Source organism: Pseudopipra pipra, chromosome 2, assembly GCF_036250125.1.
Source record: "Pseudopipra pipra isolate bDixPip1 chromosome 2, bDixPip1.hap1, whole genome shotgun sequence".
In the NCBI taxonomy this organism is placed as follows: Eukaryota; Metazoa; Chordata; class Aves; order Passeriformes; family Pipridae; genus Pseudopipra; species Pseudopipra pipra.
Window position 1 is genome coordinate 116105613 of NC_087550.1, and position 70160 is coordinate 116175772.

At 42.2% G+C, this 70160-nt stretch overlaps 3 protein-coding genes across 3 annotated transcripts in view; all 3 read left to right on the forward strand.

The window, feature by feature from the left end:
• The window catches only part of HMGN1 (high mobility group nucleosome binding domain 1), a 4991-nt gene extending 4663 nt beyond the window's left edge, over positions 1–328 (forward strand). Inside the window, exon 6 of the mRNA XM_064647074.1 lies at positions 1–328. This exon is cut by the window's left edge and continues 572 nt beyond it. The gene's annotated coding sequence lies outside the window, so the exon portion shown is untranslated.
• A 3173-nt stretch (positions 329–3501) lies between these two features.
• On the forward strand, positions 3502–50146 carry BRWD1 (bromodomain and WD repeat domain containing 1). Its single transcript, XM_064647057.1, has 41 exons — positions 3502–3618; positions 3758–3816; positions 3975–4004; positions 4183–4242; positions 7304–7454; positions 8674–8772; positions 8981–9141; positions 9314–9535; positions 10889–10989; positions 11885–11955; positions 12855–12955; positions 13577–13617; positions 14271–14369; positions 15714–15864; positions 16316–16450; positions 17353–17481; positions 18650–18875; positions 19025–19210; positions 20173–20356; positions 21257–21347; positions 22651–22791; positions 24424–24509; positions 25370–25565; positions 26554–26670; positions 26772–26879; positions 27196–27320; positions 27429–27511; positions 27830–27941; positions 31226–31287; positions 33040–33195; positions 34276–34396; positions 35668–35793; positions 36307–36382; positions 36847–36891; positions 37465–37611; positions 38414–38566; positions 38746–38915; positions 40334–40569; positions 42028–42213; positions 42668–43648; positions 46318–50146. Exons 1-41 carry the CDS (start codon positions 3561–3563, stop codon positions 47418–47420), a joined length of 6885 nt encoding a protein of 2294 aa, XP_064503127.1. The 5' UTR covers positions 3502–3560; the 3' UTR covers positions 47421–50146.
• Positions 50147–50867: 721 nt separating this feature from the next.
• On the forward strand, positions 50868–59136 carry PSMG1 (proteasome assembly chaperone 1). The gene is made up of 7 exons (XM_064647044.1): positions 50868–51029; positions 51286–51371; positions 53021–53172; positions 53494–53556; positions 55530–55728; positions 56656–56792; positions 57783–59136. The coding sequence occupies exons 1-7, from the start codon at positions 50908–50910 to the stop codon at positions 57855–57857; spliced, it is 834 nt and encodes a 277-aa protein (XP_064503114.1). The 5' UTR covers positions 50868–50907; the 3' UTR covers positions 57858–59136.
• The last annotated feature ends 11024 nt before the right edge of the window (positions 59137–70160 follow it).

Genomic DNA, 70160 nt, shown 5'->3' on the forward strand with positions numbered 1-70160 from the left:
ATTTTTTTTTCCAACAACTTTGTAGCTGTGATGAGAAAGATGGGAAACTTTTTATTTTATATCTTTAAATACTGGCTGAGGAAAAGTTTCTGCTTGGCAGATGGAACTCGTTATGTCAATATTTGAGATACTGGAACTTCACCTCTAGTTTTAAAGGACAGCTTGTCTACAAAGCTCAAGTGAAAAAAATATTTGAAATAGTCCTAGGAAAAAAAAGAAAACAATTAGTTTTTAGACTTAAAAAAACTATGTGAATAAAAACAATTGTAAAATTGTTGATAGTGTTTGTGATCTTCAAACAAAAGCCAAATAAATCTTGATTATGAAAGTTTCTGTAGCTCCTGCATTGACTGGGACAACTCACAATATAAGTGGTGTGGTTTGGATTTTTAACTGTGTTTTAATAGTGTTAAAAATGTAATTTTTAAGAGCTGGGAGTGGAAAAATGCAGTGTTAATCTGAATTTGAAAGCTGAGAGCCTTGTGCTGCTGCTGTTACCTTAAAAAAAAAAAAAGTCAATAATTAGTAGGCATCAGGTGCCAGTCAGACAACTGTCACCTTGTCCTGGGAGGAGCCAAGATCAAACAGGAACGTTTCTTCTTTGTTTCTTTTTTTCCCCCTTGCCCCAGAATTTGTGCTCTTAAGTAACACCTGCAAGCACAGCAGCTGCTTCCTGTACGTTTTCGGTGCCTTTGTCAGATCCTCATACAGTTATTTAAAAAAAAAAAACACTTGAGTTTCACTTCTAACTCATTTTCTTAATCAAGGCTTTCCTTTCAAAAAGAATTTTACCAGTTTTACCTCTTCAATATTTAGGCAATGTTTAACTTACCTATAGCTTTTATATATATATATATAAAATACTGGGCCACAACATGCTCCTGCTCCAGTTCCACCACAAGTTTCCTGCACAGAGCACAGCTGGCTTTGGCTTCAAGTTCTTGGATATTTCAAAACTGTAAATCTATGCCACTTTTCTTTTCCAACATCCCCTTCCAGTGGCCTTATTTTTGGTTTAATTCAGTAGTAACATGACATAGCTCCATGACATTATTTACTCTCTGGATTAGACAAGTCAAACCCACCAGTAAAGTGAGGAATAAACTTGCAGGTAAATACCCCAAAATAACCTCTCTCAGCTGCTTTTACAAAGCACCAAATTTTCACGTGTTTTGGGTCTCTGATGTTGTGATCCTGTGGATCTCTCTAACATCAATTACCCAATGCTTAATTAATTGTAACTGACTCTGTCTTGTGTGACATCAAATATATTTGCTCTCCAACTCAAGGACTGGAGTGAGAGCTGATGCAGATGTGCATCCAGCACTATGGAATACATCCATGATGGAGCACCATCCCATTCAAAATACAACAGGAAGAGAACAAAATATGTTTCTTGAAAGTTACTCCCTTGTATTTGTGTGCTGCTACTGGTTGGTTGGGTTAAGAGAATGATATGTAAAAATATTTTACTTCAAAGGTTCTAAAAATGCATTTCAAGGGACCACAGGTGGGGAATGGAATAAGGAAAGAACAGGTTGGATTTAAAATATAACACAAGTACAGCCATTGCTGTTCACATCAGAATTCATGCTGGGCAGGGGCGAGAAACAACTGTGAGAAGGAAAAAAGATAAATCAGAGAATGGTTTGGGTTGGAAGGAACCTTAAAGATCATCCAGCTTCTCCCCCCTCCACGGGCAGGGACACCTTCCACTAGCTCAGGTTGCTCCAAGCCCCCTCCAACCTGGCCTTGGACACTTGCAGGGATTCAGGGGCAGCCACAGCTTCTCTGGGCAACCTGGGCCAGGGCCTCCCCACCCTCACAGCCAAGAATTTCTTCTCAATATCCCATCTAACCCTACTCTCTGTCAGCTCGAAGGCTGTTCCCCTTTTCCTGTCACTCCAGGCCCTTGGAAATAGTCTCTTTCCATCTTTTTTGTCGGCTCCCTTCAGGTCCTGGAAGGCCACAATCAGGTCACCCCAAAGCTTCTCTTCTCCAGGCTGAACAATCCCAGCTCTCCCAGCCTTTCCTCCCAGCAGAGCTGCTCCTTCCCTCGGATCCTCTTGGTGCCTCCTCTGGACTCGCTCCAACAGCTCCATGTCCTGGCTGCCAGATGCCAAAATCCTGGCTCCCAAAGTGAGGGAGGTGGCACTTGGGCAAACCTGCTGGTTCTGGACGGGTGATGTCAGTGCAGCTCTGCTGCCTCGAGTGGGGTGGGAAATGCTCCTCCCCAAGAAGGTGTTCGGGGCAGCCGTGGTGCCCCCAGGCATCACCCACGGAGCTCCGCTGGCACTGGAGGAGACAAGGGTGTTCCCAATCTCCTCCAGTGTGGGCACAGCACCGACGCTTCCAGCTTTCTGCCAGCGTGAGGCACACTGAGCACGGTGCAGGGCAGTGCACTTTGAATCACAGAATCAATTCGTTTGAAGGAGACCTCTGAGATCATCAAGTCCAATCTGTGACTAATCCCTACCCTGTAAACTAAACCCTGGCACTGATTGCCACATCCAGTCGTTTCTTGAACAGCTCCAAGGATGGGGACTCCACCACCTCCTTGGGCAGCCCTTTTCAATGTCTGACCACCCCTTCAGTGAAAAAATTCTTCCTCATGTCCAACCTGAGCCTCCCCTGGCACAGCTGGAGGCCGTTCCCTGTCCTCCTGTCCCTTGTTCCCTGGCAGCAGAGCCTGACACTCTCCCGGCTCCCCCCTCCTGTCAGGGGGTTGCAGAGCCAGAAGGTCCCCCCTGAGCCTCCTTTTCTCCAGGCTGAGCCCCCCCCCAGCTCCCTCAGCCCCTCCTGCTGCTCCAGCCCCTTCCCCAGCTCCGTTCCGTTCTCTGGACACGCTCCAGCCCCTCAATGCCCTTCCCGCACTGAGGAGCCCAGAACTGGACACAGCACCGGAGGCGAAGGCCTTGGCCCCGCGGCACACGGTGCCCGCTCCGTCACCGCATCACGGCGGGCCATCGAATCTCGGCGCCTCGCCGCGGGTCCCCGGGAAGGGCCGTTCCGGGCCGCGAGGGCCGAGGCGGCAGCAGCAGCCCCAGCGTTCCCGGGGGCGATTTAGCGGCATCCCCGCGGCCGCCGCCGCTCCCCCGCCATGCCCTGAGCGCCGGCGCCTCACGGCGCGCTCGCCCCGCCCACCCAGCCGCCTCACCCGCCGCCTTCCCCGCGCGACCCTTCCGCGCCCGGTCCCCCCTTCCCCTCCTCGCTCTCTTTCCCCGCCACCCCCTCCCCGCCGCCCTCCCCGCCGCCTTCCCCTCACCCTCCCCCGCCGCCACACACGCGCTCCGCTGTTTCCCCGCCGCTGCTGGAGCGCGTCCGAGCGCGGGGACTATTTTCCCCCCGCCCCCCCGCGGGCGCGCCCGGCGGAGGTGTCGGCGGCGGCGCCGTGGCGGGTGGTGCGGCGGCGATGGCGGCGGCGCCGAGGCTGCGCTGAGGGGGGAGAGGGAGGGAGTGCTGAGGGGAGCGGGGGGGCGGCCGTGAGGGGAGGGAGGGAGGGAGGGAGGGGAGGCGCTGACAGCGCCGTGCCGAGCCGGGCCCGCCGCCCTCAGCCCGCCATGGCCGAGCCCGCGGCCTCTTCCAGCGCTGGCGCGCCGCTGCCGCTCATTGAATCAGGTAACAGCGCGGGCCGGGGCGAGGAGGTGCCGCCGGTGCCGCCATCTTCCTGCCCCCCCCTCCACCCTCCCCTCAGGATGGGGCACGGCCGCCCCCCGGCTCAGTCCATCCCACGGGTCTCTCTCTGTGTTTCTCGTAGAGCTTTACTTCCTCATCGCCCGGTTCCTGAGCACCGGGCCCTGCCGGAGAGCGCTGAAGGTGAGTGAGTGCGGCGCTCACCGGGGCGCGGGGATCCCGCGCTGCCCGCCCGGGGTCGGGGGGAGGTGGGAGCAGCCGCGCCCCCCCCCCAGCTCTGGAGAAGCCAAATCGTGGCTCGTCCCTCACTCTGTGTTTTTTTTCCCCCTTTTCCTCTGCAGGTGCTGGTGCAGGAGCTGGAGCAGCACCAGGTCTGTGTGGGCTCTGATGAAATCCCGCTGTAGTTAAAAGTTTCCCTTGCAAGTCATTCAAGTTTCTGCCGCTGTCTCAACTTTTCCCCCGCCTTCAACACACACATTGTTTTGGATGTGATCTGTAATCCCTCCTTCCCCTTCAACCGCTCACGGTTTTTGTTTTTCCTTTATTTAGTTGCTTCCTAAAAGGTTGGATTGGCAAGGAAATGAGCATTATAGAAGTTACGAAGAATTGGTGAGACTTTTACCTTTCAAAAAAACCCTTCTGATTATCGTGTTAACACTGATGTTAGACCCCCCTACCTTTAAAACTAGGCCCAAACCTTCACCTTCCAGTATCGCTCTGGCTCTGGACAGTGGAGTTATTTTAGAAAAGGGCCTTTAATTTCTTTACATCAGACTAACAAAAACACAAGCGGTGGTTTAAATTGAGGATATTGTTTACATAGCAGAGGTGGAGCTTGGCGTTGTGCAGTGGTAGATGCCGCTGCCTACACGCAGGCAGGAGCCAATGTGCACCGAGGTTTCATTTCGGAGTTTCAGGGGCAAGGTTGTGAGGCACGTTTTGATTTGTCGGTATTTATTTTGCTGGTTGGCTTCTTTCAGCCCCCTCCAACAGATTAGGAAATGAAATCGCTGCTCAGAAAGCCGAGGGTTGGCAGTTCTGGTGCCTGTGAATGTGCTCGTTATCTCTGGCTCCTCGCTGGTCACTGCTTTGTTTCCACATGCCGGAAGGATGGGGATGATCTCTCTCAAAAAAAAATGTACTTTCTGCCCTCCAGGGCTGATGTTGCTTGCTCTAAATGTTTTCACAGAAGGGAGAGCTGTGTTTTGGTGCTTAATTTTGCTGCTTTTTAAGTGGCAAAGTGTATTTGGCAGTTGAATCTCGTGAAGTGATGGTCTGGGGGTGCCTGCCCAGGGTGGTTTTTATCCTGCCTTATTCTAGTTGGTTTTGTTTTCTTTAAAGAGGTGTTTATTCTTGCTTTTTTCCCTCCTAAGATTCAGACATTCCAGGTTAATTGATTATTGTAGTTAAATCCCTGTTGTGGAGCACTTAAAGATCTCAGGATCCTATTTGAGAAGGAATGAAATCTTATTTAAAACATTTTCCTAATTATTTAAATGTTGCTCAGAACAATAAATTTGATTCCATTTCCTCTTCTTGTCAGTGTGGTCAGTCGAGCAAATGAGCTTTTAGATGAGTTTTTTAAGTCACTAAGAAGCCTAGTCTTGCTAAACAGGAATATCTTCAAGCTCTGACTTGAATTTAGCAAAGATGAAAGCAGGATTAAGTTTAAAAGGGGTTGTTGAGAGTTATTTTGTTGGTTCATTGTTGGTTTTTTACCCCATTTCTTCTGACAAAAAGTGAGGTGTTGGGAGATGAATTGTGTGGATTCTTCTGACTTCAGGAGTGGTTTTTAGCTGAGATTATTGTGCATATACAGTTGTCAGATTAATTCTTTAACGTGTGCTGCTTCTGCCTCTTTTTCCTGCACATTTTAAAAGAAATGTCTACACAGGGCAGTAGTATTTCAGAATATCTAAATTAATCTCCTAAACTTTAATTTCTGCTTTTTGAGGGGTTTTGGGAACCTCTTGTCCCACTGTTCTCACTCTGAACTTGCAGAGACCACGGACAGATGCAGTCATGGGCTGTAATTACTTCTTATCCTCTGTGTTCCTCATGGCATTTTAAAGCTTTAAAATAACTGTTCCTTCCAAAATTTGAGCGAAGCTACTTTAAAAAGGAGAAGGGTTGCAAGGTTTTGCATGCAGGGATTGCATTTGGAATATACACTTCCTGCTGATGGCATGCAAACAAAAAGGGTTTTAATGCTTGGCAGAAAGTGTGCTGAGCTTTCTGTCCTGAGTGCTGTGGCTGGTACTGCTCTGTACCAGTTCAAGAGGCAAAACTGGTGAAGAAACGATGAAAAAGTGCATTTTGTAATCTTTGGACTACCAAAGGTATTTCTTATAATTGATCTTAGGCATCCCATGAGCTGATTTTCTTGGATGTATTTGCTCGTGGGATAATGCAAACTATTTTACTGGTGTTCCCACCTCAGGAATATAACCTGTGCCCCCACAAGCTTCAAGCCTGGGTTTTTATTACTAAAACAAGTGCAAAGCTGTGGCTTTAACTGTGCATTCCCAACGCTCAGTGTGCACTTGGGCAGCTTTTTGTTGCACAGGTCTTGCCTGATGCATTTTCATTCCCACTGCTCTGAGGAGGGAGATCAGCCTTGGCAGGACTTGGCTCATCCAGGCTCAGTCGTTCAGCCGAGGGAGCAGCAGCAGCAGCACGAGCTAGTTCTGCCTGTGTTCTCAGCTGCCTGGGCAGGAGGCCACATACCTGTGTTGGTGTGGCCCTGTGCCTCTCCTGGCTGGATGGGCTGGGAATTGTGTGGCTGCTGGAGCAGCAGAGTGGCTGCTGGCTCTGACTGGTTTCTCCGTGGCCGGATCAGAGTGGAGGCAGCACGGGACTGATTCACACCTCCCCAACAGCTTCAGTTCATGATCCTGATGCTTTGGTTTACCTGAGGCTGTTCAAACCCTCCTTTGCATCTTTACCTTCTGCATTGTTGTGATTGACTTTAAAAGAATTAGGGGGTTTTTTTTCATAGAACACTCAGAAAGAAGAGGGTGAAAAAAGTAAACCCCACACACATCTGTTCTTGACTGAGCCATCTGAGTGTGTGTGGGGTGTGTGGTTTTTTTAGGTTGTTTAATGCAGATAGTGTGGGATCATTCCTGAATGTAGGGATGACTGTTGTGATCCTTTTGGTTTAAGGAAGTAGGGCAGACTTGTGTAGTACTGGTTTTTCAAGGAAGCTATTTCCAGGGAGATTGTACTCAAACCTACTAGTTTGCAGTTCACTGAGCAAGTGCTGTGTGGCTGAAGGAGTAGCTGCACAAATTCTTGTGCTTGATTGCAACCAAATTCTCCATGATCTTGAGTTATGAGGGTTTGAATTTTAATTCTCATTTTTAATGCAAATAATTGGGTGAAATGGGCAAAGACACTCACTTGTAGGGTGCCACAGAGGTGGTTATTTGAAGCTTCCAGTAGTAAAATACTGATGTGCAGCGAGTTACTGTTTTGCTGCAGTTATTTTTACTACAGCTCTCCCTTGCTTGTAGAGTCCTCACTGAATTTACTAGATCAGAGCTTAACAGGATTGATTTTGGTTTGTAAGTTGAACTTAAAGTTTTAATTTATTTGATATACCTGTGAATGTTGATGCTTTTAGATTCATCCGTTCTACAGATTTTTTTAAAACTTAAATTCCTGTCAGGTGCTGTCCAACAAGCATGTGGCTCCAGATCATTTATTACAAATTTGCAAGAGGATTGGCCCTATCCTGGATAAGGAGATCCCACCCAGCATTTCCAGAGTCAATTCCTTGCTTGGTGCAGGGAGACAGTCATTGCTACGGACAGCAAAAGGTAAGGTTTGGGGTTTTTTGGGATGGGGATGATCCCATGTTAGATGTGCATAGTTAAGAGTTTGGGAATGCACTGAAGAAAATCATCTGTAATTTAGGGAGTGGTTGGCAATACATGACCTTGTACTTTGATACAGAGTAGATTTTAGTGTTGATTTACCTCTTTGGGTGTGCCCCAGGCAGGGGTGTTGATGTGTCTGTGTGAGTTCTGTTGGGTAGCTGGATTCTGGGATGTGGGACTGGTTTATGGGGTTTACTGGTGTGTTTTCAGTTACCTGCCCTGCCTGCTTTAAAGATTGCACAGGGATTGATGGGGACTGTTCTGTCCTGGAAATTGGGATTGCAGTTATGTCAGCAGGAGTGTCAAAATAACTGTCAGTTTGAGATTTTTTTTTTTTTTTTTTTAAGAAGGGAGATCTTGGAATTATTGGATGGTTTGGGTTGGAAGAGACCACAAAGCTCATCTCATTCCAACTCCTCTGCCATGGGCAGGGATACTTTCCACTATCCCACATTGCTCCAAGCCCTCTCCAGCCTGGCCTTGGACACTTCCAGGAATCCAGGGGCAGCCACAGCTTCTCTGGGCAACCTGTGCCAGGGCCTCCCCACCCTCAGTGGGAAGAATTCCTGATATCCCATCTAACCCTGCCCTCCTTCAGCTTGAGGCAATTCCCCCTTGTCCTCTCACTCCAGGCCCTTGTGAAAAGCCCCTCTCCAGCTTTCTTGCAAGCCCCTTTTAGGTACTTAAAGACTCTTGAGATCATCTTGTTAAGTAATTTCATCCTAATAAATATTAAATAAATCTTAATTAAATTTCTGAATTAATATTGATGAGAATGTGAAAAATCTTCACAGCTTGGTACTGAGGACAAGTAGCAAAAATTCAGTTGAAAAGTTAGTTTTGCATTGGTACCATCCTTTGGGAGTAATTTCAAAGTTTCGTGGTTGGTTATGTCAGTGTTCCCTCCTTCTATTGTTAAATGGATGTTCATTAAATGGATTATTATTAAATGGATTATTATTAAAGGGATTATTATTAAATGGATTTTTTTCTCTCCTCTGATGCTGCTCTGTTTGTGAAAAGTTTGGGGGCATTCCTGGTTTTTTAGCGGGTTCAACCCTGTGTTTGAGGCCACCTTTAGATGGGCTCTTTGGAATTGCATCTCTTTTGGCATTTTTGACATGTGTCTATGATGAACTTCAGCCAAGTGGTTTTGCAGATTGCAGGAACACTGTTTGGAAGGGCTCTGCATTTGCTGCTCTCCATCGAGGAAGACCCCCTGAAATGCCTGTGAACTATGGCACCCCCCCAAACCTCGGTAAGCTCTGCTCAGCTCTCACCACTGCTGCTGGAGCACACTTAAAATACTGACTTTTACACCAAAAAAATGCAAATACAAAGAAACCTGACTGGATGAAATCTGAAAATCGCTTCCAGTTAAGTCTTTAAGTAACATATTAATGGAAGTTGAATAAAACTGTGGTTTAGAATAAACCTATTTTAACCATGATTTCTTTGTGTTCCAGTGGAAGTGCATCGAGCAAAGCAATTAACTGGCTATGCCAAGTTCAGCACCTCATTCCCAGGAAGTATGTACCAGCATGTCAAGATGCACAGAAGGATCCTTGGCCATCTTTCCTCTGTGTATTGTGTTGCATTTGACAGGACTGGACACAGAATATTTACTGTAAGTTGATGAAACACATCCCAGTGGGAAGGGTTTGAGGTGGATGCTTGGAGCTGGATGTCAGTGGGGCTGAAATGCAGCTGATCAGCTCCCTCTCAGTGGAACAATCCACTGGAATTAAAGGCCAGCAACGTGCAAGATGTTGTTGTCTTTACTAAATATTTCTTTCCAGGGTTCAGATGACTGCCTGGTGAAGATTTGGTCGACTCACAATGGCAGGTTGTTTGCCACATTAAGAGGCCACTCAGCAGAGATCTCTGACATGGCAGTGAACTATGAGAACACCATGATTGCAGCCGGGAGCTGTGACAAAATGATCCGGGTGTGGTGCCTGAGAACCTGTGCTCCAGTGGCTGTCCTGCACGGGCACACAGGGTCCATTACCTCCTTACAGGTAGGGGCTTTTAAGTGTTCTTCTGAAATTATTTCAGTGGGAATATTGAAATCTGGACATTTAAAATAATTGTGTCAAAAAACCGAGTAAAATAAAACCCCAGGATAAACTGCTTAAAAAGCAGCAAATTCCTTGCCTCTCTGGGATTCCTGAGTATTTAACTGAAGATACAAACTTCTTCACTTAGGGATCCCTACTTATAATATTTGGGCTGTTGGAATCCAAGGGAATTCCTGGGAAATACCATGTCCTCCTCTTTGTTACTGGAGACACAGCAGGCTGGTTTATGTGGATGAGAGTCCTGATCCAGCATGTGATTCCTACAACTGCTGTCATACAGCTTTTTGTCTTAATCTCAAAAATATGAGTTACTTGAGAAGCACAGAGATGTTCACTGGGGCGTGTTGTGTGTTTAAATTTGAAGGCCTTGTGCTCCATGATGTGCTCTTGGTGGTCTTTTGGATTCAGTCTCATTTTGACCTTTATAATCCCTTATTTAACACACAGACTGGTGGCTCAGTATCCAGCTTTGCTGTGTTTTCCAGTGGGACCAACAGCTCATGTTGAGAGGTGAAGAGCTGCTTGTGAAGCTCAGTACAAACAAATAATTTTGCATTTTTCTCTGCCTCTGAGAGTAGTCTTCCTATCTGCAGTTTCTGTGGCATTCATTGCATTTTTGTTTGGGTTTTTTTAATGCCAAAATATTTATTTGAGGTGCTTCTCTTATTATAGCGTGTGGATTTATTTTAATTTAAGATTTCTTAGTAATACTATAATTGCACTATGTACAATTTTTATGGCTGTTTCCAACATTAGTAACTGATGAACAGTTTAATCACCTTGTGTTGTGTAAAGTTTTCTGCTCTGTGCACAGCAAGAAATCCACATCTTAAAGAAATATTTCTGAGGAATATCTATAAAATCACATGTGATGCTGAGTTATACATTCAAACTACCTCATAACTCATGCTCTGCTTAATTATAGAATTTTTGGGGTACATCTGTCTAGCCAGACTTTCTTTTTTTCATTCAGTCTGCTCTGCTTATTAGTTTCATTCATGGACAAAACGTTCAGTGAATGACTGTGGTTAGTTAATACTTCAAAACCAAACCACTGAACAAACTGGGTTTATATGATGCAATAATTGAAATGCAGACCACAAAGTTATTTCAAAGTGTGGAAGATATTACTTTGTAAACACTAAAAAATGATAGTTTAAAATTGTTAGAGCAGTGTTAATGTTCAAAAATCCAAAAGCAAATCAAGGTTTTACGTGAACCTTTTGAGAAGTTCATAACCAGTTTTTCAATATTTCTTTCCATGTGTGTCTGATTTCCCTTTATTCTCTGTAGTTTAGTCCAATGGTGAAAGGCTCCATGAGGTACATGGTCTCCACTGGTGCAGATGGAACTGTTTGCTTTTGGCAGTGGGATACAGATTCCATGAAATTCAAGTATGTAAATGGGCTGCTGCTGAACCTCTTATGCTGTTCTCTGCTTGAGTAAAATAAGTAAAACCCTAAAAAAAAAATTGGGTTTGTCGTGAAAAAATGTTGTGGAAATAATTAATTCCATAATTATTTTAAAGCACCATCACTAGTTATGTAATTCACAAAATTATGTTGTCCTGGGAGATTACTTGAAAAGTATATTAACTTCTTACTCCACTAGAAGTACAAAGGAGTACAAAAAGAATGGCTGGAAATGTAAATATGTTGCAAAGCATAATAAAGCTTCTTGTTTGTGTTGGGTTTCCAACAGTCCTGGAGTTTTAGGGTGCCTCTTACAGAACTTCCATGCAGAGTGTACATGTCCAGGATATCTATATGTGATTGTACCCCCAAAAAATTAGATTATTACCAGAAAAAAAAGGTCCAGGATGATTAGTCTTTGTCTGCTATTGTGCCATATCATGAGAGTTGGTATGAAATGATCCATTAAATAAAGCTCAGTGCCTTAGAAAGCAGATTATATTTTATTCTTGTATTTTAGCTTTTTAATTCAAACTTGGGATATTAAGGTAGTAGAATTGCAGAAAAAACTATAAAAAGCATAGTCTCATCTGAAGAATCTTTTAGGGCTGTAAAACAGTGTTTAAACTGCATCTTTAATTATTTTCCTTCTAAAATTAATTTAAAAGACTGTGTGTGAGGTAACCATTGTTAGTTCATGCATGGACTTAAATGACTTTAAGCACTGGTAGTTCTCAAAGATTTACAGATGTTACTGTGTCTAAGAAGTCCCTGCTATGTAGAGGTTTGAAGAAACATCCCTTTATGTTTTGAACTGTTGAGAAAAGCCAAGTTTTGGGTGGTGTGGCCTGTTCAAAGCATCTTTTCTTTTTTGAAGCAACCGGCCACTGAGGTTCACAGAGAAACCCAGACCAGGGGTCCAGATGCTTTGCTCTTCCTTCAGTGTGGGTAAGTCCTGGACTCCAGGTGGAGTGATTTCTCTTCCTTCCTCAGAAATATAAATATAAAATTTGGTTGTGACAGCTTTAAAATGGACACAACCTGCAGCTGTGAGTAAAGAAGTGTATAGGTGTATATTAATTATGACATAATGAAATCATGGGGCTTCCCTCAGCTAACAGTGAAAAGCTGTTAAGAGAGTGATTTGACAGAAGTAAAAGTCACCTGATGTTTGTTTACTTTTTCTCCATCTCTGCTGGATTTTTATTTTTGTTTAATCCCCTGATACAGTGTCAGGGATTTGCCAAACAAGTTCTCTGAGATCCCACAGTCCCCAGCAGTGGAGGTGGTTCCTGCCAGCAGGAGCCTCCTGATTTTGTGCCAGGAATGGTTATAAAGATCCCTTCTTTCCTAAGGATCCACAGATGTACCTGTAAATGTGCTTCACTCCTGGCTTGCAGTTTTCTTTCATCCAGTTCATGGGGCTTTCTGGGAATTTCAGAAATAAAATAACAAATCCAAGTGTAAATTGTTAACATGGTCAGGGTAGAGCCCAAATGAGACCCAGGCTACAGTGAGAGTCACCTACAGGATTCTGATCTTCCAGAGCCATATTCCCCATCATCAAAGGCCTCTGTGCAGTTTAGCAATAGGAGTTTCACTCTTGTTCTAAGTTAAGAATTTTTAAAATCTTTGTAACTCTGATTTATTTTTACTGTGGCTGAGAAAACTTTCTGGGGCAAGAGGGGGATTTCCTTGCATGTGTGTCAGAGGAAGAGCATAAAAAATGTGCTGTTCTTCAAATAGTTGTGGGTTGTTTGGTTTTTTTTTATTTCAATTAGAGATAGATGATGGTGATCTGCTTTAATTTCTTACACAGTAGCTTAGTTACTGCTTGATTTTTACAGGTGGTATGTTTTTAGCAACTGGCAGCACTGACCATGTCATCAGGATGTATTTTTTTGGCTCTGAAACACCTGTGAAAATAGCAGAATTGGGAAGTCATGCTGTAAGTAATTAGTTAATTAGTCACTTCAAGCAGTAATGAAGCCACAAGGTAACGTTATAAGTGGGTTTTTAGCAAGGCTCTCAATTAACTTTGTTTACCTTTATGTGCTTTCTCTAATATTGAATCTGATTTTCTGTTGCAGTGATAAGGTTTGGTCAATACATATTTTGTATGCAGAGAATTTCAGCTCTGAAAATAAAATGTGTTACCTGTTTTTCCCTATTTCTCCTGCAGTTTTTATTGTGATAAAAGTGAATAATAGTTTTCTTTCTTTAAGGAGTGTGTAGGTAGAAGTGGAAACAACACATTCCTCAGCATTGGCCTATGGCATTGGGAATATATTCAAATATGATTCAGTTGGCAGCCAGGTTATTTAATCTGTTAATCCTTCATGTTTAATTTGGACTGTTCAGGAAACTTGCATTTTAAATGCATTAATGCTTAGTGAATCCTGGGCAGTATTTGTTGGATTTGGTTCTCCTTGCAGTTTAAAACTCTTCAAAATTATAAAATATGCAGTTCTTTCCTTGTTTCAGATTTTACTGAGCTCAGATTTGTCAAAAACGGTATTTCCTGTTTAAAAAAACACATTTTTCTAACAAACTGTGCTTTTTCTTACAGGACAAAGTTGACAGCATTCAGTTCTCCAATGGTGGGGACAGGTATGTTGAAAGATGCTCAAATGTGAACAGAAAAATGCATCATTTTGGAATTAATAATAATTATTGTTCTTACCTGGATGTTTCCAGTGAGAAAAATCCACATATTTAGAAGTCAGAGGGGAAATTTGGAGTGATCCAGGAAAGCTTCATTTACCTGGAGGAATGTTACCACTTTTTAATGTACCCAGTGTATTTGTGGCTTCATAAACCTCCTCTTCCCCCTCCTTTCCCTTCCCTGTCAGGAAATATTGTAAAGGAAATAGGAAAAATGCAGTGAAAATGGTCAAAAATAAATTATAATCCTTTTCATCTGATTTCCTCTTGCCTCTATTTCAGTATCTGATACTCTGCAATTCCTTAAAACACTTCATGAAAGTGTTGGAACTGAGGAGTTGAGGATGAAGTTGTGAATTGAGTTTAACTTTGGAACTTGCTTCTTTATTCTTCATGTTTTGACAACTTTTCTTAGTTCAGAAAAACTCTCTTTGTTTCTGGAAAGAAAGTTAAAGGACAGAATTCTCTTGCACACACGTGGAAGATTTCACTTCTACGACTCTTCCATTGCAAAACTGATGTGGTGGTGTGCAGCTCTAAATATGCTTTAAAGCAAATACTTCTGAAAATAAATTAACTATATTTTAATGTTTCTTCAGGTTCATAAGTGGCAGCAGAGATGGAACAGCCAGAATCTGGCATTTTGAGCAGGCAGAATGGAGGAGTATCTTGTTGGACATGTCTGACCGATTGCTGGGGTAGGTGGAGAGGGAGTTGATTTCTTGTTTTGTAAAGTCAGAAAGATTGAAAAGCTCAATTCCTCCAGCTAGAGTGAGCCTTGGCAACATCCTGGCTGAGTTCTGTGCTGTCTGGAGGGATGAAATGGGTGTTTTGCTGATGTAGTAATTGCTGAATTTGAGGCTGTGCTTGGAGAAAAGCAAAAGTGTTCATAAAGATTTCAAATGGACTCTGGAAAAAAGTGAACAGAAAGTGCAATCTCTCTTCTCTGTCTGGATTTCAGACACCTGGTGTGTCAGGGGAGAAATATTTTTAGATCAGTAAAAATAAAGTAGGTGGTAATTAACCCATTTCCAGGAGAGGTTGTGACTTGTGGGTTTCCTCAAGGGCTGATCTTGCTGACTCTTCTCATTTTGTGCTTTAAAAAAGGTGTATTAATGAAATGCTGGTGGCACAGCCTGAACAGTGGCATTACAGATGAAAAGCAGGGGATTACTTGCTGGATAAACCTGAAGGGTGGATAATTTACAGGAGCACAGAATGCTCAGTCAGCTTCCCTAGACCCTAAACAACAGTTGATTTGTAGGTGATTAAATGAGGTTTTAACAAAGTGATTTGTAGGTGATTAAATTAAAAGCCAAGCCTTGGGTACAGGAGTTGATTGGAGGGTGATTTCCAGCTCCTCTTGTGATGCAGCCACGAAAAATAAACATGATTTTACAAAGAAAGGAGGAGTTATTAATAATGTTTGAGATTTAAGTGGGGTTGTGGAGTTGGGAGGGTCTTTGTAAGAGAGGCCTCCTGTTGACATGGAATACAGATAATCCTGTGGGAAGGTGTGTTCCAAGGAAAGCTTGTTTCCTCACTTGGACTAAAATGCTGAGGGGGAGTTTTACAGTATCCTGTGAGTGTATTTTGGGGAAAGAATAAGGAAATAGATTGAGGTTGAAACAAAATATTATCTTTGCTATATTTATTTGAGGACTCAGGAAAAAACCCTTGGCTAATGTGGAGATCGGCTTCTGAATCAGTTAATTTGGAAAACCTGCCTGAAAAAAGTCCCAAATTGTAGAGGATTTCTGTTAGGACTGTAATTGTAGAAGAGCCAAGATTCCATGGAAAAGAAAAGCCTTTTTGCCTGGCATCTCAAATGGGAAAGAGATTATCGTGTCCTCTGAAATAAATGTGCTAAAAATCCAGATTTGCTTTAAGTGAAGGAAGTTTATGGACAAAAGTTTCAACCCAAGTTTAATTATTCTTCGTTTCCCTTGTCTGATCATGAGAAGACAGGTTATTTGTCTGTATTTTGAGGTTGAAATGTGCTAATTAAAGCTACCTCTGGCCTGTTTGACTCTTTCAAACAGTGACACTTGTGCAGAAGAAGACAAATTCATGAAGCCCAAAGTGACCATGATTGCCTGGAACCAAAATGACAATTATGTTGTTACTGCTGTGAACAATCACCTGCTCAAAGTGTGGAATTCCTGCACAGGGCAGTTGCTCCATGACTTGGTGGTATGTCCTTTTCCTTGCTTTTTGAAGATTTTCCTGGAATTGCAGTGATGTTTGTGCTGAGTTCCTAATTAGATCCCATTTGTCTTGGAGGCTCTGTATGAATGGTGCAGCAACTGTGATGGTTTTTTGGAGTTTTTTTTAACCAGAACTCGCTGTTTCCTCCTGCATTTGGATTTTCCTTTCCCCAGGTGCTGCTGAACTTGTGGAATAAATAAAAGGTTTTGTGCAGTAATTTGCCCATTGAATAATTCACAGTCCTCTGGCAAAATATTTCTACAGTTTTTGCTTCAATCTCAAGAATTACTACCTTTAGAATGTAAAGCCTTTCTGGCTGCCTGGGGTTTAATTTTCCAGAGAGGATGGGGCAGGACTTTGGTAAATCCCTGTTGTATGTACTGTAAATATCCTGCTGATGTGGCTTTTCCTTCTGATGTGCCATTTGGAATTCCAGGGCCATGCAGATGAGGTGTTTGTCTTGGAGACCCATCCCTTTGATTCCAGGATAATGCTGTCTGCAGGTCATGATGGCAACATCTTCATCTGGGACATCACCAAAGGCACCAAAACCAAGCATTACTTTAACATGGTAAGACCTTTCTTAAACACCAGTTATTCCCAACACATACCAGCTGAAGGAATTGTCAGCAACACTCACACCCCCTGCACCTTTTGGAAAAAAAAACCCAAAAAACCCAACCCCAAACCAGCAAAATTTATGTTCATTTTTTCCTCAGGGCTTTTACCTTTGAATTTCCTGCTTATTGCAGCTTTTCCACTCTTTGTTACTAAAGAATGCCCCTCATTTGTAGGAGCTGTTTTCCTCAGCTGAGGTGCCAGCTGAAAGTTTCTGGTTTAGACAATCATTTGGGGAGCCTTGGGGACAAATATTTGTATTTTCCACTGTCTTAAAAAGTATTTTATTACCCATTGGCACAGTTCTTGAGAGCTCCTGTTACATTTGCTGCATTTCAAGCTCATGGTTAACACTTTAAATTAGGTTATTTTCTCTGAGTTTTAAGTTATGATCTAAAGTTCATATAATTTTTTAATCCTTTTATTTTTTTTGATTAGTCAGTAGCAAAGGGATTTTTTTATTTTTTTTAAGCTCTTAAGATTCTCTGAGTTTTCCTTGCAAGTGGTGTAACAAAATCAATATATATTAGCTCCAGTTTACTTTAAGCAATGTGCTAACAGCTAAAAAGCCTAAAAACCACTTTTATTTCTTTTCTTTCTTTGCTGAACAGCAAGTTTTCCTGCTCTTTAGTGCAGCTTTTAAACTTGAGGGGTTGAGGATTTAAATTCACAGGGGAAAAGGGAATGTCAAAGGGAAAGGAAATAAACTGAAGTAACAAGATTATTTGTGCCTTAATGGAGATATTTAGGAGCTGCATGATTGCTTTTCATGGAATAATTAATTTTGGGTGTGCATTATGGTTTGCTTGCAAAAAATCACCCAGTAACCTGGAGGTTTCTTTTCCTTCAATGCAGATTGAAGGCCAAGGCCATGGGGCTGTTTTTGACTGTAAATTTTCCCCAGATGGGCAGCATTTTGCATGTACAGATTCCCATGGGCACCTGCTGATATTTGGGTTTGGCTGTAGCAGGCCCTATGAAAAGGTAAGTTCAGCTTTTTACTGGAACTCTGTCTCAAATTTCTGACTGAAACTGGATTAGTTGCATTCACTCCTTCAAAAGATCACGTGTAAAAAAAGAGGTTGGTGTGGTTCCAGGACCCAGTTGTGATGGATTCTCCTGTTTGTATGGTCCTGGCACAGCAGAAACAAGCACTGTCTCAACATTCCCTTGGGAGAAGCTCCCAAGAACTTCTCTGGAATACATTTTCACCTTCCACTAATTCCCATTAATTGTTCCACCTGAAAATTACTTTTCTTTCTGATTTCTGGAAATAGCTCAATGTTTAAAGATTGGAACATAGGACAGAAGTTTATTGCTCTACTACCTACTTAAACAAAACCAGACTCTGTGCATGGGAAGGATAATTTGCTGGTTTATCTTGCAGCTCTTTTGGCCTTTCCATATTTAAGCCCAAATTCACAGTAAGTGAAAGTAAATATTCATCCAACACTGTGGATTTGGAGATGTTAGAAAAACGTGTGTGGGGACAAATGTTGTGCTGTTTTGAATCAGCCTGTTTGCTTTTTGTTGTGATAAACACACGTGTTTCTTTTCTTCACTTCCCCTCAGTTTCTTTCAGGTTGAAATGATAATTCCATGTATTTCACTTTAAAGAATTATTTTTTTTTCTTGCTCTACCTTCTTAGCTGAAGTTGAAGCTTGTTCTCTTCATCCTTCCCATCAAGGGAGCAGAGATTCTGCTTGTGATCTAATATTTTACATCACTGTTTTCCTTCAGCCTCCTGGACTCAGTAGACTTGCAGAAAAATTTTCAGGTGGACGTAGATGAAGATTAAGAAAGAATTCTTAATTGGGAACTTTGAGAGCTGATGTTGAGCTATGGGCAATGATTTCCTCACATGGAAACCAAGGAAACTTCTCTTAATTGTAGGGGAAAAAAATAGAATATGTATAAAATATTTTTAAGTGTAAAACAGTGCTTTTGCTTTAAGTTACTTCAGCTTTTAGGGCAAAAACACTGAAAAATTGGAATACTGTGACACCCATCCAGATCAATTGAAGTTGTGCATAATTTCTTGTGGGGAACTTGCCCTTTCTTTTACCTTTAGGGAGATTTCAGATACTTTATTCTGTTCTTTGGCATCTTCTTTTTGTCAAATTGATGGCACAAAGATATAATTTCCTTCAGATTCCTGACCAGATGTTCTTCCACACGGACTATCGGCCGCTGATCCGGGACTCCAACAACTACGTCCTGGATGAGCAGACCCAGCAGGCCCCTCATCTCATGCCCCCTCCCTTCTTAGTGGATGTGGATGGAAACCCTCATCCCACAAAATATCAGAGGCTGGTGCCAGGAAGGGAGAACTGTGCAGATGAACATCTGATTCCTCAGCTCGGATATGTGGCAACAAGTAAGAACAGAACCACTAAAGACCAGTTCACTCGTTCGGTTCTTTCCTGACGTGCACGGGCTGTGCTGGAGTTGTAGGCTCCACAAATTCTCTTTTGGAATAAGCAGTTGGAATAATTTCAACCATTTGCTTTGTTTTACACTTGCAAGGTGATGGAGAAGTGGTGGAACAAGTGATTGGCCAGCAGACCATTGATCAGGATGAGCAGGGCTTGGAGCCCAGCATCCTGGATGGGATGATCAGACAGTTACAGCTGGAGCAGGATCAGAGAACTGGAGCTGATCAAGAGTCTGCTTCAAATGCCCCACAAAATGGGGAGGGAACACCCAGAAGAGGTTGGTAATCACTGATAAATTCTTAGCTGATTGTTTTCCTCCATTTTTATTACCCTGTATGAAATACTGGAACAGGTTTTAGCTTTATTGTTGGTTTGGGGACTAAGATTCCTTTAACACAGTGATAACTGGGTAAGATACTTTTCCTGATTAAAACAGCTACTCCTGTGATTAAATTCCAAAACAAAGCATTTCACTTTTCCTTTTGAACAACATTAATTTTATTCCTTGTGGGGTGCTACATACTTAATAATATTTGTAAAGTACTCAAATAACATTTATGCAAAATAAATACAATACTTATTTTCCCAAAATATTTTTAGTATAAATATAAAAATATAAAAATATGATTACAAATGGTTTTGCAATACTTATTTTTTTGCAAAATAAGAATTGTGCCATTTTCAAACTGGTTTCTCCTCTCCCTTCTTTACAGATTTAAATGAGATGCTTTTCTGAGCTGTGTCCTTGTAGTTTTAATTAGAGAATTATAAAATAGATAGATAGATAGATAGATATGTTATGGTATATAATTGTGTAAATAGGAGATATATAATCATGTAAATACACGATATATAATTATATTTAATAATATAATAATTTATTTTTAATTCTGTACACTCAGCTCCAGGAGAAGTGCTTTTTAGAGCCTCACCAGCCTCAGAGCTGCCTGGAAGTTCAAGAAAACCCCTGTGTCACATCCCACTTCCTTCCACTGTATTAAAATAGTAGCAGAAATGATAATTTTTCAAAGTCTATGTGTAATCTCACTGTATTTTCTGTATAACTTATGTATTCTTCTGTGACACAGATAATTCTCGAAGGTTGGTTTGAAGTCGTGTCCTTACAATCGCAGCCATGTAAATCTGTAAAACATTAATTATCTTGTATATGGAGAAACAAGGCTCCAATTCTCTGTAGCCTGGTAAAAAAAAAAAAAGGGTGTTTTTTGTGTGTTTTAGCTTTCAGGAGGGCGAGTGTGGACATCCAGAGCCCCCCCAACATCGGGCTGCGGCGCAGCGGGCAGGTGGAGGGCGTGAGGCAGATGCACCAGAACGCCCCGCGCAGCCAGATGGCCACAGAGAGGGACCTGCAGGCCTGGAGGAGGAGGGTTGTGGTGCCAGAAGTCCCAGCAAGCCTGCTCAGGTCTGTGACAGCCTGCTGGGCTGCAGGTGTGACCAGAGAGAACACTTCAGCTGGGTTTTGGTACACCTGGGGCTGTTAAACCAAAGCTAAAGTAGGGGTAGTTCAGTGTCGTGGTCAGATGTGCTTAAATATTCTAAATTGTAAAGGCCATTCAGCAAGACTAAAGGGAAGTTTCTCTAGTTGAATGGTTATCTCCTATTTCAATATATTCAGTCATCTTCAAGGCCAGCTAGATGACCAAAATTCCTGCTTTCTCCAAAATAAAAGATAGGGGTTGAATTCATTTACATGAAAGAGTTGAGTGAGATTGTGCTTTCTGTGAGACTTTTGGGGGTGATTTTTGGCCAGGAGCAGCACCAAGCACTTGAAATAAAAAACTAGAAAACCTTAATCCTAAATCAACTGCTTTCAAAAGGATTCTCAGTATTAGAACATGGTGCTGATAATGCAATGTCATGGGAGAAGATCTCCATATGGACCACTGACTTAAGAGCTGGACTGAGATGATCCTTGTGGGTCACTTCCAGCTCAGAATATTCTCTGAATCATCTGTAAAAAGAAGAATTAATAGCTAAATATTTCTCTTTAGCCATATGTGCTACCACACCTCCGAAGGTTTCGAGCAGCATTCCCTGTGTTGGGAAGTAGAATGATTGCAAAGGGAGGAATGTGGATTAAAAATGGGGTTGGAAAAGTTGGTTATATTTTGATGTTTGCAAGGAAGAATTTCTTAAAACCCTTCTTTTTTACTCTTTTATCTGGAAATGAGAAGAGAGTTGTTTGAGCACTAAGAACTGCAGTTAATAGTCAAGTGGAATTAGGCATTTTGGGATAGATCCTTTAATGAGATCAACACTGTCAAAACAGATGGAGAATTGGATTTTCCCGACTTTCTTGTAGGAAGCAGGAAGAATATCGGACTGCAAAAGGGGAAGAAGAGAGAGATCTTTATGTAACAGAGAAGATAAAGTCATTTGAGTCGTTGGAAAAGGTATGTGGGAGCCCCTTGGAAAATGGGCATTCTGTGCCTGGGGACAAGTGGTGTAAAAACTGAAAGCAGGTCTTTCTGAAGGTGTGGCCCTCAGAGGACCCTGATGAATCAGCTTCCAATTATTGCAGGACAAGGTTTGATTGATTTTTATGAATACCTAGAATTCTATTTGTTTTCAGTCCTGCCTCCTTCCATCTGGGGTATTTGGGAGTCATTCTTAAAGGCAGGTTTGCTTTCAGGCCATGCTGGGTTTGCTGCAGTGGAACCCAGTGGTTGCAGGTCCCTGCTGAAGCACTGAGGTGCAAGGGAGAACATTCCAGATCCCATATTTGAGGAATTACAGGCTGTATTGCTGTTCCCTCATTTTACTTTACATGGCAGTGTTTTGTGAATGGGGAGAGTTTTTCAGACTTGCCTTGTTTGGAATGCTTTTTTTATGGTCTGGTCTGTGGAAGAGATTGGTAAGAAGCAAAACTTGGTTACTGTGCTGTTTTTATAAGATTGGGGCCTGATTCAGTGTGTCTTGCAGTACAAAACAGTTTGACCCAAGAATTCTATTGCATGATCCCCTTTCCTAAGGGGAGTTGGGGAAAGAAAGGCTGAGAGACTTGGGATTGTTCAGCCTAGAGAAGGGAAGGGTTTGGGATGACCTAACTGTGGCCTTCCAGGACCTGAAGGAGCTACAAGAAAGATGGAGAGAGACTATTTCCAAGGGCCTGGAGGGGCAGGACAAGCTGGAATGACTTCAAACTGACAGAGACTAGGGTTAGATGGGATATTAGGAAGAAATTCTTGGCTGTGAGGGTGAGGAGGCCCTGGCACAGGTTGCCCAGAGAAGCTGTGGCTGCCCCTGGATCCCTGGAACTGTCCAAGGCCAGGCTGGAGAGGGCTTGGAGCAACCTGGGCTAGTGGAAGGTGTTCCTGCCCATGGCAGGAGGTTGGAATTACATGATCTTTAAGGTCCCTTCCAACCCATTCTGTGATTTCTCTTCCCTCAGAATTGCACATTGTAGGCACTTAATGTCTTGCTTCTGTAAATGTATTTAGCAGGTTATGTGAATGGACCTGTCACAGTAGCTTAAAAAGAGAAATTTCTTAATAAATCCTAAATTTGGAACAGCAGATTTAAGACTTTTGGCTTACAGGGATATTATTTTGAAAAGGAATTTTGTCATGACGAGGCTGTGACGTGATGAGGCCGTTTCAGTTTTGCAGTCAGCTGTGCTTTTAACCACCCTTTCACCCTCAGACAAGTGTGCCACATAAATATTTTTATTTAACTTGTTTTTTCACCTCCAATTAGAGTGACTCTGAGTCCTCATTAATCCAATCAAAGCGCCGACTGCACAGACGGAAATATTCCAATTACCGAACACGGAACAACATTGAACAACTGGAGTCTTCTGATGAGGAAAGGGACAACTGCTTGGGCTTGATAGACCAGGTAAGCTCTTTTCTGAGTTGTCATTTTGAACTTGAGCTCCTCAGTAGGTGAAGTTTCACATAAATGTGTCTTTTCTCTCTTAAAACAAATAAGCAAACAAAGAAACCTTCTCTTTTTCCAGGGGAAGTATTTTTCTGGGCATCATTATTGTTGGCACATCCCAAGCTTTGATATTTGTTGCTTTGATAACAACAGTCTTTCCTGTCACTTTATAAATGGCTGAACTGGTTTTGCTGAGGATCCTCTAAACCAAATGCAAAAACCTGATGGACAACTGAACTTCAGCTGAAGTTGGGATTTTAGATGGGCTTTGCTGTTCCTCTGTGAAAACCTTCCAAATTCGTGCACACAACTAAAAGTGGACCTTGGGAAGGTCTTTGGTGATGTGATTCTTCCACAGGGTCTGTTCCTCTTGGCTTGGGCTGACACAGGACTTTGCTGTGGGCAGCAGGAGCTTTTGGCTGTTGGATTATGAGAATTTGTAAATCAGTGGTAGGACTATTGGACTGGAGTTGTTTTAAGGAAGGAAAGGAAATAGTCTCAAACTGGGAAAAGGGGAAGAATTGGAAGGAGTAGAGAAGGTTGGAGCAGTCACTTGGTCAGAGAGGAATGGTGAACAAAATGGGGGATGTTTAGGAGATAAGGAAATTTTGTAAGACAAGGAATGATATTCCTTGGAAATGGACTCTTCTCTTCTGGCTTCTTAATAAAGAATTCCAATGTGGTTAAAAACAAGTCACTTAAATTTAATGAAAAGTTCAGGTCTTCCTTATTTTGGGAACAGTGTGGAAGGGCAGGTGACAGGAAACTTCTGCCACCTGACACTGAAAGCACAAAGTGATAATGGGAGAGTTGTGTGCAGTGTCCTGTAAATACCACATGTCTGAAATACTTCTGAAAAAGTGATGTTTGACCAAATAATATTTGAAGTAATAATCTTATAAAAATCTGAGCATTTATGTAAATGTTCAAGGTTTTTTGGTTTATTTTTTGGTTTTATTCCTGTGAATGGTAGGATAAAAAAGAACTGAAATTTCACGTTCAATCTTGTTTATTGGGGGTTTATTGTTTCTGGTTTTTTGCTTGACAGCACAGAGCTTGAGAAATAAACAATGCATTATACTTAGTTATTTTAGCTGTGGAAAACACATTTAAAACATGAAGTTGATGCAAATAAAAAGCTGAACAACAATCAGGAAGTTACTGAACTCATGATATATTTTGATATATCTGTACTATTTAGTTTTGCATTTAAATACACGCAGGAATACACCCAGTTAGTACTTGGTCAATCAGTTGATGCCAAAACTAGGGGGAAAAAAAACCCCAAACCTGATTCTAATTTTCATAATTAAGAAAAAAAACCCATAGGAGGGACAGAATATACCCATGTTGTGTGTGGAGGGGAGATGTGATGTTTTCTCTTGATCTTTTCCTCTTGCAGTGTGTAAATTCCTCCCTCTGAGAGAGATTTCCTGCTGTACCTTATGTGCCCTAATTCCTTTCATTTCCATTTTAACTTTTTTCCCCATTTCTTCCTGACTTGATAACATAAATGTGGGTTTATGTTTCAAATCCTTAAAACACGTGGTCTAAGAAAATTTGGGACTGACTGCTTGTCTTTAAATTTAGGAAGCTGAAGAAAGTGAGGGTTCTGGCTCATCAGATGAAGAGGAAGAGTGGAGAAGTGACAAGAAAAGCAACAGTAATAGTTCTAGGTAAAAGTGAACAAACAGCCCAGATTTTACTTGGTGATGAGTTTGACTTGAATTTTGGCAACTTCAGAGTTGTGTAGAAGCTCTGAGATGTGATTACATTCTGTATTAGAATTCCTGTACTTTACTGACACACTGAATTGTTATTTATTGTTCCATTTCACCAAATAATTTCTGTCTTTTAATGTAGTTTCAAATCCCTCTGGATTTTTTGCTAGATGACAAGGAGAGAGAAAATAGCCTGGAACACTTTTATACTGTGTTATGTTGGGTTTTTGAGGTGTGAGTGATTTTGTTTGGTTTGGGTTTTCTTTTTTTGTTTGTATAGGTTTATTTCTTTGAATAATACAAAAACAGTCAATTCCTTGCTCTACAAAATGTATTGGGAAAAAATCTTAATTTTTATAAGGTTCTACTTTTATGTAGGACTGAAGTTGTAGATAACTTTTTAATCACTCTGTTTTGGCTTTTTAAGATATCTTTTCTAGAACTGTGTAGTAGTAGAACCTAAAAATGCAGAGAGAGAGAAAAAGCAGATGTGTAGCTGTGAGTTGTGTATAACTGTAAAGAATTTAAGCAGTGTTTGTCTACTGTGTTCTTTAGGGAGGGCTCCTCACTAGTCCAGAACTTCATTACACAACTTTATTGAATAAAATGTCTGATTTTAGAAATCTTCAGACTTTAGGAACTGTGCTTTGAATTCCTGGTGTTCCCCAAAAAAATCACGTTAAACTTGAAGTAATTGTCATGACAAGGTCAAAGGGATTGTAGTGATTTTGATGCTGCTTTCAGCAGCAATTGTTACCTGCTGGAAATAGTGACCTCTTGGCTCTGTTGTCTGTGTTCCCTGGCCCCTCGGACAGCGATTCCTCGAGCAGATATTCCGACTGGATCGCGGACGCCGGGATCAACCTGCAGCCCCCCGTGCGGACCTCGCGGCGCAAAGTGCTCAGGTACTGCAGCACCTCGGAGGAGGAGGTGTCCACAGAGAAATCATCCCCTCCCAAGAGAAGAAGGAGGAAAAGGAGAAAAAAACCCAAACCAAAAAGGCAGGAGGAGGTATAAATTTCATTGCTTCTACTCAGTCTTCAAGTAGTTTCTCTCTCAGGTTTTGGGCCTCCTCACTGGGAACTGTTAAAGTCATTTTGTTGTGGTTAGACAGGAATATTGGTGTCACTCCACACAGTTATGTGGAATTGGTTTGAGGCCATCCCAGATGTGAGGTATCTGCTGATTTCTAGGGAAGAATCAGCATTCCAAGTGAAGGCACTTTCGCTTTCCACATGAAAAGGGTTCTCAAGGTTGCTGGTGTTAAAAGGAAAATGTGTTTATTAAATACCTGTACAGAATATCAGACTTTTCACAAGGGCATGGAGTGATAGGACGAGGGGGAATGGCTTCAAACTGACAGAGGGTAGGGTTAGATGGGATATTGGGAAGGAATTCTTCCCTGTGAGGGTGGTGAGGCCCTGGCCCAGGTTGCCCAGAGAAGCTGTGGCTGCCCCTGGATCCCTGCAAGTGTCCAAGGCCAGGTTGGACAGGGCTTGGAGCAACCTAAGATAGTGGAAGGTGTCCCTGCAGGGATTTGGAATGAGATCTTTATGGTCCCTTCCAACTCAAACCATTCTATGACTCTGTGACTATAACCCTGTCAAAATGTCTGGTTTTAAATAACATGGCTGTTCTAAGGGACACAGTCACTGTATTGATGATGCCCATTTATACTTAGGTTGAATTTTTAATTTTTTATTATTTTATTTATTAGTCACAAGAATCTTTCAAAAATTTTTTAGTGAATTGAAACAATTACCCTTTTTTAAGTTACAATAACTCCTATTTGTTATTTTCTACCATAAAGGAGCAAACAAATGGGTTTTCTTGGGTAATTTTGATATGTTTTTGCCATGTTTTTCTCTCCATCCTTCCACTTTCTTCCGAGTAACCTCAAATAGTTTCTTACAGCTTGATAAATTTTTAATAAGTTGTTGTGTGCCAAATTAAAATGTAATGAGTTGAATTTGTGTCTGTTGTGTCTAATTTTGTGCAGGCTGATGCTGCAACACAACCATTAAACATGGAATTGTCCCATGACTGGCACCCTCCAGTCTGGATAACAGACACAGCTCTTCGGAGATCCCCCTTTGTCCCTCAGATGGGTGACGAGGTAGGAACACTGATTAAAACCTTCCAGTGCTTCTGTGATTACCCTAATTACTGAACACAGGAAAACATTGACTGTTTGGGGTTTGTTGGGCTTCGTTTTAGGTGATATATTTCCGACAAGGGCACGAAGCTTACATTGAAGAAGTGAGAAGAAATAACATTTACGAACTGAATCCACACAAGGAGCCGTGGAGGAAAGTCGTGCTTAGGGTAGGTCTGCACTGAGGAGTCTGTGGGTGCAGTATCAGTCATCTGTGACTGAAGAGTTTCAGTACACTGTTTGTAAAACAACAGGGGAAAGTGTCTTCAATTCCCAGAATGTCTTCAGAGTTCCCTGTGGGAAGCCCAGATTAAATCCCTGTGTTCAGAGTGTCAGGTTTGACTGACTGTCATTGAAATCTCTGATCTAGTTTCAATATTTGGGGGTTTTTGCACGCAGTGCAGTTGTTTGACTGATGTTAAACTGACTATTCTGTGCGTGGTCCCTGGGGTAAAACTTCCTGAAGCTGTTTGTTCTTACCTGTAGGATCAGGAATTGGTAAAAATTGTTGGGATTAGGTACGAAGTTGGCCCTCCCACGCTGTGCTGCCTCAAGCTCGCCTTTATAGACCACGCCACTGGCAAGCACACAGACAAATCATTTTCCATCAGGTATGTGCATCTCTGCTTTTCTGAAAAGTATTGAAAAATGTGCTTCTGTTGAATCTTCCTCCTAAAGCCCTGAGGAACAAGTGAAATAGGGGATTTCTTTCCCTGTAGGTACCACGACATGCCAGATGTTATCGACTTCCTTATCCTACGGCAGTTCTACGACGAAGCCCGGCAGAGGAACTGGCAGGCCTGTAAGTGTGTTTGCTGAGTGTTTGACTGATCAGTTTTCAAGTCAGAAATGTGTCCTTGGCTAATTCCTGCTCGTCTGTAGGTTCAGAGGGTTCCCTAATAGGTAAGAATTAGAAATTCGAGCCTTGGAGCTTAATAGGGTCGTCAGAACATCTGTTGAGATCTCATCTCTTTTCGTGTGTGCCGGTGGGTTTAGAACTTTAATTACAAAAAGAAATCAAGAAACAACATTTATCAGCAGTTTTTCTAATTGCCTGTAGAAGAGAAGCAGTTAAATAACTTCCCTTGGCAGAATATCTGAGCAGAGTGTTGTGCTGTAGCCGACAGGTTCCGCTCCATCATTGACGACGCCTGGTGGTTTGGGACAGTGCTGGGACAAGAACCTTACCAGCCTCAGTACCCAGACAGTCACTTCCAGTGCTACAGTGTTAAGTAAGTACAAGAATTTACACTTCTGTTGGTGGTGGTGTGGGTTGCCTCTCACACAGCTGCCTTTATTAGTTTGAGAATGTATAAATTGCTCAATTAAATAATTTTCCTGGTTTTATTGTCACTTAATGGTTTTAAGTTGCTAATGTAGTAAGAATATGTGAGAACTTGTGGCAGCTTGTTAGTGGATAGTAATATGGGAAAAGAAGTTGTTGACCTCTTCACGTTTTCTGTAATGACTAAGGCTGGATCTCTTCCATGAGCCAAGCAATGCAATTTTCAGTGAATATTAATTATTAGTCTTCACTGATAATTGATTTTGGATGGGAGGTGCTGAATCTCTGCTGTGGTTGCTGGCATCATGGTCTTTATGCTTCCAGTCCTCACACTTTGTCTGTCACATTGTGCACCCTTTTTCACATCAACAAAGGGGAAGATGAACAAAGATATTTCTGGACCTCAGTGTTCAGAATCAGGACATCATCCTTGTCCTGCCCTGTCCAAGCTGCGTGGAACAGAAACACAGAATAGTTTGGGTTGGAAGGGACCTTAAAGATCATCCCATTCCACCCCCTGCCATGGGCAGGGACACCTTCCACTAGCCCAGGTTGCTCCAAGCCCCGTCCAACCTGGCCTTGGACACTTCCAGGGATTCAGGGGCAGCCACAGCTTCTCTGGGCAACCTGGGCCAGGGCCTCCCCACCCTCAGAGGGAAGAATTCCTTCCTAACATCCCATCTAACCCTGCTCTCTGTCAGTCTGAAGCCATTCCCCTTTGTCCTGTCAGTACCTGCCCTTGTGCAAAGTCCCTCTCCAGCTCTTTTGTAACTTCCCACTGGGCACTGGAAGGGTAATCCTGGGATCTTGCCTGCTTTGGATCCCCCCAGTGAGGGATGACTGTAAGGAGAATAAACAATGAATACTTACTATTCCTGTTTTTACCATGCCCAGGGATTGTTCCCATATCTTTTACAGTACATTTAATATTCAGATTTTCGTTGTTGAAGGACTTTTTAATTTTTTTTTTTTTTTTGCTCAGAGGCTTTTGAACTTGTTGCTCAGCACAAAGAGAGGAAATATTTATAGGTAATAGGCAATTCTGTGAGACTGCCAAGATTGTGTTACATATTTTGGTTCCTTGTCTCATCTGCTTTCCTTGTCTTCTATCCCATTGATTTTCCTTGGTGGGAAGGTGCAGTTAACTCCCAGATTGAAGTTCTTGCCTGTTCTGTTCCTTCCCATATCTGTACATCTCATCATTTATGTTGTTGTGTACCACAGCTGTTCCTTAAGAGCAAGTTTAGATGGATTTAGTTGTTTTCTTGCCCAGTTCAAAATCAAGTTTCCAGTTATGAAACAGAGCCTGGAGCCAATTTCCTGAGCTCCTTTCTTCTGTGAGGGCTAAAGAATATTTCAGTATTTTAATGTACCAGCCTTTAGCAGAGCAGAGCTTAATAACTGAACAGGGAAGGAATGCTGTACTCCCCAAAGACCACTTTCCAAAGGGATCTCTTCCAGGATCTGTGCTGCCTTTGGAGAGAATGTGACTGTTCTGACTGCTCTCACAAACAGCTCTTCTAGAGGAGAATCCTAAGATATGTATATAAAAATATCTGGAGTGTTTGGCAGGTGTATTTGGGTTTTGTGACTTACTCTTTTTGTCACACACTCAGTAATCTCAAATTATCACCATTACTGTTGTATGGATAAGAAATAAATTGAAGATAAATTGAATTTTTTGTTGTTTTATTGGCCAGATAATAACAGGTGTTTGTGTAAAGCAGCTTGATATGTTAAGTTACATTACTTGGACAAACAGAGTTTAAGCAGAACTAAATGGGGCTTAAGCTGTGCTAAACTATGTTGATAAAGTCTTACATGCAAGATTATGGAGTAGTTTATTTGGGAATATCAGCAACTTCTGAAATATTGTACAGTAGCTAGGGAGGAGAACTGAACTGATCAACCTTCAGAGATCAAACAGGCTGAACGTGATGCATCCAAGTTTTCCTAAGTCATTGGATAATCCAAAACAATGGAGAGATGCCTGAGCAGAGGTTTAATTACAAAATGCTCTGAGTATGGTCACTTCAGTTTCCAGTGGTTTGAAATAAACACACAGGAGGTTTTAGACCAAATATCTGAGTTTATTAAGGCATCAGAATTCGATGGCATTCACCCAGGAATTTGGAAAACTCTGCCAGGAGGCTGCTGGCAAAGCTCAGGAGGGAAAATGGTGAACTGTAGATTGATACATTTATTTCTGGTAGGTGCTGATAATAAAGAATAATATATGTGTATATATATATAAAAAAAAATAATATATATATAAAAGCTGTTAGAGAAACTAAGCTGACAGGATTGGAGCAAATACATTTCCATAGGAGGCTGTGAGAGCAACATCAGCAGGTTCAAAAAGAAGCAGATAGTAAAGGAAATGGGTTGGGATGTGTTCACAGACATGCCTGGAGGAATACAGGGATCAGGAATGCTGCAATGATGAGTAGAATGGGCTTGTCCCAGGATCATATGGACTGCAAACAGCATCTTCCAGCTTCAAGGACACAAATTCCTGGTCTAGTTGGACCAGCTGATCCAGTCAGACATTTCTTATGTTTGAAGTACCACAATTTAGTGGTATTTTGGGTATTTTTAAAAACATGTAAGGATTTGGAGGGATCTCAAACTGCTCTTCATACTTGACATTGAAGTGTCAGAGCGAACATACAGGTCTATCAATCTCACTTGGCTGCTTTTGCTGCAGTTAGACCTTAATTAACTTCAGTTTCTCCATTTTATATTTATTTTCTTTGGTTTAATATGGTCTGCCCTTTAAAATGAAATGTTAATATGGGAAATACCTCACTTACTGTTCTCCCTTATTCTGTCACACTCCATGGACTTGCCCAACTCCTGTTGTGGTCAGCAGAAAAATCCTCCCCTGTGTTTTTCCTCAAATCCTCCCCTTGATGTTGTTATCTCACTTTTCCAGGTGTGCAGCTTATTTTTCTTCCGAAGCTTCTTGATATACAGGCTTTGTAAAATTGATTTATAAATTGGGTAGGTTGCATACAGCCAAAATCAGGACAGTTTTAACTTGAAAAATGTTTCTTTTTTGCTGGTTTGTTTACATGCATGTTTATAAAATATATTTTGCCAATACCTAAAAATAGCTGTAGTTTAAATGTTCTTATAGCTGTGATTGAAATATGCTTGGAGGGAATACATCTGAGCCAAGATAACTTGAAATTATTATTATTTTATTTTACTTTTTCCGTGGTGAATCAGATGGGACAATGGTGAAATTGAAAAGCTGAGCCCCTGGGACATGGAACCAGTTCCTGATAATGGTAGGTAGAAACCTGTTAATAAATTGCTTTAATGTGCTTCTCCCTCTCCAGTTTTTTATTTCATTCAGGTACTGGACCTGAGGTGATTCCTGTCTTTGCTTGAGTTCTTAAAGACAGTCTTAATTCAGATTTAATGAAATAACTTCAGTATACTTATATTTTCCCTTTGCATCTTCCAGGGGAATTTTGAAGGAAGTACTTTAAATGTTTGGAGAAAGTTTGGGAGTTATTGAGAGAATAGTTACTGAATAAGCTGTAAAAAAAAGACAATAAATTTAATTTATTAATAACCTTTGCTGGGTGTTTCCCAGACATCTGAGAGGCTTGTACTGTATTTCTTCTTAAATCTCAATATATTGCACACAGGAGGATGTTCTCTCTAATCTGTGTCCATGACTTTACCACAGGAAAACAGGGAAGGGACACACAGGAATAAAACAAAACTAAATGGTGATATGTCTTTGATGGATAAGGTCAAAAAATTGGGAATAACATCCTCTGAACAGGTCATGGATAAGGACCACAGCAACCACTTGTCTGCAGGAAGAACAAAAATTGTCTAAGGACAATCCAGAACTCCTTGTTTTCATTCTTTCCAGGCAGAAAATGACACTGTGTAGGGCAGTAAAGCTGTTAGACAGACTTAGTGCATTTATAGAACCATTATTATGCTAACAATGTAGTGTAAAAAGGGATTTAAACCCCTTCTCCTTTGCTTTCCCTTCCTTGTTTTTTCAATGGAATGACTTACAGATCAGATGGAAGCTGTACCTTGTGTTTACCACTCTTCTCCCAAAATATTTCTTCTCCATTCACTTTGCTAAGATGGATGTGTGGCACAAAAGCAGCACTGAGGGTGCTAATAATTTGGTTTTTTGCTGGATCCTGCCAGCATAAGTTTTGTCTCATGGTTATCAAGACACACATTCAGATGTGTCTTGAAGAACTGCTTCATGTTTAGTGTTGTTTAAGTGAACAACAAACACTTTAGGGCTCTGTCAGTGCAATAATGAACAGAGAACTAGGAATTATTTGAGTTATTAACCCTCTTCAGCTGAAGGGAAGAAAATAGTACTTTTGGTAAACTTAGAGGATCCCCCATTAAAACTTGGATTTTTCTCTGCATTAGTTGTAGCTGAAATGTATTTTAGCCTTGATATGCAGCATATTCATGGATTACAGTCATCCTGACACTGCCAAGGAGCCTTTTCCTTCCTTGCCTTCATTTTCCATGGGCAGACTCTCCATGCTGATGGAAGTGCTGTTTATATCCAGCTCTAAGCCAACATTCTTGTTGCTTTGAAATCTGCCATACTGGAAGCAAATACTTTAAAATTGGCAGAAGATCACAGTCATTAATGCCAAGAAGGGTGTCACAAGGTCTAACTTGCAGCTGTTTAAAGGTTTGTGGCACAAACTGGCTCATGACATTGTGATCCTGTGAAGTTTAGGATGTGCATCTAAACAAGCATAAACAGCCTTTCTGACTCAAGTTCTCTGTTAAGTCTTGTGCTTGGAAGAAGGGGAGGAAAGAGTTTTCTGGAAGTTCAGAACTGCAGAAGGAGAGAACAAAGGATATTTTGCTGTTATGTACATTTTGTGTAATCTCTTGCCCACAGTTTTATCATCAAACTCCATTTCAAGGCAGGATTGATTTTTTGTCCTTTACAAGCCCATGATTAATAAGTGTGAGTACTACACAATTTATCTAGTGTATTCTCACTCCTTCCCCTCTCTGCTGTGTCTCTTCAGTTGATCAGCCTGAGGAATTAGGAGGCAGTGTCTCTGTGACTCCAGAAGAGGTGGAGAGGCTCCTGTACAAACCCCAGGAAGGGGAGTGGGGGATGAAATCCCGGGATGAAGCCTGTGAACGGATTATCAGTGGTATTGATCAACTTATGACTCTTGGTGAGCATGGAATCCAAGCTTTAGGTAGTTTGCTCCTAACCTTGATTTATAAAGAGCCCAGGAATATCCAGGGCATCCCATTCCCTGTGATAAAGTACTGTAAATGTCCATATGTTTTTATGTGGTTCAGCCTGGAGGAGACTTGAGGGGAGAGCACATTGCAGTCACAGCTTGAGGGGCAGGCACTGAGCTCTGCTCTGGGGGGACCAGGGACAGCACCCAGGGAATGGCCTGAAGTTGTGTCAGGGCAGGGTCAGGTTGGATCTCAGGAAAAGGTTCTTTCCCCAGAGGGTAATTGGGCACTGACCAGGCTCCCCAGGGCAGTGGGCACGGCCCCAAGGCTGCCAGAGCTCCAGGAGAATTTGGATGATACTCTCAGGCACATGGTGGGATTCTTGAGGATCTTGGCCTGCAGGGCCAGGGGTTGGACTCTGATCCTTGTGGGTCACTTCCAACTGAGCACATTCTATAATAATTTTATAAGTCATTGGTTTTATCAGGAATAATTATACATAAAAACTGAACACCTGCCTCAATTGTCACCTGCCTGCAAGCTTTCCAACAGGATTATGGAATGGCCTGGGTTGGAAGGGACCTTAAAGATCATCCAGTTCCAACCCCCTGCAAGAAAACCAAACCCTACAGAAATCCTGTCTAAAGGATTTCATGTTAAAAATATAACCCTCATTTACCAATTCAGAATGCAAATGCAAATTATGGCAGTTCATAGAATCACAGAGTGGGTTGGGTTGGAAGGGACCTTAAAGATCATCCAGTCCCACCCCCCTGCCATGGGCAGGGACACCTTCCACTAGCCCAGGTTGTTCCAAGCCCCATCCAACCTGGCTTTGGACACTTCCAGGGATGGGGCAGCCACAGCTTCTCTGGGCACCCTCAAAGGGAAGAATTTCTTCCCCATATCCCATCTAACCCTACTCTTTGTCAGTTTGAAGCCATTCCCCCTTGTCCTGTCACTCCTTGCAAATAGTCCCTGTCCATGTTTCCTGTGGGCTCCCCTCAGGTACTGGAAGGCTGCAGTTCAAACAGTTAAATCTTGCTGTTGTTGCTGTTTCTTCCCAGACATTTCAGCACCTTTCTCTGGCCCTGTTGACCTGTGCACATACCCCAAATACTGCACAGTGATTGCTTATCCCACAGACCTCAACACCATCAGGACCAGGCTGGCCAACAGGTTCTACAGGTCAGTGCTTCCAGGGGAACATGGGAGAAGATCACATTGGGACTGTTTTCAGACTTACAATGAACACTGACATTTATTCTCTGAGAAATTTGCTCTTTGAAATCACCAAATATTAAAAAAAAGCCCTGAACTTACTTCAGTCCTAAAGGCAATTCAGGTACTGAAGTGCTGGACTTCAGTTACCTTGAATTTGAAGAGGGTTAAGCCCTTAAGCTCTTAAATTACTTTAAGAAATGGGCTTAAACACAGAGGTGAAATGTTAAATATTATCACCAGCATTTCAAGTGATAAAACTTAAGAGAAGGAGGGGAGAGTGTATTGGTGATAAAGTTCTGATTTGCTGGATGAGCTGGGTGTCCATAGCTCTAAAATAATGTTAAATATATTTTTCATCTAGACCTGCATTCGAGGTGTCTCTAAATATAGTGAAGAGTCATTAATTGTGGTTTTCCTCCTCTGTAAGATGGAAACAATGTCTTGGAAAATAATTTGGAATTCTGTAGCTGAAGAACTGCCAACTCTAAGGAATTAGAGAAATGAGTTATAGAAATGAAATGACACATTTGTGGGAGCTCATTTCTGTCAAGTTATAGTTTTAATTTGTAGCAGTTTCTCACATCTGTCATTTTACAGAGGGCACTGCTTTGCCTGGTGGCCTCAAAGCAAGGTCTGTGAGGGAAGACAGAAAGGAACCTTGTGGCTGTCTTGAAAAATTTAATTAGACAAAGCTGCTTTTCACTTTTCTTTTAATTGCTTGTGCCTTGTGTTTATTAATTAAAAATTCCTCAGATACAACAAAACTTGTGTTCCATTTGTCAGGGCTTTGTGGAAGCACCTTCTGATGTTTCCAGAAGAAATGTGATAATTTACAGTGATTAAACAGTACTTACCCCCCCCTTTTGGTTCAGGTGAAATGTAAGCTTTTAAAAAAATCTTTTAAAGATTCCAGGGAATCCACAATCCTCAGGATTATTTCAGTGATATTTTATGATTTACTGGTAACAAGTGCTAGTGCTTACATGGCCGTGTATGAATTTATATCCCAAACTTTCTGAGGATGAATTATCAATAACGAGCTGGAGAACAAGTCATTCACTGTTGGTTTTGCTTCCTTGCATTTTCCATGTGAAGGAAAAGTTTGAGACTGATGTGATGAGACACAAAACAAAGGGCATCTAAATGTAACGTGGCCAGAAAATTACTAAGCTGCAGTTTTTGCTGCTTTTAAGCTTTTCTTTAGTTTTAAAGGTGCAGTGTTTTCTGATTGGCAGGAGAATCTCAGCTTTGGTTTGGGAAGTCAGATACATTGAAAGCAATGCCAGAACCTTCAATGAACCTGGGAGTGCCATTGCCAGAGCTGCAAAAAAGATCACTACCCAGCTCTTAAAGTTCATCAAGTAAGTGGCATTTTAATCTAAATAATGTTGGAACCCTCATGCTCTTCAACAGTGGGAGAGTATAAGCAGCTTAATAATCCCTTTGCTGTGAGTCCTGCTTTTGCTTGTTTCTCAGTGCACTGCAGGGACAGGTGTGTAATTCTTTCTGAATCTTATTTTAAATACTGAGATGTTCAACTTAGAGGCATTTTAACTTGTTTTCCCTGGTATTTATAGTATTTTTAGTACCAAAATATTGCTTGACATTGAGGATGTTGAGTAGTTCAACCCATACAGTAAGTTCTGTGCTGTCATGGGTAGGAATTCCAGTTGCAGAAACTCACTTAATAAACCACTTGAGAGGTTTATTTTGAAAGAAGTGGGAAGGCCCCTTTCAAATTCCTAATGCTAATTTCTATATTAATTCTTAGTTACTGTCTTCCTTTTTACAAGTAGCTCTTGGTTGTGGTTGAGTTTAAGGAACAACAGCCCTGTTTTTGCTCTTCCAGTAACAGAGATTTAATTGCATTGCAGTGATCAGGATTGTACAAACATTTTTGAGCTCTGTAGCACTACAGATGATGAACAAGACTGTCATGATGCTGATCTGGTAAGCTTTTTTATTTGATTGATAATTCCAGTAACTTATGTAAGAAAATACCACCAGCATTCAAATGTTTTTGAACTATTTGCTAATACAAACATGGACTATATTATGAATTTTTATGAATGTTTTATGATATTTATTGTCAGTGAATTGAATTACTGATGATATTTAGTCCCTGAGGTTCAAAGCTGGTGGGTATCTTCTTATTGCAACTCCTGGTGGTGGTCTGTCCTTTTTAATAAGGACAAGAGTTGGAGTCAGGAATTTTCTCTGGTGGGAACAAAGATATTGCTTTCCAAGTCCCTCAAATGCTGTGCTGTATTTTTTCATGCTCATCTTCTGTCTTGTTGAGAGAATTGAGAATAAAAATCCATTTTTACCACAATATCAATGTAATGGCACTTTGAGCACATATCAGCTGGTTTTTCATCCATCATTTTGAAGAGGATTGATTTTATTTTGTGCAGGACGATGAAAAATGTGTTCCAAGAACATCCTATAGAAGGAGAAAAGTGAGTTGACTGATCTTTACCATATAACCCAAAATTCTGTGGGAGGGATGTTTGCTTTTACAACAGTCACAGAACAGAATTTTCCTGATGGATTTAAAGGAAGGAAAAACTTTGCTTAAATAGGTCCTTGCTGTTTTAATGCTCCTGTACTCATTCTATATAGTTGTGTGGGAAAATATTATTTACAAGTTTGATACCAGTGAAGAGTTTTCAGTTATCTGTCTGATGCTGAAATAAAATCATTATTCCCTGACATGCTTGCAAAAAATATTTGAGTGAAGGATATTATTCAAATGTATCAGGAGGGTATGGGGTTTGTACCTTAGTATTCAAAATTTTTAAATATAGTAAAAGAAAAAAGTATGATTTCCTAGATTTTCTTAATAATTTATAATATAAATTTATAATAAAATTTACAGTTTTATTACTAAATATTAGGAGTGTACTTTTTGTTATAAAACAGTGTTTGGAAGTGCATCTTTCTGCCACAGAAATAATTGCAGAGGGATTATCAACTTGAATTTTTTCTTGCTGTATTTCAGTAATGCTTTTCCTTTTTTTTTTTTTCCCAAGGGACGAGGCTTAAAAAAAGGGAGAAGTGTGAAAGGTGGCTATGATGAGAACTGTTGGAAGAAGCAGTGCATGGAGCTGGTGAATTTAATTTTCCAGTGTGAAGATTCAGAACCTTTCAGGCAGCCTGTTGACTTGGATCAATATCCTGTAAGTTGTTCTTAATAACCTTCTCAGAGTCTTTTTTTTCCCCCACTTGCTTTCATAGGGAAATATAATTTTAGATAAATTTATATTTTCTTAGTTAAAAGTAGTTTACTGAGGGATAATCTACAAAACCAGTCAGTTGAGCCTGAGCTCAAATTGATTTGTTCCTTCTCTTTCTTTTAGTTGTTTGTGGTATTCTCTCTAACTTTTCAGTCCCTTTTTTTGTCTAAAAACCCAACTAACTTAATTTAAAGGAAAAAAAACTTCTTTACAAGCATCTAACTCTTTTCCTGTGGTCTTCTCATTTGGAGTTTGAGTCTCACTTCAGGTTTTAAAAACATCTTAAAGTTCTCTAAAACACGTTAACAGGAGAGAAAGGAAGATTGAGGTGTTTTGATTTGGGGTTTTTTTTTGTTGTTTTTTACCCCAAATCAGTTGTTTCTTACAGTAAAATTCACGGGAAAACGAAGAGGAGACTTTAAATCAAGTAGTGTCAGCAAAAACGTTGCTTTCTGCTGTGGCAGGTGCTTGTTTTTCACTGCTGGTTAAGATAATGTGTCATTTTTAGGTGAAGATAATCTGTCAATTTTAGGTGAAAATAATCTGTGTCATTTTTAGGTGAAAATAATCTGTGTCATTTTTAGGTGGAAATAATCTGTGTCATTTTTAGGTGGAAATAATCTGTGTCATTTTTAGGTGGAAATAATCTGTGTCATTTTAGCTACCCTCAAATTGCAGAAAAAAACCTCAAAAGTGTTGTTTTTTCCTTCACAGAATCCTTTTTTTTTCCCTGTGTTTTATCCAGGATTACAGAAACATTATAGACACTCCAATGGACTTTGGTACAGTGAAAGAAACTCTGGAAGCTGGGAATTATGACACTCCAATGGAACTGTGCAAGGATATAAGGCTAATATTTAGTAATGCAAAATCTTATACTCCAAACAAAAAATCAAAGGTAGCTGTAAATATTTTGGGGGGGGTATGAATGTCTTAATGAAACCAGGTATTATTTTGGAATGTTACATGGGGCTGCATGTGCTTTTTCTACTGCTTTTTCTGTACAGTTTTTAATTTTAGAGCTGTTATTCTTGGATAAAAGGATTTGGTTTTAATATGAGCCACTTCCTCACCTAGATTTACAGTATGACCTTGAGATTGTCAGCACTGTTTGAAGAGAAAATAAGAAGAATTGTTTCAGATTTCAAAAATGGGCAGAAACAGAACGAAAAGCTCCGAAGGAACCAGAGGTACACCAGGAGATTCAATAATCAGAGCTCAGTGCAGCAGCCCAGCAAAATGCTCAGGTAATCATTATCAAGATGTAGACACTAATATTCATCTTGACTGTCACATTTAGTCTGTGAAGAGGAGAACAAGTGGTTTATTAAATGGTTTGCAAGCTCCTTGAGATTTTTTATAATTCTGTTATAAAAAAATAGTGGGTTTTTTGTAGCATAAAACTGTGAAACAGCAAAGGGACAGAAGAGTAGGAAAGGTTGGAGGTTCACTTTTGGGTTTTTTTCAATATTTGAGTCAGGGAGTCAATATTTAATTTGACTGAAATAACGAGCAGTGAAACGGTAAGTTTGCATATATTACATATTTTATCATGTCCAGAGTAAAGTCAGTCCTGTGGAATTTATGGAAGTTGTCACTTGCTGTAGCATTCATTTGGCAGCTGGATTTACCTTTTCTCTTTTGAAAGCAAACAAGCTTTTGGCACAATTGCTGTTTGACATAATTAACTCATATTCTTAATTTATATGTGGGATGAAGTGGGACAAAATACAAAAGCTAAACATGGTAAATTATTAAAACTGAGCTGCTCCCTTTCTGCTGCAGTCCAGTCTTTCTTCTGTGGCAGTGAAAGCCTAGGAATAAAAATTTTAAGATAAAAAAAATAAATCTAATTTCAGGGGGTTGCTTTTACATTTTCAGATAAAGAAACACCCGCCAAGGTAGGCAGAAATTATGCTTTGAAACTGCCTGTCTGCTCATACCTGGAGAATTGTATGGGACTTGTTTGGGACTATCTGGGAGAGGGTTTGGATGGCAGAAAAAGCATTAGACACCTTGTGCCCCTGGATGAATGTCTGGAAATCTTGCAGTGTAAGGAACCAAGTGCTAAAATGGTTCTGAGTGTGAAAACAGGTGACTGAATGTGGCTGTGTAAACAAGTGGCTGAGCAGGACTGAGGTGGCACTGGAATGTGGAGGAAGGAGGAATCAAATCAGTGAGTTTCTCTTTATTTTAGACAGTGAATTTTCTCTGAGGTTACACCTTCTGTGTGTCTTTGAAGCTGAGTTTGTTGTGGAATAATGTTAGTTTGCCTTGGTGTGAGGCTGGTGGGCAGTGAACCAGAGGCTGGGAATTCAAGAGGAATTGAGGCTGCTGTTTAAATTTCCTGGTGAACAGCAAGAGGACATTAATTGTCTGGAGGACGTTGAGCATTACATTGCTCAGGGCAGAGGAAGAATGTCTCCTCTTGTATGACTTCACTAGGAGTGCAGACTTATTTTAATGAAAGTACTTAATGTTCAGCCTTGTCAGAGTTAAAATTGTCTCACTTTAGCTCATTACAAATGTAATTCCCCTTCCATAACCCTGAAATCCTGCGGTGTTCCATTAGCGACATGTTGTTAAAACACGTAATTACCATTCTCTGTGACAGTTTTACAACCTCTGTTGCTTTTCTTTCTTTCTTTCTTTCCCCTTTCCCTAGAAATTCGAAGCAGAAACCATTGAAGTCTCAGGCAAAAGTTGAATCTGAGCAAGAAGATTCTTTCCCCCAACCTACCTCAAGCAGAGCCGCCTGTGTCACAAGCCATAAACCGAACGCTGGGAGATACAACCAGAGCTCCTCCGGAGAATCCTCGGACTGTGTGCGCCTGGCAGCCTTTGAGAGGAATGGCAAAGCCAGAGCCACAACACTGACCAACTGTTCTGCCTTATCATCAGGTCAGCAAGTTTAGAATTTATACATTTGTAATATTATAAACTTGTTTTAGTGAGACACCCCCCTGCAGAGCTGCTCCAGCTCTGGGGAACAGCACAGCAAGGACATGGAGCTGCTGGAGAGAGTCCAGAGGAGGCACCAAGAGGATCAGAGGGCTGGAGCAGCTCTGCTGGGAGGAAAGGCTGGGAGAGCTGGGATTGTTCAGCCTGGAGAAGAGAAGCTTTGGGGTGACCTGATTGTGGCCTTCCAGGACCTGAAGGAGCTCCAAGAAAGATGGAGAGAGACTATTTCCAAGGGCTTGGAGTGGCAGGACAAGGGGGAATGGCTTCAAACTAACAGAGAGTAGGGTTAGATGTGATATTAGGAAGAAATTCCTGGCTGTGAGGGTGGGGAGGCCCTGGCCCAGGTTGCCCAGAGAAGCTGTGGCTGCCCCTGGATCCCTGGAAGTGTCCAAGGCCAGGTTGGAGGGGGCTTGGAGCAACCTGGGCTAGTGGAAGGTGTCCCTGCCCATGGCAGGGGTTTGGATTGAGATGATCTTTAAGGTCCTTCCAACCCAAACTCTTCTGTGGTTCTATGAACTGCCATGATTTACATTCTGAATTGTTAAATGCAGTTTATATTTTTAACATAAAATCTTTTAGACAGGATTTCTGTATGCTTTAGTTTCTTTGTGTAATACAGAATTTCGTGTATTTTACTGAATTTTGGACACTTACTGAATTTTGGACACTTACTACATTATTTACTATGAATGTTATAAAAAAATCTGTCTGCTAAACATAGTTTTTTGCTTTGGAATCATGTAGAATACAGACAGTTTACTTATACATTTATTAATCAAGAAACCTATCAATAGGAAAGCATAGTATATTTGATAGATGGTGCTATATAAGATACAGATTATATGCCCATATATCTATATATATAGATAGATATATATATAGATAGATATATTTTCTAATTTTGGATGCCAGTTTTCATGTTATATATATATATATATATAACATGAAAACTGGCATCCAAAATTAGAAAATTACTGAAGTTCCCCAAGACATAAAAACCTTCTTGTCTTTCCCTTCTTCCCCTACACCTCACCTTGATAAAAATTCAGCTTATTTCAAAGAATGCAAGTCCTGGTGAAACCTGTCAGAACATGTTTTGTGGTGTTGTTTTTTTTAACAAGCTTTTCTTTTAAATCTGTTGCTTGAAAAGAGCTGTTGTATTTTAATTGCAACTTAAACACAGGTTGAAGAAGATTCCTGGCACTGCAGGAATATGGAGTGGGATATTTTGCAGAGCTACCAATCTCATCCCTGTAAGACATTCAGGCAGGATTGTGAATTTTAAGACAAAGCTGTGAGGAAATATTGAAGATACCCTGGACCAGCAAAATGTAGCTCCTAACTGGAATCCCTTTGGAATTCTAATTGCCAACTGCTGTTTGGTTTTTTTTCTAACAGAAAGTGAAGGTTCAGTGGTCTCTTTATCTACTTCCTCTTCATCTTCATCCTCCACAAGCAGCTCAGAAGACAGCAAAGAATGTTCTGGGGCTGTGGTGTCCCCCCCTCTGCACAACGGGCTGTGCAGGAGGAAGGGCAGCAGTCGCAGGATGACCCGGAATCGAGCTGCTCAGAGAAAACAGACAGGTGAGGGCTGAGGGCTTTGGGGTCAAATCAAATAACACAAGTGTCTGTAAGTACATATATATGTTATATATAAAAATAAGTGCAGTTAGTGTGTTTTTTTCAAATTGTTGTACAGGTAAGATACTAAGTTTTTAATGATGGCAGTTTTGAAGCTCTCAAATACTCCACTCAACTTTTAAAGTGGGGGGGTTTTTTTCAGTGCTTAGGGGAGAAGGGCAGAAACCAAGAGGGAATATCTCGCAACATTTCATATCTTAATGAAAAAGCAACAATTTGTGAAGAAGTTCTAATTTTCACAAAAGTAGAGTGAATCTGAAATTTATGACAACCTGACTGTTTACCAGGAGTGTATTTTATTTATCATGTCTGTGGCTTGAGCCTGTCCCAGATTTGACAAGACTTCAGAAGCTGCTATTTTTATATTTGAGATTTTAATCTCTGCTTTCCTTTGCAGGAACAGTTCTTCAGGAGAACGGGAACACAAGGAAAACTGTCAGGAAAAAGTTGTACGTAAGTAACTCTGAAAACACTTCCGTGGTGACATCTGACTCCCTCAGCAACAGCACTGGCAGACACAGGAAAACCCCACGAAGAAGTGCTGCTGTGGCTGCCAATAAATTAAGGCTGATGAGTGATGTGGAGGAAGAGGTTTCCAGCTCTGAGAGCATTGGAATTGGCTGCAGGAACAGGAAGCTGCCTCACCGCAACGCCTCGGCCGCCGCCCGGAGGATGCTGCTGGAGAGATCCGAGGATGACACAGGCTTGAAGTCAGAGAGTGAGAAAGAATTAGAAGAGCAGCTCACCAAGAGGAAAACTCTTTCTCAGCCTGGTTCATCTGCTCCACGGAGGAAATTCGTGAGTGAATCTGAAAATGGGACTTCAGATTCCGAGCCGGACACGCAGACGTGCCCGAAAACCTGGCAAAGCAACGGCCACAAACAGTTCCGGGGCCCAGCCCGTCCTGTGTCTCCCAAAGGGAAAAGTCCCAGCCCAGAATCTTCAGAGGAGGACTCCAAAAGCCATAATTCCGAGGATGGGAGCAGTCAGAAAGTTTGTGACCAATCAACATCTGCAGACAATAAACCTGCAGGGAGCAACTCGGAGGATGAGGCGGATTCCGAGTTGGATCGGTGGGATGGCAGGAAAGCAGCTGGCAAGCAGCTCAATGCTTCTGGAAAAAAAGCAAAAGTCCTCAGTGATTTAGAGGACACAGCAGAATCTGAGACAGAAACCAGGGAGGAGTGGAAAAGTTTCCCCTCAGAGAACTTGGTGCCAACCAGGATTGCAGGGAGTTCCAAATCCGGCCCCTGTTCCAGCTTCCATCACTCCTCTGACACGGACTCTGAGGCTGATTCCAACAACAGCAATTACTGTGACACTCCTTTGAAAGCAAGAAAGAGGAAGAGAAAAGGAAGACCAAAAATCATTAGAAAAGGTAAAATTTTAAAAGTTAATGCCTCTAACTCCTGATACTGAGGGATGACAGAGAAAAATCTCTCTCTGTGACCTGCTCCTTGTCTGGAGAATTTCAGTAACCAGAACTTTCTGGTTTGTAGTTTTCTTGCTTTCGGTTTGTGGGTAAAGAAAGATTATCTGAATTTCCTGTTAAAATTTTCTGTGCTGGCACTGATTTACAACAGTCATTTTCACTTTGAGTAACTTTACTGAGAGCTTTTCCAAACGAATTTGATTGAAAGGTGTTTTAATTATTCTCACATCCGTGGTGGGCACCAGGACCTGTTACTTGATTTGACTTCTGGATTTCAATCTGTCAGAGTCCTTAACACAGCCAGTTTGCAAAGCAAGATTTATCATTTCACTTGTTTCAAAAAGCTAAATTCTTTGATTTTGGGTTTTTTTTCTATAGGTCTGTCTGTAACTCAAATACTGTGTGTGCTGTGATTTGGAGAGTTGGGGTTTGGGGGGCTTTTTTAAGATTATCACAACGATGCTGAGGTTTATTAAAAGAGGTCCTGTACATTATGTGTCTCTGTTGTTAAGGAATTAGTCCTGATTTGGAATTTGAAAGACTCTTCTGACCTTGGTGTTCGGGTCTCATCCTTCCACACCTCTCACTGTGCCTTAAAAATCTTGAGAAGAAAATCATTATCTCTGAAGATGAATCTAAATCTAAGCTGAATCTCTTCAGATGAATTTCCACAAGGAATGCTTATTTGTTTTATATTAAGATCTTGGTTTTTATGTGTGCTAAATATACTGAAAATGTTTCTTACTTTTTTATCATTAGCAATGGGAAAGGATCCAGCTGGAAAATGGGGAGGAGAAGAAAACTGGGGGGAGGGAGATTTTTTTAACAGCCTTACAAAATTGAAAAATCTTACTTGAATGTGCTTCCTGTGTCAGATCTTCTGAGTCAAATATAAAACTGCTTTGGAGTTTTTTGGGAGTCCTGTACCCATTACTTTGAGACTTAATACAGCAAAGAGGGAAGATATTTGTACATATACTTGATTTAGTGAGAATTTATAGCTTTTGGTAACATTTCCATTCTCAAGCTTCTCTAGCACCTCATTTCAGGTACTGCTGGAGCATATCATGCTTTTATTTAAATACATATATAAGCACATGTGTATTTATATAATACCTGTTTTCAAATAAATGTGTATATTTTATACACATGTGGATGTATATATATGTGTATATATATATATGCACATATGCACAAGTAACCAGCTAAACAATTTATGTGGAAGCTTTACTTTAGGGGTTTTTTTAAATATATATATAACATGCAGTATATTTTAATGTATAAACCATGGCCTATATATAGTGTATATATATAGTACTGTAATTGTATATTATATTCTCTATAATATATATTTCCCATCTCTCTGTCTTTTAAACTCTCTCCCAGTTTTTGGGGGAGTTGGTTTAATATTCCCCCTTTCTGCCTGTGCCACTTGTTTGTACCTTTGCATTTGGGATGTTCAGGATGAACTTTATCATACAGATTTGTTCCCAATTCAAGGTCTTGTGTACAAAGTATAGATTTAATATTCTGGCACAAAGGCTTGCCTCCTTAAACTTTAGTCTTAATAATATTGGAGAAGAGTGTATACTTTAAGATTTAATCCTTCATTTTTTTAATCTGTGAATTCGTTCACCTTTTGTACACTATTTTGCAGTATTCAGCAGGAAGGTGCTGTGTTTTGGCCATAAAATCACACAGTACAAGTAGTAACAGTAGTAGTATTCATGGATAATTCCTGGAAGCTGTTAGAAAGGACAGGAGATGAATTATCCTTTGGAAATGTCAAAATAAGAATATACTGAACAGTTCATGCAAGGATTTACATTGAAATAAGGACCAGATTTGGTGTATGAAGAGATTGTTATTATTGGTACTGGAATTTATGTCCCATAGCTTTTCCCTCTTATTTTTTTAAATTTACTTCAAGAACTTGTGCTTTTGATTTTAATTGATACATATGAACAATTCTTTTATTTAGAAGGGAAACATTCATATCATTAATCTTCACACAGCATCATTCACAGGATTTACAGATGGAAAATTTGTTTTAAAGCCCAAATCAGAAGTTCTGTGTTAAAAATCAAACTAGTGAGTGGAAGATTCACTGTCAGCAGCAATCTCAGTGTTTAAGTCACTAAGGAACTGAAGGGTTTAAATCTCTCTGCATGTGAAACCATTTAAAATTATGAAACAGAAATAATATATACACAAAATATTATAATCTATTTTTAGAAACAAAAGGTCTGAAATGTGTAATTAATTTTGCAAGTTTTATTCCAGTAAGATGATAATAAGTATCAGTAATAGGAAAGCATTTGTTTACTAAAGTAGGTAATTTGTCATTTCTGAGCTAATTAGCAGAGTGATACTAAAGGATGAGATGATAAAGGGTTGGAAAGGCACAACAGAGCAATCCCAAGAGTGAAAAGTATCCCTGGGACTGACTGTGTTTTCAGTAGAGGCTTAAGGTAAATTACACAGAACAGTTAAAATTAAAGAAAAACCAAACGCTTTTGTGTAACTCATTAAAGGAGGCAGCGTTTGTGCTTGATAAACTAATTATATCAGGGATGTAAGGCATTAAAAAGAACTTTCCCATGTTTATTTTGCAGAATCAACGAGTGAGGAGACGGGACAAAGTGGGAAAGTGCTGCGGAGCAGGACCTGCATCATCAACTACAAGAAGCACATCAAGATGTCCAATGAGAAGAAGAACCCCCGCAGATGTGCCACCCTGGCAGCCAACAAAATTAAGATCATGAGTGATGCCAAGGAAGAATTATCGAGCTCAGAAAGCGTTTGCACAGTAAAAAAGAACCGAAAGCAGCTCCCGGGCACCGCGCCCGGGGTGTGCAGGAAGAAGCTGGTTGACAGCGTGGAGGGAGACGCTTCTTTGAGGTCTGAGAATGAGAAAGAGCAGTTTTCTGGCAGGAAAAAACCTTCCTGCCCTGAGTCATCTGCTCCTAAAAGGAAATATATCAGTGAGTCTGAGAATGAAAAAACTGAATCTGAGGCAGAGACTCAAAAGCAGAACCACAGGCAGGCACATAAATCAGTCTGTGCTGGGGCGCTGAATAATCTTGACTATGACTCTTCAGAGGAGAATTCCACCAACCACAGGGTGGAAAATGGGAGGAGCTGGGGGGTTTCTAGGAAGTCAGCCTCAGCCCACAACCATTGTACGAGTAACTCTGAAGAGGAGGTAGATTCTGACTTGGCTAAACCCGAAACTAAAACTCCCAGAATAGCAGCAAATAAAAAATCCCGAGCTTCTTCCAAAAGATCAAAACTGTTGGGTGGCTCCAAAGAAACAACAGAATCTGAAACTAGGGGGAAGAAAGAGGAGAAAAGCTCGGTGTCAGAGGACGTGGAAGCAGCTGGGACTGCAGGAAGTTCCAAAGGCAGCTTCAATTGCTTTTCCGACTCGGACTCGGGGACTGAAAACAGCGTCTGCAGCGATGCCACGGAAACGAGGAAGAGGAAAAGGAAACCGAGAACCAGCAGGAGAGAAATCACCAACCCCAACTCCCTGAAGCCTTGCAGGAGACCCCAGCAGAGGAAACGCTGGAAACCCAGCCAGGAGCACGACTCGGAAGACGTGGAATACACCAAATACCGGCGGGCCAACCAGCGCTCCAAGATCCGCACGCGGAACGGCGGCAGACGGACTGTGCGCTACCACGACGGCGACGACGACGGGGACTGCGACACGTAACCTTAAACAAGGAAAGCCAGCACGCCACCTTCTTTTTGTTTGTTTCTTTGTTTTATTATTTTTTTTTGTTTTCTTTTGTTGTTTTGTTTTGTTTTTTTTTTTAATGGTAATAGCACTAGAACTCCTCCGATGGATGCTGGCTCTTCTTCGTCCTACATTTCAGGGAATATATTTATATTTTTCTATGAAAAAGTTACGAATGTGATTAGATGATGACTTTTCTCCTTTTCGTATTTTTGACTTGCACTTGCCTGCCCATGTAGCAGCATTTAGCACAGATGCCAAAATGTGCCTCATTATAGGGGCAATTTTTTTGTCTTTACTGGTATTTTATTACATATAACAAGAGTTAAAAGATGTTAAAACACTGCAAACAGGTTAATAGCAGTATGTTGAGTATTATTGTTATGGGTGCTGCAATGAAATACTACCTAGGTCATGCAACATTCAAGAACAGATTTCAAACATCTCTAATGCTGTATGAGATCATCTACAATAGTAACAGGCTTCTAAGTAATAGTACACACTAGAAAAACCTGGTTGGATGCAAGCCTTGCATCAAAAGAGGAGTGAGAAGGCTGATAACTTCACAACTTGATTTAGTGCAGATGTTAAAATGTTCTGTACTTCCATTACTGATGCCCAGTTACCAGTGAAGAAGTGAATTTGCCAATTCCAGAGGCTCTTGGTGCTGGTGAAGAGGGTTCTGCTGACAGGTAGTACTTTGATCATTAATGTGACTTCTATACTGTAAACTTTTAAGATTATGACATGCAGGTGAACTCTTGGGCCTAAGGGTTTTTGTGTGTTTTCTTTATAAAATAGAAAAACAAACAAAACACTTTGTTCTGTTTTCTTTATGCGTGGAAAGGTTGAGGTGGAGGATTCTGACATTCCAGACCTTTTTGCTACTGTTGTTCCTCCGTATTTCAAGTGCTTGAATGTTAGATTTCCCACTGATTAAACCTTTCCAGTTTCTCACCATTGCAGTTCATCTCCTGTTTTCAGAATGTTTGAGGTGGCTGTTGTTGACAGGAAAGAATTCTTGTGTAGAAAATAGAAAATTCCCCCAGGAAAAACGTGCGAGTTCCTGCTCGAACAGGTATTAACAATGAGAACACACAGCAACTCTGAATTCGTACATTTTCCTTGGAGTTGTGCTGGTGGGAGCCACACAGCCCAGCTCCAGGAAATCTCTGTCCTTCCCCACTCCAGGTTTCCTCCTCCCTCTCTTCAGGTTCCTTTTCCCACACTTGGAAAATTTGGCAGTTCCTGATCTCGTTGTTCAGTAGAAGATGTGTTAGAATTAGAATATCAGATTTAGCCTAACCCAGCTCCTTTGAACTGAAATACAGGTTTGTGAATTAGTTTTCCAGCAGATTGGACTTGGTAATAGGATCTGGAAGGGCTTGGGGATTAAAAAGTTAGTGCAGCTGCACAACAGCAGTCATTAATGGCAGAACTCCCTGTACAAATGGAAGTGGATCATGGAAAAGGGAGTCAGTCAGTGAGAGCCACTTCTCCAACAACCTCACTGACACTGTGTGTGTTTACCATCACATCACTCTGCTTTCCAGAACATTATCTTGGCATAGAGAAATACTCTTTTTTTTTTTATCTCAGCATAGAGAAATACTCGTGTTTTTTTCCCCTTATAACTTCAATGTGAAGTTCAAAAATAACCTAAGTTAAATCATTTTTGTCCCAGGAAATTTTATTTAGGGCATAGTCCTTAATGGGGCACAGCAGAGTTTTGTAAATTCAGGATAAATGTTTATCTGGATTCATTATTTCGTTTCTAAAATACGAACACAGTTGTGTTTAGTGATGAAGTTTCAAGGTGGTTTTGTGTATCTTGCCTTTTAGGGGCAAACTTTGTTAAAACAAGAGTTAAGTCCACTGATATTTTTTATATTTTCCATAAACTGCATTGCTCAGCAGCTGCTTAGGATCAGTGTCCTGTGGAGTGCAACCTCCACCATGGGAATAAATACTGGTACAGGAGCTCTGAAGTGAATGGCAGAGTTTTTATTCATTTTCAGTTTAAACAGCTGAAACTGGGCTGGTAGGTTTGTATTTCTAGTTCAGGCTTAGATTTACTAAGCTGGTTTTCTTTCTCACCCTTTCTCAGATGCTGTATCCTGTCATCCTGCACTCACACATGTTCCTGGTGATCCCTGAAAGCTTTGGGAGAAGGTTCTCTCCTCAGGATTTGTATATCCCAGAGGGAATCACTGGCTTAGGGACCCTAACACTTTATTTTCCGAGCAAAGCACATGCTGCTTTTTATTTCCTAATTTTATACACACAGACAGGTTCCAAAGAGCCAGTGGGAAGGGAAATGGTTAAACTGGAAAGGGATTTTTGACCCTTTGACCTTCTAAGAGTTTATTTATTTTTAATTTATTTAAATGAGCATGCTGACTCTTGCAGAACTGGCAGTTCTTCACCTTCCTGGTTGTTTTAGTCAGCATTCTTGGTTTGGTCCAGCTGTACTCAGGGAAGTAAAGCAATGTAAAAGTAGGATCTTTATTTAATATAACTTTGGAGGGTGTTTTTGTTTGTTTTAAAGCAGGACCTGAATCTGTGATAGTGAACAGGCAGCATGAACAGAGGGAAGCAGTAAGAAAGTGCAGGACAGAATCATAAAGGAATCAAATTCTTTAGTATTGAAGACTTTTATGATGTACATGTTATTAGTGGACCAAAGTAAAGCTGTTCATACACCTGTCATGTCACTGTGCTCTTCTTTGCAAAACATGTCCGAGGGCCTTCGGGTCACAACAACCCCAGGAATGCCCCAGGCTGGGGCAGGGGATGGGAAAGGCCCTGGGGGTGCTGGTGACAGTGGCTGGACACAAGCCCAGGGGGGCAAGAGCCCAATGGCACCTGGATCAGGGATAGTGTGGGCACAGCCCCAGGGTAGGGATTGTCCCCTGTGCTGGCACTGCTGAGGGACTCCAGGGCTGTGTCCAGGTCTGGAACCTCGTGGAAGAGAGACCTGGAGGGGCTGGAGCATGTGCAGGGAAGGGAACGGAGCTGGGGAAGGGGCTGGAGCAGCAGGAGGGGCTGAGGGAGCTGGGGGGGCTCAGCCTGGAGAAAAGGAGGCTCAGGGGGGACCTTCTGGCTCTGCAACCCCCTGACAGGAAGGGGGAGCCGGGGGGGGTCGGGCTCTGCTCCCAGGGAACAAGGGAGAGGGCGAAACGGCATCACGTTGAGCCGGGTGCGGTTAGATGGGATATTAGGAAAAATTCCTTCTCGGAAAAGGTGGGTAAAGCATCGTAACGAGTTGCCCGGGGCGGTGGAGGACTCGCGTTCTAGAGGCGTCTGTCCCGATGTGGCACCTGCAGCGGTGGTTCCGGGGCGATCCCGCGGGGTGACGGCGGCTCGGGATGAGGGCAAGGTCCCTTCCCACGTGGACGATCCCGTGATCCCGGGAGTCTGTCCCGGCCCTCCCGGGGCGGGGCCGCGCAGGCGCGGGGCGGCCATGGCGACCTTCTTCGGGGAGGTGGTGGTGGCCCCGTCCCGGGCCGGGCTGGACGAGGAGGAGGAGGAGCGGGAGGAGACCCCCGAGGACCGCGAGATCCGCAGGGAGCTGGAAAAGAAAAGGTGCGGGCGGCTCCGGGCGGGGAGGGGGCAGCGCTGCTGAGGGCGGGTGTCGGGACAAGGCTCTTCCCCCAGAGGGTGGTGGGCACTGCCCAGGCTCCCCAGGGCAGTGGGCACGGCCCCAAGGCTGCCAGAGCTCCAGGAGGGTTTGGACAACGCTCTGAGGGATTGTTGGGGTGTCCTGGGCAGGGCCGGGGTTGGACTGGATGATCCTGGGGGGTCTCTCCCAGCTCGGGGTGCTCAGTGGCTGTTTCCGCAGGGAGATCGAGGTGCTGTGGAGCGGGCTGGCCCAGGGGCCCTTGGCGTGCTCCAGGTTCGTCGTGGCCATAGGGCGGAACGCGGCAGGTGGGTGTGGAACCGGCCCGGGGGGGATCGAACACTGCTGGCTTGTGTGGGGGCGAGTTCGGGGAGGCGGGAGGTGGGAGGGAGGTGTGGGTGTGCCTGGACTCTGCCTTAGTCTGTTTTAACGTTAGTCTCTGCTGGAAGAGTGATCCTTAAGGATGGAATCATGGAGTGGTTTGGGTTGGAAAAGACCTTAAACACCACCCTTATCCACAGCTCATGGAATGGTTTGGGTTGAAGGGACCTTAAGGATCATCCAGTCCCACCCCCTGCCATGGGCAGGGACACCTTCCACTAGCCCAGGTTGCTCCAAGCCCCGTCCAACCTGGCCTTGGACACTTCCAGGGATCCAGGGGCAGCCACAGCTTCTCTGGACAACCTGGGCCAGGGCCTTCCCACCCTCACAGGGAACAATTTCTTCCTAAAATCCAATCTAACCCTGTTCTCTTTCATCTTAAGGCCATTCCCCCTTGTCCTGTCACTCCATGTCATGGTGAAAAGTCCCTCTCCATCCCTCTTGTAAGCCCCCTTTAGGTACTGGATGTCCAGCTCCTCATTTAGGAGCAGAGTTTTAACCCAGAGCTTAACTTAATCTGTACATATAAAACATGCTTTTTGTGCCAGCTGTTTATTCCTCCTGAAAATTGTATTTTCAGGTGAAGGGCAGAAGCAAAGTATGTTTTGGGTTGGGCTTTTATTTGGGACAGCTCCTCTTTCCCTTTACCTGACTTTTGTTTGGTAAACTCTCCTGAATTATCCTTTAATTGGCAGAAGTTTTCTGCTGATAGTAGTAAGTTGCTCAGTGCAGTTCAGTCTTGTGAAACAGGGATCTGTCAAATATGGGTCAGTAAGCTGTAATTTCTCTAATTTCTAATGGGCAGTGTTTTGGGGGGGGAGGGTTAGACTTTTGTTTTCTTGCTCAGTCAGTCCCTTTTTCACATTCCAGTTTTAACATGCCCTCTTTTCAGGTGGTTGTTCACTCATCAGGCCTCGAGGCTTAAAACACCCTCTGCTCTTCCCACACACACTTAAACTGGAGGGTTTTTTGGTAGCTGTTTCCCTGTGGGCATGAAGAAGTTTTAAGTCTTGCTTGCATTTATGTCCCATTTGGATGTCATTTAGTTTATATCCAAGTTTACTTGTTTGGTTTTTGTTCAGGTTTTTGATTTTCCTTGAAAAATGGTAATAGCTGTTTGGGATCTGTGTTCTGTAGCTTTTGACAGGAATTTGATTGATGAATATATTTGCCATACTCTTTTCTCTGCTTTCTAGAACCAGTGTAATAATTCTGCTTCAGTGATTTTTATATTTAATCTGTTATATCTGGTATGTCAAGAAGTGTTGGAAACTTAATATTCACATCCTTAGCTTATACTAAAGGAATTGAAGTTGACTGTAATGGTATAATTCCTAAGAACACAATTTTTGATGTTGTGGATCTCTATATATAGAACTGCTCTTTATCTTACAAATTTTGATATAGTGGGGTTATTAATATTGTTGATCTCTCCTGAATTTGGCCATTAAATGCATGTTGATAAAAATGAGTTATTTTTGCTTCAGGTCGCGAAGGGATAATCTAATTCAGGTATTTATTGGTACAACAGAGATTTTATTACTCATAAGTTAATGATGTTTATTGGGTTTTGCAGCTTTCCTGTCGTCTTTTATTCTGGATTCTGTGTGCTGGGAAGTGGTTGGAGTCGTGAAGCTGTGGAATGAGTGGTGTCGAACATCCAGCACCACAAATGTCCTCCCCACAGATTCTTTCTGTTTGTTCTACAGATTAATATCAGACCCCTCAGTAAGTGACTTAAACACTTGTTCCTCTGTGATTTAGCTCTGTTAAAATGGGAGCAATTTCATCCACCCACAGAGTGTTCAGGCTGCAGGGTTCTGGATGAATCTCATAAATAATCACAAGGGTTGATGCTCACTAAAACCATGTGAAGTTCTGCTGTGTGAAACTCAGTCCAAAGTGAAAAATCCTCATTGAAATAGAGTTAAAAAAACCCCAAATGACTGAACAAGCTATTGTGTACAGCCACAACACTTTTACACGTGATTATGAGCTGTTGTTGTGCCTTTTAAACCATTTTTTACACCATTTTTATATTTTTTTAAGGTTCTGCTGTGCCAGTGTAGTTGCTACGTGGCTGAGGATCAACAGTTCCAGTGGCTTGAGAAGGTAAAACTGGCAAGACAACAAACTGAGTGATGAAATCTTAGGGGTGGGGATCTTCAGCTTAGTGTGAGGGCCTCTTCTCTGATACTCTGAGCATGACAGTGTTGGAAATAACTTTTCCCAGTGGCTTTCTTTGTTTAAATATTCAGCAGATGCACGGATTTACTCCCTGCAGATTCTGTGGAGTCTCCTTCCAGATGCTGCCATTTGTCTCTGCTGTAACCTCCCAGCTCAGTGCAGTTGCATCTTTTGGACAGTTTTGATTTTTCCAAACCCTTTTTCCTGTTTGGCTTTAATTTTCCAGGGCTTATTTCAGCTGCATTTCAGCTCCTGGAGGATCCTTCCTTAAAATACAATAACACAGCTGCAGTTGTGCAGCTGCCAAGGAATCACCAGCCAAACCTGTTGGGAGAATCCTGAGGGATGGTGTCTGTTCATGGGTGTGTTCTGTGCCTTTCACAAGGAGCAAGGTGCCTCCAAAGCAGCATTTATCCCACTTTCCTATAGATTTAATATTCCCAGTGCCTCCCCCAGGCATCATTCAGGTACAGGAAGGCTGCTGGGTCATCCAAGTCCCTCCAAATATCATCATGTTGGTTTTAATAAGATAAAAGCTGGGGGGGAACGTTGTGGCTGGTGATTTTCTTGATGGATTTGGGTCACTGCTTTGCCTGAGGGAGGTGTGGCTTATTTTATCTTGCTGTCTGTCTGCTAACCTGCCTCCCCACCTTGAAACCTCTGCTGGGCTGAAGGACAGGCAGAGATTCTAAAGCCCTTTGTTTAAGGCTGGGGCTGGGGATCAAGTCAGGCTTAGAGACCCCGAGGCCTAAAACACTGGGGGTTTGCTGTTTTCCACACGTTCTTGCACTTGATTTAAACTGGGATTGTGAAAGAAAGGTGGCTGTGGTTTCCTTCTCTTCCCCATTTTGTGTTTCTCCAGCTGTGTGTGGATGTGTGTGATTTCCAGTGTGGCTGTTCAGGAACAGTGTTCCTGAGTATTTTTAGGCTTCGTGGTTCTTGGTGGGTTTAACTGCATGGCAGAAACGTTGTGCTGGTGATCTGTTGCTTTTAATGTGGATTACAGACCTGTCCTGTGTGTAAACCCTGATTAACTGAGCAGCTTCAGTCTCCAGGAGGCAGATTTTACCTCTGTGTGTGTTCTCTCAGGAAAGGGATCACTGGGAAATGAGGACAGACGGGGTTTTGCAGTTGTGCGTTCCAGCCACTGTTCCCAGCGTTCCAACCAGTGTTCCCAACAAAGCAAATGAAAAATATATGGGTTTTTCATCAGTTTGCTACTACACTGATGGGAAGGGACAGACAACTTCCCTCCTGTGATTGGGGCATAGACAGAAACAGTCAAGTTTCTGTCACATCTAAAAAATTCCCTATTTCCTTCTCTCGTGTTGGTGTTTTTTTGATGGCAAGCAATGAATCCAAGAGAATGTTTTGTACGGTGGCTTTAAAGCTCTCTTCTTTGAATTTGAGGAAAACTGTGGAAAATTTAAAGTCCTCTTTCTCCATTCAGCTTGAATAGAATTAAATCTGAGTGTTTAAAATAAAGATTCTTTTAGTGTTGTAGAACATCTGGAAAGCACAGTTCCCATTTCAAATGTCCTGCAGCTTAGTGAGCTGCCTGGTTTCATTTGGAGTCCTTTTTCTTCCCACAATCACCACGAATAAAAATAGTAAGTACTGATATATTTGCAGTGCTGAAAACCTAAAAAATCTGCAGAAAATCACTAGACTTGGTAAATATTTTAGCTGTTCTTTTGGGTGGGTTTTTTTTTTATGTTCATGCCAAGAGAAGTGCCAAGTGGGAAATTTCTACCTGAAAGTTTCCAGTTCAAATTGTCCTGCAACCCCGAGTTAAACTGCCCTTTGCTCTGAAATTAAAATTAATATTTGGGTTTTGATGCTGTCACTGGGAAGATAAATTTTCCTGATGTGTTTTTTGGTTTTTTTTTTAATTCCAGGTTTTTGGCTCCATGCAAAAGGAGGGTTTGCAGGTAACCATCCTTTCAACGTGCCCCGTGGCTGATTATAAAACTCAGGAATCCACTTTAACACTTGCATCTCCATTCCTGAAAGCCTTGAAGACCAAAGAATTCCAGGAGCAGGTTTGCTGCCCACTGCTGGAACAGCCCAACATTGTGAGGGATCTTCCTGCTGCTGGTATTTGGCAATTATTTGCGATTCCAGTTATTTGCAATTCCAATTATTTACAGTTCCAATTATTTATAATTCCAATTATTTACAAGGCTGCTGGTGGTGGCAACACAAAATTCACTTGGAGGAGCATCCCATTGCAATCAGAGTTCTTATTTAATCATGTCAACTGGCTGAAAAGTGACCTTTTTGGGTAATTAATCCCTAAAGTTTTCACATCTTACCCTGGAAAATAAGGATGAATTTCAAAACCACCCACAAATCCTTTTACCCCTCAAGTGTGGGACAGAAGTACTGGAAAATTCTTCATTGTGGCCTCACAAAGCACATCGTACGTTGGGTTTTTGGGAATTTTACTGATGAACTAAGTAGGTTTTATTAAGAATTACTTTCATCTGAGCATCCAAGTAAAAGCTCATAAAGTTATTTCTGCATGTTACAGGTAACGTTTCAAAATGCTACTGATTAACCTCATGCAAAAGTTAGATTCAGTTTTATTATATAATCTAATAAACACCTCAGGCTTTTACTTTAGAATAAAATAATAGCAACATGAGGAAAAACTTGTCTGGCAGGAGCTAAAAGTAGATGATTTTATCTCGTTCACACTTTTTTTTTGGTGCCTGTTTGGTTTTAATTTTTTTTTTTCTTTTTTAGCAGAAGCTCCTACTATTTTTCTTTACCAGTAATACACATTTTCCAGTTAATACACAGTTTATTTACCAATAATACCCAATTTCCAGTTAAAGTATTTGCCAGGAAGGAACACCAACTGCACTGAACTCGTTTTTGGTGGTTTATTTCCTGGTGTTCCTGTGGGATGAGCAGTTAATTTATAAACTTTCACAGGTTTCAAGCTGTCATTTTTATACACAGGGCTGAGATTCCTTCTCTGCTGAAATTAAACCCCGTTTTCTTTTCCTTTTGGTTTAGTTTTGAGTTACTGCCAGGTCTGGCAGATCCCTGCAGTGCTGTACCAGTGCTACACTGATGTCATCAAACTGGACACGGTGACAATTGAAGCCTTCAAGCCTCTGCTTTCTTCTAAAGTCCTCAAGAGTTTAGTCAAGGTAAAATCCCATGTTTAAGAATTACTGGGAGGTTTGGGCTATTTCTGTGTGTCTTTCACCTCTTGCATTCTTCTGGTGGTGAAGATTCCATCTGAAAAGGCAGAAAAATAGGGATTTTAGTGACAGGGGGGCAGTGATTTCTGGAATTGTGCCTGCTGTGGCATCTGTGCTCTCAGAAATAATGAATCTACAGGTGCCCTCAAAACTTCACTTTGACTTTTCAGGCTCTTGTAGGAGCAATAACATATCAGGGGGTGATTTTTTTGTGCTTGTTTAAGCTGCAGTTTCCTTTGAAAGTGTCTCATGTTAAAACCTTTCTGTTTTCATGGCTTTTTCCATCCTACATTCAGGGCTCTGTTCTGCCTCTGTAGCTCGTGCCACACATGAAATCTCCTTAAAACACTCATTTTGACCTATAACTTCTTTTTGGAACTAAAAGACTGAATTTCTAAAGATGATTCCCAACATTTTTGCACCAATCAAGCAGCTGTGAAATCAGGGCATTACCAAAGTGACTGGTTTGCCTCTTTCTAAATGTTTTTAGTTGGAGTATGGTTGGTTCAAAACACTCAGTTTTACCAATTGAACTTATATTTAAATGGTAAGAGAGGTCTGTGTGTACTGAGCTATTTATTTCAGCTATATATGTGGGAATGGCAAATTAATTTTTTTCAGTACAGCTTATTCTGGTTTGCTAAATAAGTCTGACTGTACATATTTAAAGTCTGAAGGAGAACAGTAACAAATACTCAGGTTCTTCCTCTCCTATGGAAGTGAGGAGGGATGCAAAATAATAAATCCCATTTTATGGCTGAACTGCACATTCCTGTGGAGCCTTGAGCAGGTTTGGCTCACAGTTACTGTTTTAATACAGTTAATATTTTAATAAAACTGGTATTCAGAGGAATAAAAATGGGAATAGTGGGGCTTTTTGGGTTGGTTTTATTCCCAGGAATGTGGTTAATCCAGATCATCTCTTCCCTTTCCCAGGATGCATCTGAAAGCACGAAGATGTTGAAGAAGTTCCTGACAGCCACTGAAAGTCACAATAATATCTATATTTAACAAGGACATTTGTGCCACAGGCTGCACTTCTGGAAACTCCAGTTTCTTCTGCAGAAGACTTTTGGGAATTTTAATTTTTTTTTTTCTTTAAAAGTAGAATAAATTCTGGGAGGTTTTTACTTCTCCACTCATTTTTGTTGCTCTCAGCTTCATCACTGCAGACACATGGATTCCTTCTGCCTGGCTTGGGAGACTTTCTTCTGGAGTGACTTCAGGAAAGCAGCTTGTTATTCTCCTCCTGAAGGGATTGTCTTACCTAAACATAAATTAAAAATTACATATAAACTCCTTTTATATGGAAAAGAAGACATGCAGTTAAGGGACCCTGTCTATATCTAACAAGAACACCTATTTTTAACTTTATTTTCAGTCACAGAGTATTTTCTAATACCTGATGCTCTTTAAAGGTTTGGCTGTGATGAAGATACACTCTGTGCCCTTTTACATCCATAAATAGATATAATTTTGTTTGTGTGTCTGCACATACTTTTTTAATGTGTGTGTTGATACAAAATACAGTAAGTAAAGTATGGAAAATGCCTTTTAAAGACTTAAATAACCTGGTGAAAGGGGCTTGCAGGATCACAAGCTGCTTCAGCTGGACTTGCCAGGACAATTATCCATTTTAAAGCTCCAAACTTTTGGCAACAGTAGGGATAATACAAGATCTCCAATGCAGAGCTTGTGATTTTTAGAGGAAAGTAAAAGTTCAGGTTTTAAAGTGTCTCAGAAAATTCTCTGGAAGTTGGTAACAATTTCAGCAGTTGGCAACAATTTCAATATTTTAAATTTAATTATTTAAAATATTTGCTAGGATCGAGGTGCAGTTCTGGGTTGTTTATGCTCTGTTTAATTTAGCATTTTGTTTAAGGAAATGACATTAAAAGTGGTGTTTCTGTTGCTCCCAGGGGAATTCTGTTCTCTGAGTTTAACTTTGCACTGGAGGCTCAGTTCCTTTAATTTGCTATTCATGTTATTGCAGAGAAGCAAGAAAATGTTGCTTCAAGTGCTGCTGGATTTTAGAACTGGATTTTGGAGCAAAGCCTGAAGCCTGAAGTGCAGGCCATGGTTCCTTCTGTGATTTTTGGGGGGATTTTTCCCACTTGTGTCCATCATTTTAGTCCAAAAACGGTTTCTTTGAGTGAGCTGAGGATTCCCCTTGCTCTGAAAGCTGCACATTGGCTGCACCATTTCCTTGCTTGTACCTGTTTGATTTATAATAAATAAGGTGGATAACAAAAAATATCTTTAATAATAAAACTGCAGGCTCTTTTAGGAACTGTGAATGTATTTCTGGTTTCGGTGTGATCACCCAGGCAGTCTGCAATCTCTCAGAATAGTTATTTTATTATATATAATTCAGTTTTTACCACCTGGGTGTATGCTGAGGTGTGAGAATGCTCTTAAACACCTTGAAGAAAAGTAACAAACAAAACACTGGCAGTTTGGGAGACGAAATTACACTGAAAACTGGTGGATTGGCAGAATTCCTCAAAGGTTAATTTAATTATTCCTGCTTCCAGGGGTGTGACAGCTCTGCAGAGCTGCAAGTGTTTATGTAGGATGTGGTAAGTAAGTACTATAGGACAGTGAAATAAGATATTTTAATTTAAATTCTATCTCTTTCCAGAATTTCCTGGGTATTTTAATTTAGAATTCTGTCTTTTTCCAGAATTTGTTGTGGGAAGCAGCTCATTTACCCTTTAAATAGTTCCGGAATCAGAACTGATGATGCCCATGTATCATAAGACGTGAAGATTTTTTTCATATTTGAATGTTGCTGCTTTTTTTTTCCCCTTCTGTGCTCTCCAGTACCTACCAAGAGCCTGCAATAAGGCTTTTCTTATTTCTTATAATATTAATAATAATAAATTTAATACTTGTACGAGTCCATAAACTTAAAACTTGTCAAATGTGGCAGGTGGCTTCAAATCTTTGGGGGGAGAAGTTTATTCTTGCCTGTGTGTCTGAAATCTGATGGTTTAAGACTTGTTTCCTTAAGGGCTTTGCTAAATGCAAATAATGAAACCAGAGAGAATAAACTATTAGGCTGGAAGAGGGTTTTTTTCCCAGTTTTTAAAACCATCTGAGCCACTTGGGACCATGTTTAGATGACTCTCTGACCTTTCTTCTGCTGAGTGTCCTCCAAATATTCAGCCTCTTCTCAAGTCTACTCTGCTTTGTCTTGCTCCAGGATAGATTTGTAGGGAGATGTATCCTCCCATTCCTCAAAGGTTCTGACTCCAAGGGGATGTGCCTGAGCTAAAAGTCCTGGGATTAAAGCCCCTTTATTGAGGCTTTATTGAGCTTTAGGCTTGGAACAGGTTGGAGCCTGTGCAGTTCAGGTGTGTGACTACAGGACTGTACACACACAGGGAAAGGTGATGTCCAAGCCAGGAAATCTGGGATTTATTTGAATTTGTCCCAAAATCTCCCTGTTTGAATGCCAGAACAGTGATCTTGCTGCCCCTCTGCTTCCATTCTCCCCGTGGTTGTAGTCACAACCAGCACAGGGACTCTCCAATAATAAAATTCTTGCAATCTGTTGAATATCCAGGAGGAAAACAGGCCCTGCTCTGCTCCCTGAGCACTCCTCTGTCCCATTGGGTTCCTCCTGGATTTGACATCATGGACCAGCTCTTCCTGGGCATTTGTCCCTCCTGTGAACCCTCAGCAGAAGCCCTGGGGCTGTTCCCAAAAAATGAGCCTGAACGTTCCTGTTGGAGCCCAAGCCTTGTGGCACTGAAGGAGGGGACATTGGAGCTCGTGTCCTGAGGGTTGGTTTGGGTGACTCCTGCCTGGGAACATCCTCCCTGAACATTGTTCCTGTGCCTCTGTGTGTTCCCTGCACAGCAGAGATGGGGGAGAAAAGAGATTTATTCTTTTGTCAGTCCGTCCTTGGTGTTGCACATGGAATCATGGAATGGTTTGGGTTGGGAGGGACCTTAAAGATCATCCAGTTCCAACCCCTGCCACAGGCAGGGACACCTTCCACCAGCCCAGGTTGCTCCAAGCCCTGTCCAACCTGGCCTTGGACACTTCCAGGGATGGGGCAGGCATGGCTTCTCTGGGAATTCTATCCCAGCCCCTCACAGGGAAGGATTCCTTCCCAATATTTAATCGACCCTCTTTCAGTTAAAAAACATTTCCCCTTGTCCTGTCACTGTCTGCCCATACAAAAAGCCCTGCTCCTTCCTTTTTATGACCCTCTTTAGGCACTAGGAAAATTTGTATTTTGGAAAAAGGCAAGAATTTTGTTCATGTTCTTTCTGATTTTTTTAAAATGTTCTGTTTTGTGTCAAGGACGCTGGCAAATCGAAATGAGCTAAGAATAAAACCAAAGTAGGAGAAATTAATGTTTGGGGTTTTTTTTCAGTGCCATCAGATTTTTTTCCCCTTTTTCCCCTTTTTGGCAGCTGCTTCACAGTCCAGCAAACAACATGAGCAGGCACCTCCACGCAGCTCAGGGAGATCAGAGCTTTGGGGTCAGACTTTCTTTAGAGAAAACACTGAGATTCTGTTGATAGATCTCCTGGAATGGCTGATGAGCAAAAAAGTACTTGAGAATTCCCTACAATAAAAACTGTGGGAAACCATTAACTTCAGGGATAAAAATGCAGAGCACTTGTTTGACATCAAGGCATCCTGAGGTGTCTTTGGTGAGGGAAGAACACAGACCCCAAACAGTGCGTGTGGAAGAAGGTTAAAAAAGCTGAATGACAGGCTAAAGTCAAGTTTTTTTTACTTTCAAATAGAACTATAACCAAATGTTTAAATGTTCTTTGTGGGGGATATTTGGGTAATGGCTTTAAAATAAAAAATGTTTCATAGGAGTGGTGATGTACCTTCAAAGGGCAGTTATTTAACATAAAGCATTTACTGAAAAGACCGTGTGATCCTCCCCTGAGTTTGAATCAGAGGATTATAATGTGCTTTCATAAGGCAAAACCACTGTAATTTCATATTCAGGATTGATATTTGAATTCTGTGAGGTCTGATTTGGACTTGAATCCCTTTTCATGAAATAAAAGCCACCCTTTTCTTGTCAGCTCCAGAGACTTTAAAGCTGCTTCGTAGGGAATGAACAAAAAGGGGAATGAATAATAATAATAGTCAGGATCACTAAAGGCAGCAGTTTGATTACTGAGCAGATGAGCAGTGAATGTACAGCCTTACTTAATTTAAAGGGAAAAAAAAAAAAAAAACAAAGCAAACCTGTGGGAGGAAAGGTTGTAAGAGAACAGAGGCAGCCACCGTGGAGAGGTGAGAGCACAGCAGAGAAAACCTCAGCACTGCTCATCCTGTAAAATTAGGGTTTGAAAGGGTTGTTGTGAAGTGGAAGCAGGTTGTGGGGCAGGTTTGCTCTTCCCTGCTGCCCTGAGAAGCATTCCCACAGGAATGTCTTTGTGCTGCTCCACTTAACTCGCTTCCAGACTGGGATTAAAAAAGATATTTTTGTGCAGAATAAGCACAGTGAGAAGTACAAAATGCTGTGCCTGCCTATTCCCACCCTTCAGCCCTGGAGGACACCTGCAAGGGACCCTTTGGTTGCTGCCAGAAACAAGCAGTTCTTCTCTTCATTCCTTAGAAAGTGTTGGTGCAAAACTGTCCAACTTGAATCCAGAATTAAGAATTCACAATGTAACTCCATCAGGCCGTTGGCTTTTCTTTTTCCAAGTGGAAACAAGCACATTTGGGGCAACTTTGTACTGCCTTATGTGGGGGGGGGTGCTCTGCAACAGTGGATTCAGCAGGAAAGATGATTCAGCACCTCCTCTTAGTGTTTTTAGTTTTTCATGTGCTTCCACTCCTCTATGAAGACAGAAGTATGAGAGTGTATGTGAGGAATATTTCCTTTCAGCAACTATTAAAATTTAGTAGGTTTTATAAACAAAAAATAATCTGGAGGGGGTTTATAAATAGACTTTGTGGTGTGGGAAGCATATTTGCTATGTTTATGGACATGGATTTCATCTCCTACGAGGCTCCTTGCAGAGACCTTTCCATTAAAAACCAAGTGTGAATACTTCACTTTTTCACTAACTTCCAATTCAGTAATTGTCCAAGAAAAATCTGGATGAAAATATTCCCCCAAGTCAATGCTGGAAATCAAATTTAGTATCAGTTTTGCGATGGTTTTTGACTCTGTTTTGGTTCGAGCTCAGCTGTCTCTGATGTTATTTTAGTTAAAGCAGTGAGTCTTGTACTTCATAGAGTCAGAGAATTGGTTGGGTTGGGTTGGAAGGGACCTTAAAGACCATCCAGTGCCACCCCCTGCCATGGGCAGGGACACCTTCCACTAACCCAGGTTGCTCCAAGCCCCCTCCAGCCTGTCCTTGGACACTTGCAGGGATCCAGGGGCAGCCACAGCTTCTCTGGGCAACCTGTGCCAGGGCCTCCCCACCCTCACAGGGAAGAATTTCCTCCTAATTTCTGATCTAACCGTTCCCCCTTGTCCTGTCACTCTCTGCCTGGATAAAATGTCCCTCTCCCTCCTTTTTATGACCCCCTTTAATTATTGGAAGGCTGCAATGAGGTTTCCCTGGAGCCTTCCCTTCTCCAGGCTGAACCCCCCCAGCTCTCCCTGCCTGTCTCCAGAGCAGAGGGGCTCCATCCCTTGGATCATCTTCATGGCCTCCTCTGGACCAGAGTGAGACCTCAGGTGATGCTGGAGGTGCTTCTCGAGGTGATGGGAACACCGTGGGACAGAGGGAACCACCTATGGAACCCCTCATCCCACAGCAACACAGCGAGTGCTTCCCCCAAGGGAGGCACAAAAATTTCTGCACTAAAACCATTTTCTGTGGCCTTCAGAGCAGCCCAACAGAACCACAGACTGCACCAGTGGGTTTTCTTGGGCTGGTGTGAATCCTGTCCTCCCTCCCAGCTGGGACCCTGCGCTCTGCAGGGCAGGCAGGAGGGTTCCTCTTCATTCCATACAAAGCAACCCAAAACAGGAATAAACACCAAGCCTTACCTGTGAAGAACATGCAGGGCTTTTTAATAATCACATTTGTTTAGTCTTCCCTCCTTTAGTTTTCCCTCTTTGAGCAAAGAAGCAGGATCAAAAGCAGTTGTCTGGCTCTGCATTACACTTGCAGCGCCGTGCCCGGAGTCAGATGTTAAAATTAAGCTCAGTTGGGGAAGGTCTTGACTTGATCAGTGTGGGGCAGAGAAAGCAGTGCTGTAATGCTGCTGGCAAAGGTCACTTGTCTGAAAGGAAAGTAGCTTTCCTTGGATTTTACATCCCTTCTACCTCGGGTGTGCTGCTGCCACAGCTGTGATGTTTGGGAAGTGGCCTTTAATGTTGGAACTTCCAGGGAGCCAGCCTGGTGTTTTCCAGCATCCACATGTGGCTTCCAGACTTTCAAATCCAATCCACGTTATGAAAATGCACAAGTGTTGAATTTAAACCATATTTTAATAATTTGGCCACCTGTACAATATCCTAATAACCTTTAGAGAACCTGAGAGCCTCTGTAAAATTATTCGGAGCAGATGTTAAATCTTTGGTGTATTCTACACGTTTACACGCTGGGGGACAGACACTAAACATTGCCCTCACAAAAATAACCCAAAACATATTTATTTCAAAGAATTAGAAGGGTTCAGGGCAGGAAGTGGGTGCAGGAAGCTCCATCCATTGTTGTGGTTTGTTTTAAAGGTGTGTTCAAAACGAGATGATGAAAACAAGATTTCGGTTGTAACTGCAGTTGGACAGAATTCTTTGAGTGTTTAAAAGATAAAAAGCCTTTTTTTTTATGTGTATTTTGTTCCAATAAGTTTCTCAGCTGTTATTTTTTTCTAGCCCAGCTTTCTTTTTTATTATTTTAAGTACACTTCAACTCTCCAGCTTTAAAGACGTCATTACAGGGCACTAAACCCTAAGTGCCAAACACATTCTCTGATGATTGAAAAATTACCTTTTTGGTCAGAACTTGAGAGCCAGAAATGGAAAACTTGCTGGAAAGAGGCAGAAGTCCCAGTCTGATGTGGCTGGGTAATAAGTCTCTTTAGTAGCAAAGCAAACTGCTGCTTTTAAAGATGAAGGCAATGTTGAGAAGGAAATGCATATATATATATATACATATATATACATATCTATATATATATAGAGAGAGAGAGAGATAGTGTCTGTTGGTGTAGGTAGTTCTAAGAGTACAAATTCTGAATTGACTTCAAAAACTATGACACTTCTAAAATCTGAGTATGTTTAGGGGTGGTTTTATTTCCTTGCTGAGGTTTTGATTTACTCTGGGGCTGTGAGGGCTGGACCTTCTTTCCTTGCAATGACAGTGAAGGTTATGGCAAAGTCATGGAATCTTATGTTGGTTCCTTGAGGAACTGTACTGAGGCTGAAGCAGGTGAGACAACCCAGTCACATCTGTGCACACTCTGCTCTTTGAAAGTTGTGGTCAAATCATCTTCGGACAAATAGAGGCAAAACTGAAGCTCCTATAAACAGTGACCTCTTCAATATTTGATGAATTTAGGAAGGAATTCTTGGCTATGAGGGTGGTGAGGCCCTGGCACAGGTTGCCCAGAGAAACTGTGGCTGCCCCTGGATCCCTGGAAGTGTCCAAGGCCAGGTTGGATGGGGCTTGGAACGACCTAGGCTAGTGGAAGGTGTCCCTGCCCAGGGCAGGGAGTTGGACTGGATGGTCTTTAAGGTCCCTTCAACCCAACCCATTCCATGAGCTGTGGGTAAGGGTGGTGTTTTTATGGACTTTGTGTTTCCAGCAGCCCCAGCCCTGGAATAAGCAGTAGGAAGGTACATGGGGTAAGAGCACACTGGGCTCTTCCTTAAAAGGTCTTTCAGGGAGACTGCACGGAGTGTTTGGGGCTGGTCAAAGCTGTGTTGAAATATATCCCTGTCCCAAAAGAGTTTTTCTCAGGGTTACTGTAGATGCTGTTGATTTCTCTGGGCTTTGGAACGGCCTTCCTTTGTGCATAAATCATGGAAGAATTTAATAAACACAAAATCACTGCTTTGGTCTCAATATTACCAAGGACAGGAGCTGAATATGTAGAAATACAGGGAACTGGGGAAACATTTCCCAAACTGTCACCAGCGAAAGGGAAAGCGGTAAATCTTGAGGGGTTAATGTGGAAAAGCTGATGCCTTTTCCATGGACAGCAGCTTAAATGAAACTGTTCCCTTTATCTTTCAAGTCATAACATTAAGAAATGAAAAGTTAGGAGCTCATGAGGTGAGAAAGCAGAGAGTAGTAGCACAACCTGTATATAGTCATGGGTTTTAGCTCTCTGGATGCTGCTTTTCCACAAAAAGCTCCTGTCCTGGGAGTGTCCCAGCAGCTGATGAGCAGTGGGGAACGTGGCTGTGGTGACTGTCAGGTTGTTGGATGAACACTGCTTTGACGTGGTCAATTATTTCCTTCTCTTTTTGCCCTCTGAGTTGAAACAGTGTGGATATTTCTTCTTTTCTCCTTCACTGACTGAAGCAAAATAACCTGGGAAAAGCAGATATACTGGGTCTATAAAAACTTGGAAAAATTCTGCTTCCTCAACAAAACTAAAAGAGGAATAGAATCTTAAGGGTTTGTTTGTTTTTTTAATTGACTGAAAAGTTTAACTTGTTCTCATACTAAGTATTCAATTTTAAAACTTGGGGGGTTATTTTAATTTTGTTTTTTAAAGCCAGACAAACTCAGCCTTATTTTTTTGTTTTTGTTTTGCTTTAAAAACGGAGAAAAATAAAGGTGTGAAAGCACTGCAAGCTAAAAATATCCAAAAAGCGTGGGAGAGGGTCGATTTCTCTCAGTTCTTCTGTCAAGACGATAAATAAAATTGTCCTAAATTCAGGGAATTCTGTTGACTTTATTCCAGGATTGTTTTGTTCCCCTGTCTCTGAAGGTGTGGGTGGGGCTGAATAAGCTGGGGTGGGGCCAAGGGCGGGGCTCCAGTGGGCGTGGCATGGCCACTCCAGGATGCTGTGACCCTGCCTCAGGAGGTACCTGTCGGTCGCAATTTGGGAATTTTTTTCCCTTTCCCAGGATTTTGTAGCCCTTCCGTTCCGTGGGGTCATGCTGTGCGGGGAGAGCTCTGCCCGTGCAGCTGAGTGGCACTGCCAGACACCAGTGGAAAAACTCCTGGGCACGTTTTCCCTCTTTCCACCTCCTCCGTTATCCCCAAAGCTCCGGAGTGTTCGCGGTTCCAGCTCTTTTATCAGCGCCGTCCATCAGCAGTTTGCTGCCGTGATTGGCACGGCTTTCCCAGCTCTCTGCTCCCTCTGCTGCCGTGCTAACACAGCCCGTGCCGTGTTTCCAGACCCCGGCCCCGTTCCCTCCATATGTTTTCCATATGGGAACATGCTGCTCTCGTTAGCCACCTCGGGAGCAGCCCCGTCAGCCGCGTCCCCCGCTCAGAAACAAATAAATTGTCTGGTGTCTACTGGATTTCCTTTCAGGCCTCACTCTCCACTTTAAACCTGGCGGCGTTCCAGGGCAATCAAAATCCAATCAGCATCCGTGCTAACTCCATATGTTTTATTTCCAGACTCTGGAGGAAGCTGAGCCCTCTTTTCGGCGACGCGGCCGCGCGTTCCCCGCTCGCCGGTACCCGCAGAGCCCGCTCAGGGGGAAAGAGGTGCTCGGGTTTCCCGCAGAAATCCTCGGCCAGCCAAGCGGTGAGGATCAGATTGGGCTTTTCCTGGAAAGCAGAGCAGCTCTAATAGGGAGTGAAACGAATGTAAACTGCGATTTGTTGGAGGTGTTGGAAGCGCGCCGGGGTCCGCCCGGGGCTGAGCCTCGCGCAGCGTAAGCAAAGCTGACAGGTCACCTTCCTTTAAATTGGGGGTTTGGACGTGGTGATTGCCCCTGTCACGGGGCTGTTGGCGTGTTCTGTTGGGCTGTGTGCTGGAGTCTGTCAGCCAGTCTCCTCCTGAACCTAAAAATGGGTATGTGAATATAAATCAATATAAAAGAGAAGTCAGGAGGAATGTGCACGCACAGGCAAGAGGAGTTTCTCCAGCAGAGCTGCCTGGCATCCTCTGGGATCAGGCTTATCCCACAGCTTCCACAGAATCATGGAATCACACAGTGGTTTGGGCAGGAAGGGAACATAAAGATCATCCAGTTCCACTCCCCTGCCATGAGCTGGGACACCTTCCACTAGCCCAGGTTGCTCAGAGCCCCATCCAGCCTGGCCTTGAACACTTCCAGGGATGGGGAAGCCCTTTTGAGCTGGATCTGTTCATTTTGCCCTGATCTGTGCTGTGTTGGCAGCTTTAGGAAGGTGAAGCTGTGACAGGGTCAGGTTGGTGCTTGTGGTCTTGCAGCACCTCACACCAAAAGCAGCCTTGGACCTACACAGGGCTCCTGACCCAGAGATGCAGAGCTGAGGAAACTACAGCTTGAAAGCTGGCAGGAGGTATGAGACACTGCTGGGAGTTGTGTTTGAATCTCTGGAGAGCAGAGACCAGGAACCACCTGTCAGAGAAAATTGTACTCACGTCATGGTGCACGGGGAAAAAGGTCAACAGGCATAAGGCAGACTCACCTTGCACACAAAGCCAGCCCCAATCCCAAAGGCATCACAGCTCTCACTTAGGGGAGAGCAAGAAGGAGAGGGAACCAAAGCTCATAAGAGAGGGTGGGTTTGGCTTGGCAATAACTCAAGCCCATGTTCTCCCCTGGGCCAGCCATGTAAGTCAGGAGTTGCAGACTAATTCCATGGAGTCTGGAAAGCAGCAGCAGCCTCATCTCCCAGCCTGTGGTCCTGTTTCATTTCTCTCTTTCCCTCTGGCTGCATACTGGGAGTCTGGCACAGCACAAGCAAAGCCTTCCACTTGGAGATTTCTTTGTGAAAGAGAGTTGTAGCCCTTTCCACGAGTGTACAGCGGTGGGGAGAGCTCCCTGCCAAAGTGCAGGAAGCACCAGCAGAGCTGTTGAATGTCAATCCAATATTTAATGTTCAGTGGGTTGCCAGTGGTTGTAAAACCCTTCATATGGTTTGATGGCCTTGCACAGCTTTCCATGGCTACTTTACATCTGGCTTTGGGAGTGATGGATTGGAGAACACCACCAGGATGTCTCAGGAAACAGGCTGTGAGGCTTTAGGAAAGGCAATAAAGCAGGATTTGTCACTGTCAGGGAGCTGGCTTGAAGGAAGCTTTGAAAAAGCTCTCTCTGCATGACCTTGGAGGGCGGAACAAAGCCAAGCTCCCAGGCATCAAAGCAATGCCACATGTCAGGAAAACCCAACAGGTATGGGAAGCCTGGAAGGTGATGGCCAGCACGGGGCAAATGTGCAGATCAATGGTAATTAATGAGTAGGAAAGTTCCCGTGCAAATAGATGTGGCACCGCTCAGCTGGGGTGTTTGACGACGCCAAATGATGGAGGGTGTGGGGGAAGCAGCACAGAAGCAAAATTCCCAGCCCCTGCTCCTTTTCTTCTGGCTCCCTGGAAGGAAAATGTGGTGCTGCACACACAGCTTTCCTGCTGGGAGATGGGAGATTGGCACAGGGATGATGGTGAGAGGTGTCGGTGATGCCTCTGTGCCACACCTGGAAGGCGTGTGCTTGGAGGAGAGTGTTGATTCCTGAGGGTGCTCCCAAGGAAAAAAAAGCTTTGGCCTGGTCAGAGGTGAGAGAAGATGAAGGAGACAAGGGAGAGAGTTCTCAGGTGGATAGTTTGGGGATCCACAAATTTGTGATGATTTGGATTCAAAACAGAAAACCATCAGGGCTTTGCAGCAAGAAGTGGACAAAGGTAGTCCCTATATCTGCTTTTTTTAATCTTTTCCTTTCCTTGGGAAGTAGAAACATCCTTCCTGAGGGATCAGCACACAGCCAGTTTACACCAGATAAACCTTTTCCTTGGAAGTATGAGTGTGCATGTGGCAACTGAGGAGAGTTTTCACCATGAAAACCTTTACCTTTTGAAGTGTGAGTGTGTCTGTGACAACTTTCAAAGGAGGACAGAAGTCCAGAGAAGTTTGGGACACATGAACACCAGGGGTTCAGGTTTGTCAGCAGCAGTACCCAGGGCCTGATCTATGGGAACTTGGACACAGAGGGATTTATTTCCTTTTAAACCTCTTTTTTTTTCTCATTTTTTTACCCAATCTTGTTCACCTCCTGGTTTCAAGAAACCTTTTCAAGCTTTTTCCCTGTACCTTTTGAGTCTTTCCAATCTTTCCTATAGTCCTGATCCACGTCCCTTCTTTGTGAAGCTTATTCTGTTCCTTCCTCATTACTCCTGTTATTTGTTTTTCACAGTTACCTTCCAAGCTGCTCCTTCCTTCCCTCCAGTTTTCTTGGTTTATTTGCACAGCCCAGCTC

Excerpts from the sequence above, each read along its gene's own strand:
- PSMG1 (XM_064647044.1), top strand. The coding sequence starts at position 50,908 with ATGGCGACCTTCTTCGGGGAGGTGGTGGTGGCCCCGTCCCGGGCCGGG. Across the intron at positions 51,030-51,285 it reads AGGGAGCTGGAAAAGAAAAG|GGAGATCGAGGTGCTGTGGA; the intron begins GTGCGGGCGGCT and ends CTGTTTCCGCAG. Across the intron at positions 53,557-55,529 it reads AGTTCCAGTGGCTTGAGAAG|GTTTTTGGCTCCATGCAAAA; the intron begins GTAAAACTGGCA and ends TTTTAATTCCAG.
- BRWD1 (XM_064647057.1), top strand. The coding sequence starts at position 3,561 with ATGGCCGAGCCCGCGGCCTCTTCCAGCGCTGGCGCGCCGCTGCCGCTC. Across the intron at positions 31,288-33,039 it reads GGAACCAGTTCCTGATAATG|TTGATCAGCCTGAGGAATTA; the intron begins GTAGGTAGAAAC and ends GTGTCTCTTCAG. Across the intron at positions 36,892-37,464 it reads CATCCTATAGAAGGAGAAAA|GGACGAGGCTTAAAAAAAGG; the intron begins GTGAGTTGACTG and ends TTTTTTCCCAAG.